We start from the raw sequence: 72,089 nt of genomic DNA, 5'->3' as shown, positions 1-72,089 counted from the left end.
TACACTATTTACATACTTGTGAGTGACTGCAGCGCGAACATTATAATAATAATTGCACCCATGCTATTTGTGTATCCGATTATTTGATAATATTTTGGATAAACGTGTTTTTCTGTAAAAATAAATGAAAGTTCGCATATTTCAAAAAAAAGTTCATGAACCAGCAAAGAAACATTGGTCTATTCAAAAAAGTTCACGAATTAGAAAAACATTCACATATTCACAAAGTTCATTAACATGAAAAAATTAACTAATTTGATAAACAATTTCAAGAATTCAAAAAATGACCATGAGTTTAAAAAAATCATTGATTTGAAAAAAGTTCAAAGAATTTTAGAAAAAGTTCATTGGTTCTGAAAGAAGTTCATTGAATATGAGAAAAGTTCATCGAATCTAAAAAAAGTTCAGTGAATTTGAGAAAACGTTCATTCAATTTGAAAAAAGTTCATCGACTTTGAAAAAATGTTCATAGACTGTGAAAAAAAGTTCATCGAGTCTGAAAAAGTTCATCGACTTTGAAAAAGTTCATCAATTCTCTGAAAAAGTTCATCAGTTCTAAACAAGTTCATCAAATCTGAAAAAAGTTAATCAAATTTGAAAAAAGTTCATCAAATTTAAAAAAAGTTTGTTATTACTATAAAAAAGGACATCCAATCTGAAATATTTCATCAAATTAGAAAAAAAGTACAAAGAATTTGGACAAAAGTTCATCGATTTTGAAGAAAAGTTCATCAAATTTGAAAAAAAATCATCAATCTTGAAGAAAAGTTCTACAGTTTTGAATAAAAAACATGAATTTCAAGAAAATGTTCACGCATTTAGCAAAAAAGAAAAAAAAATGAACAACACCGTTCCAATAAAGAAGGAAAAAAGAAAACAAAAAAACTGTTCCAAAAAACGAAAAAGAAAAAATAGAAAAACAAAACAAAACCATTCCAGCAAAAAAGGAAAAAAAAGAAAGATTATAAGAAGAAAAAACACATCAATTAGGGTGGCTAGTTGGTTGTGACAACGAACTCTGAGCAAGGATATCCCAACTATCCCCAGTTCGAGTCACCGCACAACTGCTGTCTTTTGCGCCTTTAAACAGAAAAAAAAACATGGGCCGGCCCAGCGCAGTGAAAGGTGTGTGCGCCCTGTTCCGTTAAGCCTATAACGGGAGCTACGGGTGCCGTTTAGGAAATGCCGGAAATGCATGTGTGCACTGCGTCAAAGAAAAGACTTGTGCATGAAAAGAAAACTTGTTTCTCATATACTATGAATATTTATTAAAACACGATTATTGTTTTTGTTACACAATGAACATTTTTGTCAACATGCCAAATATTTTTTTGAAAAATGCGATGAATAATCTAAAACTGAAAAGGCTACCTCTTCAAACTGCTGAATACCCTATTCCATCTATCTTTCCCTGAAAAAGCGTGTTGGTAACAGCTTGTATTTCGATAGGACTGAATGTAGTCAGGAGTTGTCTTAGGTTAGGAGACTGATCTTGATGTCCGCGTTGGTTTTCAACGAAAAACAAGAACATTCTTTCACGAAGTTCCATGACAAAATGCTAGTTGCCTTGTAACGCATACACTGGAGTGTTTGTCCCATTGACGACACTGTATAGATAGGAAAGAGATCAATGAAAGAAAAAGAAGATAGAAATGGATTGATAGAGTCAGATGATGTGAGTGCTCAGGTAAAGTGGCAGTGGTTGAAAGCAAGCGGAAACACAGTGTTGTCTGTGCGTTACGATAGTAGTGGTCACATGACTGATATTTTTCAAAACACTATGAATGTTTTTAATTTACGATGAACTAACAAACATAAAAATGGAAGAAAATTTAAACAAAGAAGAAAGAACAGAAAAACAAAGAATATTCTTAAATGTGTGCAAGTATTTCAAGTGTTCACATATTATTATGATACATGATGAATTTTTTGAAAATACATGATGAATAGTTTCTAAATGCTCTTATTTTTAAAATGCACAATAAACACTACATAGACGGCAATATTTTTAAAAATACGCATTGAAAATTTGAAGATAAATAATAAACTTTTTTGCCGCATAGCGAACATTTATAAAATACATAACCAACATTTTAGAAGAAAGTAGTCAAAAATTTAGAAATAAATGGTGAACATGTTTCTATTACACGATGAACATTTTTTCAACATGCTGAACTTTTGGAAAAATAAGTGATGAATATTTCAAAATCCCTGAAAAATCTTTAAAAACACACAACAAACTTTTTTAATATACAATGAATAAAAATAAATTCATTTTTAAAAGCAAAGAACAGAAAAATGAAATAAGGAAACAAAAGGAAAAAGTTCAAAATGTATTTTACATAGTCGAAAACTGGTCAAGTGTATTTGGAAAATGTTTGACGTGCATTTAGAAGTATTCAGTATCTATTAAAAAGAATGTCCAATGCGTACCTAAATAAAGAAACATAGAATAAAAGGCAAAAACGATAAGGAATGAAATAAAATAATTGATAGAAATAAGCGAGTGTCAAACTGGGAAAATGAAAAGGAAAATAAGCAAAACAGAGAAGATAAAGATGAAAATAAAACAAAATTAAATTTGAATAAGGAATATGATAACACAAAATAGAATAAATAAAGTCAGAAAATCAGAAAATGGAAAACAGAAAAAGAAAACTGAATGAAGAAAACCAAGAACCGTGAAATTCGGTGTTGTATATAACACCACACAGTGAGGGAGGAAACCCAGATGGAAATCGGTGTTATTGGGCCGACGGAACTCGTGCGTGTCTCTGGGTGAGTGCTATAAGCTCTATATGGTCTATCCCTCAATCATTGTGTGTTTATTTTAGCCACTTGTGGAAATCACTCTGAAAAGTGTATCTAATCCCCAAGTTGGCCTTTTGTAATTCATGCAACATCTCTCAAAGAATTAATGATACATCAAAGTAGATTTTAAGATAATCTTCTTTTAGGTACAACATTGGAAGTGACCCCTAAAATGCTTAAAGATAAGTGTTGGACAAGCCAAAGGATTCTACATTTTCATTTTAGTGATGCAAGATCAAAATTGAGTACATAGGCATGTCGATACTATCAAAAGTGAATGAGGACGTGACGATGAGCCTTTTGCTCCATGTTCCTAAAGATCAAACTCCAAAAAACTTCTCAAAATCCTTCAAGATTTCCACTATATCTACCTAATTCAAATTCCATTCCGTGTTGCCAAAGCAGTTTCACTCAGCGCAACTGAAACGACTAGATATAGCCATTGTTCCAAACCCTAGTTCAATCGGAGCATCCAACGTTTCTCTTGGAGCCACCGAAGCAACCTGGCAAACCTTCTCTTATCACATCAGAAATTCTAGGCAAATCTAGTCAAAACTTTCGAAGCATCAATAGAGAGTGTGCCGGTGCTAAGGTACTCACCTCAGAGCCACCAATTGATCTTCACTCAGACCTACCGATACATGTGAAAGTTGACACTTTTGTTCACTTCAAAGACACGAAGCAAAACCAGTCATAGCCTCTGAGTTGTGCATAAATGTCTGTAATAGTCAGATTTTTGATCCATCCTATATAAACCCTCACCTATCCCACCAGTTCAAATTGAAGCAAACTACACTCCCATCATTTGTTCTGAGAGAGAACTCCACCTCATTGCTGATTTCAATGGGCAATCCACTCCAACCATCTAATCAAACCTTTGAAATTCAATCCCCCATTGCTTTCTATTCCTACCTTTTCAAATCCATAGCCAAATCTTGAGAGATTTTGAGTGTTGAAGAGATTATCTTTTGAAGCACAGGAGCAAGGGATCCATTGTGAAGCAACATCTATCTTGTTACTTTTGGAGGGTGTGTGCCTCCTAGATCAGCTAGGTGTGCTTCGAAGTCTTCATGTTTGTGAAGAAGCAAAGAAGTTTGTATAGGCCCCAAGATCACCTACTTCATGAATATCTATGCTAGTGAGGCTAGCCCTTCATGGGTGTAATCCATGGTGGAATAGGTTGGGTTGCTCCTTCATGGGCCCTTTTGTAACGCCCCGAGACCGATGTGCCAGGTGTCCTCCAGTTATTTGCTGTTGTTGCCTTGTCATTGCTTGCGTGTCGTGCATTGCATATCATGTCATCATGTGCATTTCATTTGCATACATGTTTGTCTCATGCATCCGAGCATTTTCCCCGTTGTCCGTTTTGCATTCCGGCGCTCCTATCTCCTCCGATGGTCCTTTCTACCATTTTTTCGTGTGTGGGCGTTAAACATTTCCGGATTGGACCGAGACATGCCAAGCGGACTTGGTTTACTACCGGTAGATCGCCTGTCAAGTTTCGTACCATTTGGACTTCGTTTGATACTCCAACGGTTAACCGAGGGACCGAAAAGGCCTCGTGTGTGTTGCCGCCCAACACCCCTTCAATTTGACCCAAAACCCACCTAAACCTCCTCCATCATCTCGGTCGTTCGATCACGATCGCGTGGCCAAAAACCGCACCTCATTTGGACTCTCCTAGCTCCCTCTACCTCTATAAATAGATCCCTCCATTTCATTTTCGGGTCTTTCCCCTCCAAACCCTAGATCTCTCCTCTCTGCGCCGCCGGACGAAAATCGGCCGACCGGACATGTCCGCCCCGCTTTGCCCGGCCAACCACCGCCCGCCACATGTCACGCCGCCGTCCGCCGCTGCCGTGGCCCGCGGATGCCCGCGGCCGGCCCTCCTCCGCGCCGACCGGACCCAAGCCCCCGCGCCTCCAGCCCGCTCGACTCCGCGCCGCCCGCCGAGGCGCCCCGCCGCCGCCAGGTGCTCGCCGGCCACCGCGGCACCTGCCGGAGCTCCGCCCCGCGCCGCAGCCGGCCATCGCCGCCGCCCTCGCGCGCGCCTCCCGCGGCCGCCGCCCTGCTCGCCGGTCCTCGCCGGGCCCCGGATCCGGTGCCCCGGCCTCCTCTCCTTTCTCCGGCGAGATCGAGCTCTTCCAGCGAAGATCCAGGTGAACCTCGTTCGGCATGCCCGAAACCCTAGATCCGTTTCGGGAGGTGAAATTTCTAAAGTCCCCGAGATTTCCATGTTTCAAATGCCCATGTTCATCATATCGTAACTTTGCATCTGTAGATCCGTTTTGCGCATATAGCATATCAAAATGTTCGCCTCAAAGAGCACATCATTTCATCTAATTGCATCATTTTCATTTGAGCTCATCTTGATGCCCGAGATGCTGTTGGAAGAGTGCTATTTGAGTTAATTGTCAGATCTGCTGCACCAAATAGCTATTTGTCATTTTTGCCATGATTATTGTGTGCATGATATGCCCTGAGCTCTACATGAGTTTTGTTATATGCTTTGCCATCTTTACATAGGTGCTATCCATGTATTTTTGTGATGTGTGTGGTGACTAGCACAAGCTTGCAAAGTGGTGCATTCGTTAATGCCGATTTCAGGGACTTAGCAATTCCACTGAGTCCTTGATCTGTTTTTATCAATATGCCATATGTTCATGTTGTTTCCTAGTGATCCGTGCCTCTTTTGAGGATGATCAGTAAGGATGTTTTGTTAATCTTGTAGTGCTCTATCCATCCATGTCTTTGTTTGCAATTATGGAGCACCCTAGCTTGAGTCAATCGAGCTCTACTTTTGCTATTTCGTGAATCTGGGAAGATTGTCTACTTGTTAGCGATTTTGCCGATGATGTTGTAGTTGATCCGTGCATGCTATGTTGTAGTTCTTGCCATGTCTAGCTTGTATAATGTGTATTATTGATGGGTGCATGCTTAGTTTGTCATGACATGCTCTTTAGTGAGTGCATCGAGCTCGTAAACATGCCTACTTGATATCTGTTTTGCATGCTCCAGTTTTTCACTAAGCATGTGATCTGATTATGTTTTTGTCATGTTCACATGCTTGCAATTGTATTTTTTGATCCAAGTTCATGTAGCATATAGTTTTCATGCTCCAAAGTGTGCTACCTAATCTGAAATTCCAGGCTTGTGTTAATTTTACTGAGTCTGAAATCTGTTTACCGTTTGAGTTTTTGCCATGCTTGTTTGAACCTGTTAATGGATGAATTGGCCGTAGCTCAGTGTTCATCTTTTGTTAAGCATCATGAATGGATCCCTGCCATGTTTAAGTGCTGTAGCATGTTTGTCTTGTTGCATTTAGATGGCTACTTGCTGTTTATCGCAGACCGGTGCCATATTTGTTTTGCTTGCCATTTCCAAACCGTGTCTCCGATTCCGGTGTTCTTTATATCGATTTCAACCGAAATCACCTCACCTTTCCAGTGGAACACTTGGATTTCCAAGTTGAGGCCAGGTTCAATCATTCCTTGTCAAATCATGCATATGCATCGCATCCCGCATCCCGCATATCATACCATGTTCATGTGTTGCTTGTTTACTATGTTGTGTGCTTCTTTCCGGTGTTTGCTTCTTCGGGATGGTTCCCGTAACGTCGCGTTTGTGAGGACCCGTTCGTCTACGTCCGTTTGTCTTCTTCATGGACTCGTTCTTCTTCCTTGCGGGATCTCAGGCAAGATGACCATACCCTCGATATCACTTCTATCTTTGCTTGCTAGATGCTCGCTCTTTTGCTATGCCTATGTTGCGATACCTACCACTTGCTTATCATGCCTCCTATATTGTTGAACCAAGCCTCTAACCCACCTTGTCCTAGCAAACCATTGTTTGGCTATGTTACCGCTTTGCTCAGCCCCTCTAATAGCGTTGTTAGTTGCAGGTGAAGATTGAAGTTTGTTCCTTGTTGGAACATGGAGATGTTGTTCCTTGTTGGAACATGTTTACCTGTTGGGATATCACAATATCTCTTATTTAATTAATGCATCTATATACTTGGTAAAGGATGGAAGGCTCGGCCTTATGCCTGGTGTTTTGTTCCACTCTTGCCGCCCTAGTTTCCGTCATATCGGTGTTATGTTCCCGGATTTTGCGTTCCTTACGCGGTTGGGCTATAATGGGAACCCCTTGACAGTTCGCCTTGATTAAAACTCCTCCAGCAATCCCCAACATTGGTTTTACCATTCGCCACCTAGCCTTTTCTTTCCCTTGGGTTCTGCAGACTCAAGGGTCATCATTATTTTAACCTCCCCGGGCCAGTGCTCCTCTGAGTGTTGGTCCACCTGTCAGCTGCCGGTGGCCACCAGGGGCAACTCTGGGCTGGCCTACCCGTACCTAAGACATTCTGAGTGTGCCCTGAGAAAGAGATATGTGCAGCTCCTATCGGGATTTGTCAGCACATTCGGGCGGTGTTGCTGGTTTAGTTTTACCTTGTCGAAATGTCTTATAACCGGGATTCCGAGTCTGATCGGGTCTTCCCGCTAGAAGGAATATCCTTCGTTGACCATGAGAGCTTGTCATGGGCTAAGTTGGGACTCCCCTGCAGGGTTTTGAACTTTTGAAAGCCGTGCCCGCGGTTATGGGAAGATGGGAATTTGTTAATGTCCGGTTGTAGAAAACCTGAAGTTGACCTTAATTAAAATGCATCAACCGCGTGTGTAACCGTGATGGTCTCTTTCCGGCGGAGTCCGGGAAGTGAACACGGTGTTGGAGTTATGTTTGGCGTAGGTTGTTCTAGGATCACTTCTTGATCATAGTTTCTCGACCGTGCTTTGCCTTCTCTTCTCGCTCTCATTTGCGTATGTTAGCCACCATATATGCTAGTCGCTTGTTGCAGCTCCACCTCATACCTTTTACCCTTCCTATAAGCTTAAATAGTCTTGATCGCGAGCGTGTGAGATTGCTGAGTCCCCATGACTCACAGATACTTCCAAAACCAGCTTGCAGGTGCCGTTGAACCGTGCAGATGACGCAACCAAGTTCAAGGAGGAGCTCGATGAAGATCTTGTCCTTTGTGTTGTTTCGTTCTAGTTGATCAGTAGTGCAGCCCAGTTGGGGTCGATCGGGGACCTTGTCGCATTTGGGGTTCTTCCTTTATTTTGGTTCCGCAGTCAGACCTTGAGTGTATTTGGATGATGTAATGTTTTATTCATGTAATTGTGTGAAGTGGCGATTGTAAGCCAGCTATGTATCTCTTTTCCCTTATTGTATTACCTGGGTTGTTTGCGAAGATTACCTCACTTGCGACATTTCTTTCAATGCGGTTATGCCTCTAAGTCGTGCTTCGACACGTGGGAGATATAGCCGCATCGAGGGCGTTACAAGTTGGTAATCAGAGCCTTCCCCGGCCTTAGGAGCCCCATTGCTTGATCGAATTAGGGGACGAGTTGAGTCTAGAAAAATGTTTTGAGTCATTTAGGAATTATATATCGGAGAGTTTAGGAATTCTTTTTACTCCCCAGTCCCTTCATCGCTCTGCTAAGGCATCCTGACGTAGAGTTTTGACTCTTCTCTTCTTAAATTTCACTAAAAAAATTTAGGATCACGCGGGTATCTTGGAATCGTTCCGATTGATTTGTGACGAGAACATTGTTCTTGGTGCCTCCTGTCATTTAGGGGTTGTGGCAGTGTCCCGGGGAGTTGAGCTTCGAGGTGTTGTCGTCACAATTTTATCGTTGCAGTTCTGGAATACCTGAGTTTAGTTCGCCGACATCGAAAATCTCTTTTATGCAGTTGTTCGTGAGATAACATCGACGCCACCCAGTACTGGGGCGGGAGCTCGGGAGTATTGCCATAACTCGTATAACGGATGCTTTTCGAAGGTTGAGGTAGATGATTTCCGAAGGTTTCTTGGTTATGTGTTGAAGGATGGATACAGCTGGATGTAGGATTTGCTAGTTTTGGGTGACATATTATGCTTCCCCTGTATCCCCAACACCCGATTGCATAACTGGAAAGTTTCGGGAGTTTATCAGTGGGAATTCAAGTAGCTCTTAGGATATCTTTCCGACAGATGTATGATATGAAATTGGGGTTCGACGTCTAGTGGTCCGCCTATCCACGGTTGGTTTTACAGTGGTCTCGTTGTGTCTTAAAGAGTCCTTGGCTATGCCGACTCGGGGACGCTTCGTATGTCATGTGCACTGCCTTGTACATGATGGTGTTGTACGATCGAGCCCGTGTAGGCCCCACCACGAAAATTTCGGACGAAATCTCTATCATATGTTTGTTCCGGCTTATTTTGCAAGTCAATCCTTTGTTTTGTTTTGAGTTGTGGTATTCGAGTTGCTTCGAAGTCAAATGTTGATTCCATACATGTTCCTAAGCGGTGTTCTCATACTCTGTTGCGAATACCAATCCTTCATGATAGTCGAGATTGTCATGCCAATTTCTTTTCACCGGCGTGTTTCTCTTCAAGTGGATCCGATCATTTCAACAACCGCAAGATCAAGTATCAGTTCTTCTCAACGGTGTTTGCTTCATCTGTTCCAAGTTGTCTTTGTTTTCCCACCCTCCCACCCTTGTTTCTTCAAGGACTCAGATTTCCTAATCAGGTATCCTTTTATTCATGTGAAGTCTCTCCATTCTTTTCCATCAATATTCTTACCCGGTGGTTCTCAAGAAGATGTTCTACTAGTTCATCATTCTTCGTTCTTTTTCTTCTCCGGTGGATCCAATTCAAGCCTGGTTGATCATATCCTTTTTTTCCTCCTTTCAATACCTTCTCATGCCGGTGCAATTCTTAATCGTTCACCTCTCGCTATTCTATTGTCCCGGAGTGCTCAAGATACCTCAGAAGGCTTGTCTTGTCATTCAAGATCCGTTCAACCTATTTTGAGGTCTTATCTTATTCAAGCCATTTAATTCAACCGGTGCAATCTCCATTTTCAAGTAATCGTTCTATGGTGTTTCTTTTGAGTGGGCCCTAACCCACATGTCTTTTTCCAAGATCTTACCTGACTCTTCTAATTTTCCTGGAGCTATCCCCAAATTTCTTTTCGAAGATTGACGTAAGAATGATTTTTCTTCAGTCAGATGTGTTTCTCCAAGATCTTTCAAATTCTTTTCATAGTTGGCTCAACCTCTTCGCTTTTGATTCTTCCGGATTGTCTAAATAATTCTTGGTAGTGTTTCTCATCGCCATTCTATGCATTTGAAGACCGAAGAAGATTTTTCTCTCAATCTTGCTCCATTCTCTTGAAGATTCATGGTTTTAGTTTGTTGCCATCCTCTCATAATTGGTTTTGATTGTGAGAATTCTTTTCACCCATCTGAAGCAATTCAAGAGTCCTTGCAGTTTGATTCTCCGAAGGCCATCATCTCAGAATTTATTCATTCTCAGCTTCCAGTTATCATTCTCCAATATTACCGGTGCATCGCTCAAATATCCTCTAATCAGCTCGTAATCTTTTCGTTCTCATGGGTCTAAATTCTCTCAAGCATCTTCATTCATTTGCTAATTCTTCTCGGTGTTTTCTTTATCTTCTCATCATTCATTTTAATTCTTACGGTGGTTCTTCCAAGATTCTTCTTCCTTCATTTATCATATCAATTTATTCGGTGTTTCAATTCTTACGGTGGTTCGTTGAAGATCTTCCCAAGTTTGCGCTATATCTCGCTTAATCCTTTCTACGAGAATAAGTAGTATGCCAAATCCATTGCTTGTCATCAATTAAATTGGTGAAGGATAAGCATAATGTAATTCTTATTCTTGTTTCATCCAAGTGATTTAATTTCTTATTCCGGAGGTTCATCAAATTCTTGATTCAAGTTGTCCATATTTCTTTTCCGGAATCCCAAGTTTCCACTCTATCTCGTATAAAGCTTCATCTAATCATTACAAGGGTTCACCTTGTGTTTTCAACTTCTCTTTCTTTTCGTTATTCTTTTGTACCGGAGTTCTTCATGGAGGCTCGACATGGTGATTCAGCAAGGATTTAAATTCCTTCTCGAAGTGCTCATCAAGATTCTTTTTAGAGAAGCTCAAGCATTCTTCTTCTTGCTATCCGGAGTGCAATTTTTGCTACCATATTATCGGAGGTGGTATTATGTCATTTTTGATAATTTGAGTTCATGTTTCATGATTCACATATTATAAAGAATGAGGTATTTTAAAATCCATCAATCTCTTCATTGGAGTTATCTTGGGTTATATTTCACCTAAAACTTTCCCTAAGGATTGGTGCTAATTATGGTGCTTATAATTGACCCAAGTTCTTCATTATCCTCTCGGTGAAATAAGCTTCTCCTATCCTTGTTCTTATCAATCCATTTCTTTTCCCGTGAGTGGCAGGTTGTCACCTCATAATTTGAGATGTATTCCATAAGACCATATCTAGCTTATTCTTTTCATTGTTGGCTTTTCCAACAACTCCGTGCGAACCTTCTCCTTAAAATGCTTTTCAAGCTCATCGGAGGTAGAAGATGTTGTTTTCTTATCTGTTCTTATGTTCCGACGATCCAATTTCTATTCTTTCATTCCGGAGGCATTGTGATGTTGCTCTTTTCAGCCTTTCTTCTTATTTTTGTCAGGACCTTATTCTTTTCATGCCTATCCACTTAACCGGAGTGTTGTGTCACTTTTGCTCAAGGTCTTTCATTTTTCAAGTCATTCATCTCCTTCCAACCGAAATGCTACCCGAATCGGTTCTTTCTTATTCCTCTTTCTTTATGGAGTGCTTTCAACTTTGTTCATCTCTGTTGCTTTCTTTCTTGCATTTGTTCAACCTTTCAAGGTTCGTGGTTTCACTCGTTTGTCAATGAAGCAACTTAGTTTTACCTCTCCTCTTTTCTCTTCCGTTGTTTCCTCCGGTGCCATTCTAGATCTCGGGACGAGATCCTCTCGTAGTGGTGGAGTGTTGTAACGCCCCGAGACCGATGTGCCAGGTGTCCTCCAGTTATTCGCTGTTGTTGCCTTGTCATTGATTGCGTGTCATGCATTGCATATCATGTCATCATGTGCATTTCATTTGCATACATGTTCGTCTCATGCATCCGAGCATTTTCCCCGTTGTCCGTTTTGCATTCCGGCGCTCCTATCTCCTCCGGTGGTCCTTTCTACCTTTTTTCATGTGTGGGGGTTAAACATTTCCGGATTGGACCGAGACTTGCCAAGCGGCCTTGGTTTACTACCGGTAGACCGCCTGTCAAGTTTCGTACCATTTGGACTTCGTTTGATACTCCAACGGTTAACCGAGGGACCAAAAAGGCCTCGTGTGTGTTGCAGCCCAACACCCCTTCAATTTGACCCAAGACCCACCTAAACCTCCTCCATCATCTCGGTCGTTCGATCACGATCGCGTGGCCGAACACCGCACCTCATTTGGACTCTCCTAGCTCCCTCTACCTCTATAAATAGATCCCTCCATTTCATTTTCGGGTCCTTCCCCTCCAAACCCTAGATCTCTCCTCTCCGCGCCGCCGGATGAAAATCGGCCGGCCAGACATGTCCACCCCGCTTAGCCTGGCCAACCACCGCCCGCCACATGTCACGCCGCCGTCCGCCGCCGCCGTGGCCCGCGGAAGCCCGCGGCCGGCCCTCCTCCGCGCCGACCGGGCCCAAGCCCCCGCGCCTCCAGCCCGCTCGACTCTGCGCCGCCCGCCGAGGCGCCCCGCCGCCACCGCCGCCGCCAGGTGCTCGCCGGCCCCCCCGGCACCTGCCGGAGCTCCGCCCCGCGCCGCAGCCGGCAATCGCCGCGGCCCTCGCGCGCGCCTCCCGCGGCCCCCGCCCTGCTCGCCGGACCTCGCCGGGCCCCGGATCCGGTGCCCCGACCCGCTGCCCCGGCATCCTCTCCTTTCTCCGGCGAGATCGAGCTCTTCCGGCTAAGATCCAGGCGAACCTCGTTCGGCGTGCCCGAAACCCTAGATCCGTTTCGGGAGGTGAAATTTCTGAAGTCCCCGAGATTTCCATGTTTCAAATGCCCATGTTCATCATATCATAACTTTGCATCCGTAGATCCGTTTTGCGCATATAGCATATCAAAATGTTTGCCTCAGAGAGCACATCATTTCATCTCATTGCATCATTTTCATTTGAGCTCATCTTAATGCCCGAGATGCTGTTGGAAGAGTGCTATTTGAGTTAATTGTCAGATCTGCTACACCAAATAGCTATTTGTCATTTTTGCCATGATTATTTTGTGCATGATATGCCCCTGAGCTCTACATGAGTTTTGTTATATGCTTTGCCATCTTTACATAGGTGCTATCCATGTATTTTTGTGATGTGTGTGGTGACTAGCACAAGCTTGCAAAGTGGTGCATTCGTTAATACCGATTTCAGGGACTTAGCAATTCCACTAAGTCCTTGATCTATTTTTATCAATATGCCATATGTTCATGTTGTTTCCTAGTGATCCGTGCCTCTTTTGAGGATGATCAGTAAGGATGTTTTGTTAATCTTGTAGTACTCTATCCATCCATGTCTTTGTTTGCAATTATGGAGCACCCTAGCTTGAGTCAATCGAGCTCTACGTTTGCTATTTCATGAATCTTGGCAGATTGTCTACTTGTTAGCGATTTTGCCGATGATGTTGTAGTTGCTCCATGCATGCTATGTTGTAATTCTTGCCATGTCTAGCTTGTATAATGTGTATTATTGATGGGTGCATGCTTAGTTTGTCATGACATGCTTTGTAGTGAGTGCATGGAGCTCGTAAACATGCCTACTTGATATCTGTTTTGCATGCTCCAGTTTTTCACTAAGCCTGTGATCTGATTATGTTTTTGCCATGTTCACATGCTTGCAATTGTATTTTTTGATCCCTTTTGGCTCAAGGTAACTAAGGGACTTTTGTTAAGCTTGTTGAGTAGCTCCATGCCATGTCTTTCTTTGTCATGTTCAGGTCCTGTAGCATGTTGTTTTGTTGCTCCGAAGAGGGCTATATGATCTGAAATTCCAGACAAGTGTTAATTTCACTAAGTCTGAGATCTGTTTTACCATTTGCATTTTTGCCATGCTTGTTTGAACCTGTTAATGGATGAATTGGCCGTAGCTCAGTGTTCATCTTTTGTTAAGCATCATGAATGGATCCCTGCCATGTTTTTTGTTGCCATGTTTAAGTGATGTAGCATGTCTGTCTTGTTGCATTTAGATGGCTACTTGCTGTTTATCGCAGACCTGTGCCATATTTGTTTTGCTTGCCATTTCCAAACCGTGTCTCCGATTCCGATGTTCTTTATATCGATTTCAACCGAAATCACCTCACCTTTCCAGTGGCACACTTGGATTTCCAAGTTGAGGCCAGGTTCAATCATTCCTTGTCAAATCATGCATATGCATCGCATCCCGCATCCCGCATATCATACCATGTTCATGTGTTGGTTGTTTACTATGTTGTGTGCTTCTTTCCGGTGTTTGCTTCTTCGGGATGGTTCCGGTAACGTCGCGTTTGTGGGGACCCGTTCATCTAAGTCTGTTTTTATTCTTCATGGACTCGTTCTTCTTCCTTGCGGGATCTCAGGCAAGATGACCATACCCTCGATATCACTTCTATCTTTGCTTCCTAGATGCTCGCTCTTTTACTATGCCTATGCTGTGATACCTACCACTTGCTTATCATGCCTCCTATATTGTTGAACCAAGCCTCTAACCCACCTTGTCCTAGCAAACCGTTGTTTGGCTATGTTACCGCTTTGCTCAGCCCCTCTTATAGCGTTGTTAGTTGCAGGTGAAGATTGAAGTTTGTTCCTTGTTGGAACATGGAGATGTTGTTCCTTGTTGGAACATGTTTACCTGTTGGGATATCACAATATCTCTTATTTAATTAATGCATCTATATACTTGGTAAAGGGTGGAAGGCTCGGCCTTATGCCTGGTGTTTTGTTCCACTCTTGCCGCCCTAGTTTCCGTCATATCGGTGTTATGTTCCCGGATTTTGCGTTCCTTACGCGGTTGGGCTATAATGGGAACCCCTTGACAGTTCGCCTTGATTAAAACTCCTCCAGGAATTCCCAACATTGGTTTTACCATTCGCCACCTAGCCTTTTCTTTCCCTTGGGTTCTGCAGACTCAAGGGTCATCATTATTTTAACCCCCCCGGGCCAGTGCTCCTCTGAGTGTTGGTCCACCTGCCAGCTGCCGGTGGCCACCAGGGGCAACTCTGGGCTGGCCTACCCGTACCTAAGACAATCTGAGTGTGCCCTGTGAAAGAGATATGTGCAGCTCCTATCAGGATTTGTCGGCATATTCGGGCGGTGTTGCTGGTTTAGTTTTACCTTGTCGAAATGTCTTGTAACCGGGATTCTGAGTCTGATCGGGTCTTCCCTCTAGAAGGAATATCCTTCGTTGACCGTGAGAGCTTGTCATGGGCTAAGTTGGGACCGCCCTACAGGATTTTGAACTTTCGAAAGCCGTGCCCGCGGTTATGGGCAGATGGGAATTTGTTATTGTCCGGTTGTAGAAAACCTGAAGTTGACCTTAATTAAAATGCATCAACAGCGTGTGTAACCGTGATGGTCTCTTTCCGGCGGAGTCCGGGAAGTGAACACGGTGTTGGAGTTATGTTTGGCGTAGGTTGTTCTAGGATAACTTCTTGATCATAGTTTCTCGACCGTGCTTTGCCTTCTCTTCTCGCTCTCATTTGCGTATGTTAGCCACCATATATGCTAGTCGCTTGCTGCAGCTCCACCTCATACCTTTTACCCTTCCTATAAGCTTAAATAGTCTTGATCGCGAGCGTGTGAGATTGCTGAGTCCCCGTGACTCACAGATACTTCCAAAACCAGCTTGCAGGTGCCGTTGAACCGTGCAGATGACGCAACCAAGTTCAAGGAGGAGCTCGATGAAGATCTTGTCCTTTGTGTTGTTTCGTTCTAGTTGATCAGTAGTGGAGCCCAGTTGGGGTCGATCGGGGACCTTGTCGCATTTGGGGTTCTTCTTTTATCTTGGTTCCGTAGTCGGACCTTGAGTGTATTTGGATGATGTAATGTTTTATTCATGTAATTGTGTGAAGTGGCGATTGTAAGCCAACTATGTATCTCTTTTCCCTTATTGTATTACATGGGTTGTTTGCGAAGATTACCTCACTTGCGATATTGCTTTCAATGCGGTTATGCCTCTAAGTCGTGCTTCGACACGTGGGAGATATAGCCGCATCGAGGGCGTTACACCTTTGTGGGTGAGTGTACTTTCGTGGACCGTTCATTCATGGAATCTCACAACCGAGATGCTTGTGATCTTAGATCCTTCATGGATCGAAGCCTCCATCAACGTGGATGTAAGATAGTGCCAACTATCCGAACCATTGGAAAAATGTTCATTGAGCCTATTGCGTTTGCGATACTCACAACTCTAGTTCTTTACTTTGCACCTACATGTCTTTACTTTCAGCTGCAAATACAAAGTTGGGTTGGCCTCCATCGAAACAAGCAAGATTTTCAGTCTCACTAGCCTTGCTAGTTAGAATGATTAAATGTAAGTGTGTATGGAAGATTGATTGCAATGGAAAAGTAAAAGCAAGGAATTGTAAAAGAGCATTGATCGAGGTTGGAAGAGATAGGAGGAGGAATGGACCGGAAGCCATAGGTTCATTAGTGGTCTCTCTCCAAAAGATAGCATGGTGTGGCAAACAAGTTAAAATTGTGCATCCATTCAATTGCAGTTTGTTGTGACTATGATTATACATGGCATAACTACATATGAGCATCCCGTCCAAACATCTATAGACCATTATCCAACAACATCTATAGCTAATACTCCGCCCAAGATTGCTATCCAACATGTATCTTAAAATGTTAAGTAATAAAATAGAGTGTTGTATTAAGTACGATAGCATGAACTAGATGATATATTATCTTCACCCTGCGTTCTAAGAACAACTACACAATCATCTTTTTATCCCTAGTGGAAACAATACAATACAAGCCTTTTCCACTTTCTATCAGTGTGATAGATTACTTGCAAAATTGAAACCAGCTATTGTACACAACTCCATATTGGACATCATATATCAAACTTGGCCAAAGAAAGAAAAATAGATGAGAGAGCATGTATGAATAAGAATTATACAACAAATAAACCAAATTGATCTCAAAAGAATTCATGGATAGATCCGACTCATAAAGTGACAATGCATCACATTGCAACAAACACACCAAAATATTGCATCAGATGGACCATAATCATGTAGGGCAGCTCATGCGATCTCTGTATTAAGAAGCAAGGGAGAGAAAACCATCTAGCTACTGCTATGAACCCATAGTCCAAAGGAAAATACTCATGGGCAATCATGGTGACCTTCAAGTTGATGCCGATGGCACCATGATGATTTGTCCCTCCAGTAGAGTAACGGAAAATACCCCTAGATTGGATCTCCATGGAACAGAGAGGTGCAGCGGCGGAAACAGAAAAACTCCTTGATGGTTAGGGTTTCAAAGAAAATGATAAATATAGGCGTCAAGAGGCGGTGAAACAGAGTCGCTTGGGGCCCACATGGCCAGCCCTTGGTCGTCTGCTCTGGCCACATGGGGCCCACAGCACCCCCCCCTTCGGTGGGGCCCGGGCTCTCTGGAAGCTACCGACGCAAAAAATATGGATTTTTTAGGAATTTTGGAGCTCCGTAATTTTTTCCCTACAAGTCCAAAAACATGTAGAAAACAACAATTGGCACTCGGCACTAAGTCAATATGTTAGTCCAAAAAAATGATAAAAAATTGGTGCCAAAATGATAACATAGCGTGAAACAATAAAAAATTATAGATATGTTCAAGACGTATCATCGACCCTTCCCAAATAATATGTTGTATTTGACCAAATTTATCTGCTGTCCCGGGGACTCCCACTACTCCTGGATTGTGTCTCTGATTACCGGTAGCCCCTTCCTTAATCACTCATTCAACATGATCATATGCCTTCGTCATATCCAGTTTCAAAGCACAATGCAAAGTCCTCTTACTCCTGGAGCAAAACACTCATATGCTACTATGATATTGTCATTGATTAATCTCCCAAGTACAAACATTGATTGCTCATGCAAAAAAATCTCATGCAAAATTCTCGTTGAACAATTTGCATGCACTTTGGATATAATTTTAAATATCACGTGCACAAACTATTTGGTGAAAATTGTGTTAAGGAGTTTGTAAAATCATACAGAAGAAGGAATGTCTGCATTTATCGATCTTCTCAGTACTGACTGAAGGAAATATGCCCTAGAGGTAATAATAAAGTTGTTATTTATATTTCCTTATATGATGATAAATTTTTATTATTCATGCTAGAATTGTAATAACCGGGAACTTAGTACATGTGTGAATACATGGACAAACAGCGTGTCCCTAGTATGCCTCTACTTGACTAGCTTGTTAATCAAAGATGGTTAAGTTTCCTAGCCATGGACACATGTTTTCATTTGATGAACGGGGTCACATCATTAGAGAATGATATGATCAACAAGACCCATCCGTTAGCTTAGCACTATTATTGTTTAGTTTATTGCTATTGCTTTCTTCATGAATTATACATGTTCCTATGACTATGAGATTATGCAACTCCTGAATACCGGAGGAACACTTAGTGTGCTATCAAACGTCACAAAGTAACTGGGTGATTATAAATATGCTCTACAGGTGTCTCGGATGGTGTTTGTTGAGTTGGCAAAGATCGAGATTAGGATTTGTCACTCCGTGTATCGGAGAGGTATCTCTGGACCCTCTCGGTAATGCACATCACAATGAGCCTTGCAAGTAATGTGACTAATGAGTTAGTCACGGGATGATCCATTACGGAATGAGTAAAGAGACTTGCCGGTAACGAGATTGAACTAGGTATGATAATACCGACGATTGAATCTCGGGCAAGTAACATACCTATGACAAAGGACAAAGGGAACAACATATGTTGTTATGCGGTTTAACTGATAAAGATCTTCATAGAATATGTAGGAACCAATATGACCTTCCAGGTTCCGCTATTGGTTATTGACCGGAGATGTGTCTCAATCATGTCTACATAGTTCTCGAACCCGTAGGGTCCGCACGCTTAACGTTCGATGATGATATGTATTATGAGTTATGTGATTTGATGTACCGAAGGTTGTTCGGAGTCCCGGATGAGATCGCAGACATGACGAGGAGTCTCGAAATGGTCGATACATAAAGATTCATATATTCGAAGGTTACATTCGGACACCGAAATGATTCGGGTCATTTCGGATAAGTTTCGGAGTACCGGGGGTTACCGGAACCCCCTCCGGGAAGTTATTGGGCCCTATGGGCCTAGTGGTGGAATAGAGGAGGTAGGCCAAGAGGTGGCACGGCGCCCCCCCCCTAGCCCAAACCGAATTGAACTAGGGCTAGGGGGGCCGGCCCCCCTTTCCTTCTCTTCTTCCTCTCCTTCCTTCTTCTCCTAATAGGACTAGGAAAGGGGGAAACCTACTTCTACTAGGAGTAGGATTCCCCACCTTGGGCGCGCCCCTTGTGGCCGGCCGGCCTCCTCCTCCCCTCCTTTATATACGGGGAGGGGGCACCACATAGACACAGAAGTTGATCTTTAGTCGTGTGCGGTGCCCCCTCCACAGTTTTCCACCTTGGTCATATTGTTGTAGTGCTTAGGCGAAGCCCTGCGTCGGTAACTTCATCATCACTGTCAACACGCCGTCGTTCTAACGCAACTCACCCTCGTCCACAGCTGGATCAAGAGTACGAGGGACGTCACCGAGCTAAATGTGTGCAGATCGCGGAGGTGCCATGTGTTCGGTACTTGATCGGTTGGATCGCGAAGACGTTCGGCTACATCAACCGCGTTACTAAACGCTTCCGCTTTTGGTGTACGGGGGTACGTAGACACACTCTCTCCTCTCATTTCTATGCATCTCCTAGATAGATCTTGCATGATCGTAGGAATTTTTTTTGAAATACTGCGTTCCCCAATAGTGGCATCCGAGCCAGGTCTATGCGTAGATGTTATATGCACGAGTAGAACACAAAGAGTTGTGGGCGATAATAGTCATACTGCTTACTAGCATGTCATACTTTGATTCGACGGTATTGTTGGATGAAGCGGCCCAGACCGATGACATTACATGACCGCGTTCATGAGACTAGTTCTACCGACGTGCTTCGCACACAGGTGGCTAGTGGGTGTCTATTTCTCCAGCTTTAGTTGAATCAAGTGTGACTATGCCCGGTACTTGTTGAAGGTTAAACCATCACACTTGATGAAAATCGTTGTGGTTTTTGATGCATAGGTAAGAACGATTCTTGCTAAGCCCGTAGCAGCCACGTAAAACTTGCAACAACAAAGTAGAGGACGTCTAACTTGTTTTTGCAGGGCATGTTGTGATGTGATATGGTCAAGACATGATTATATAAATTGTTGTATGAGATGATCATGTTTTGTAACAAAGTTATCGGCAACTGGCAGGAGCCATATGGTTGTCGCTTTATTGTATGAAATGCAATCGCCATGTAATTGCTTTACTTTATCACTAAGCGGCAGTGATAGTCGTAGAAGCAATAGTTGGCAAGACGACAATGATGCTACGATGGAGATCAAGGTGTAAAGCCAGTGACGATGGTGATCATGATGGTGCTTTGAAGATGGAGATGAAAGGCACAAGATGACGATGGCCATATCATATCACTTATATTGATTGCATGTGATGTTTATCATTTATGCATCTTATTTTGCTTAGTATGGCGGTAGCATTATAAGATGATCTCTCACTAAATTTGAAGGTACAAGTGTTCTCCTTGAGTATGCACCGTTGTTATAGATCATCGTGCTGAGACACCACATGATGATCGGGTGTGATAAGCTCTACGTTCACATACAACGGGTGCAAGCCAGATTTGCAGACGCAAAATACTCAGATTAAACTTGACGAGCCTAGCATATACAGATATGGCCTCGGAACACTGAGACCGAAAGGTCGAGCGTGAATCATATAGTAGATATGATCAACATAGTGATGTTCACCATTGAAAACTACTCCATCTCACGTGATGATCGGACATGGTTTACTTGATATGGATCACGTGATCACTTAGATGATTAGAGGGATGTTTATCTAAGTGGGAGTTCTTAAGTAATATGATTAATTGAACTTTAATTTATCATGAACTTAGTACCTGATAGTATTTTGCGGGTCTATGTTGTTGTAGAAAAATGGCCCGTGCTACTGTTCCTTTGATTTTAATGTGTTCCTAGATAAAGCTAAGTTGAAAGATGATGGTAGAAACTACACGGACTGGGTCCGTAACTTGAGGATTATCCTCTGCACAGAACAATTATGTCCTGGAAGCACCACTAGGTGCTAGGCCTGCTGCAGATGCTACCGATGACGTTAAGAACGTCTGGCAGAGCACAACTGATGACTACTCGATAGTTCAGTGTGCCATGCTTTACGGCTTAGAACCGGGACTTCAATGATGTTTTGAACGTCATGGAGCATATGAGATGTTCCAGGAGTTGAAGTTAATATTTCAAGCAAATGCCCGGATTGAGAGATATGAAGTCTCCAATAAGTTCTACAGCTGCAAGATGGAGCAGAATAGTTCTTTCAGTGAACATATACTCAGAATGTATGGGTACCAAAACCACTTGACTCAACTGGGAGTTAATCTTCCTGATGATAGTGTCATTGACAGAGTTGTTCAATCACTGCCACCAAGCTACAAAAGCTTCGTGATGAACTATAATATGCAAGGGATGGATAAGACAATTCCCGAGCTCTTCGCAATGCTAAAAGCTGCGGAGGTAGAAATCAAGAAGGAGCATCAAGTGTTGTTGGTTAACAAGACCACTAGTTTCAAGAAAAGGGGAAAAAGGAAGAAGGGGAACTTCAAGAAGAACGGCACGCAAGTTGTTGCTCAAGTGAAGAAGCCTAAGTCTGGACCTAAGCCTAAGACTGAGTGCTTCTACTGCAAAGGGACTGGTCACTGGAAGCGGAACTGCCCCAAGTATTTGGCGGATAAGAAGGATGGCAAAGTGAAAGGTATATTTGATATACATGTTATTGATGTGTACCTTACTAGTGCTCACAGTAGCGCCTGGGTATTTGATACTGGTTATGTCGCTCATATTTGTAACTCGAAACAGGGGCTACGGATTAAGCGAAGATTGGCTAAGGACGAGGTGACGATGCGCGTGGGAAATGGTTCCAAAGTCGATGTGATCGCGGTCGGCACGCTACCTCTATATCTACCTTCGGGATTAGTTTTAGACCTGAATAATTGTTATTTGGTGCCAACGTTAAGCATGAACATTATATCTGGATCTTGTTTGATGCAAGACGATTATTCATTTAAATCAGAGAATAATGGTTGTTCTATTTATATGAATAATATCTTTTATGGTCATGCACCCTTGATGAGTGGTCTATTTTTATTGAATCTTGATAGTAGTGATACACATAATCATAGTATTGAAGCCAAAAGATATAAGTTTAATAATGATAGTGCAACTTATTTGTGGCATTGCCGTTTAGGTCATATTGGTGTAAAGTGCATGGAGAAACTCCATGCTAATGGGCTTTTGGAATCACTTGATTATGAATCACTTGATACTTGCGAACCATGCCTCATGGGCAAGATGACTAGAACTCCATTCTCCGGAATAATGGAGCGAACAACAGACTTAATGGAAATAATGCATACTGATGTATGTGGTCCGGTGAGTGTTGATGCTTGTGGCGGGTATCGTTATTTTCTGACCTTCACAGATGATTTGAGCAGATATGGCTATATCTACTTGATGAAACATAAGTCTGAAACATTTGAAAAGTTCAAAGAATTTCAGAGTGAAGTGGAAAATCATCGTAACAAGAAAATTAAGTTTCTACGATCTGATCGTGGAGGTGAATATTTGAGTTATGAGTTTGCTCTTCATTTGAAACAATGCGGAATAGTTTCGCAACTCATGCCACCTGGAACACCACAAAATAATGGTGTGTCCGAACGTCGTAACCGCACTTTAATAGATATGGTGTGATCTATGATGTCTCTTATTGATTTACCGCTATCGTTTTGGGGTTATGCTTTAGAGACAGCTGCATTCACGTTAAATAGGGCACCATCGAAATTCGTTGAGACGGCACCATATGAACTGTGGTTTGGCAAGAAACCCAAGTTGTCATTTCTTAAAGTTTGGGGCTGCGATGCTTATGTAAAAAAGCTTCAACCTGATAAGCTTGAACCCAAATCAGAGAAATGTGTCTTCATAGGATACCCAAAGGAAGCTGTTGGGTACACCTTCTATCACAGATCCGAAGGCAAGATATTTGTTGCTAAGAATGGATCCTTTCTAGAGAAGGAGTTTCTCTCGAAAGAAGTGAGTGGGAGAAAAGTAGAACTTGATGAGGTAATTGTACCTGCTCCCTTATTGGAAAGTAGTTCATCACAGAAACCAGTTCCAGTGATTCCTACACCAATTAGTGAGGAAGCTAATGATGATGATCAAGAAACTTCTGATCAAGTTACTACCGAATCTCGTAGGTAAACCAGAGTCAGATCCGCACCAGAGCAGTATGCTAATCCTGTTCTGGAGGTCATGTTACTTGACCATGACGAACCTACAAACTATGAGGAAGCGATGATGAGCCCAGATTCTGCAAAATGGCTTGAGGCCATTGAATCTGAGATGGGATCCATGCATGAGAACAAAGTGTGGACTTTGGTTGACTTGCCCGATGATCAGCAAGCCATAGAGAATAAATGGATCTTCAAGAACAAGACTGACGCTGACGGTAATGTTACTGTCTACAAAGCTCGACTTCTTGTGAAAGGTTTTCGACAAGTTCACGGAGTTGACTACGATGAGACCTTCTCACCCGTAGCGATGCTTAAGTCCGTCTGAACAATGTTAGCAATTGCCGCATTTTATGATTATGAAACCTGGCAAATGGATGTCAAAATTGCATTCCTTAATGGATATCTTAAAGTAGAGTTGTATATGATGCAACCGGAAGGTTTTGTCGATCCAAAAGGTACTAACAAAGTGTGCAAGCTCCAGCGATCCATTTTATGGACTGGTGCAAGCATCTCGGAGTTGGAACATACGCTTTGATAGTGTGATCAAAGCATATGGTTTTATACAGACTTTTGGAGAAGCATGTATTTACAAGAAAGTGAGTGGGAGCTCTGTAGCATTTCTGATATTATATGTGGATGACATATTGTTGATCAAAAATGATACAGAATTTCTGAATAGCATAAAAGGATACTTGAGTAAGAATTTTTCAATGAAAGATCTCGGTGAAGCTGCTTATATATTGGGCATCAAGATCTATAGAGATAGATCAAGACGCTTAATTGGACTTTCACAAAGCACGTACCTTGATAAAGTTTTGAAGAAGTTCAAAATGGATCAAGCAAAGAAAGGGTTCTTGCCTGTGTTACAAGGTGTGAAGTTGAGTCAGACTCAATGCCCGACCACTGCAGAAGACAGAGAGAAAATGAAAGTCATTCCCTATGCTTCAGCCATAGGTTCTATCATGCATGCAATGCTGTGTACCAGACCTGATGTGTGCCTTACTATTAGTTTAGCAGGGAGGTACCAAAGTAATCCAGGAGTGGATCACTCGACAATGGTCAAGAACATCCTGAAATACCTGAAAAGGACTAAGGATATGTTTCTCGTTTATGGAGGTGAAAAAGAGCTCGTCGTAAACGGCTACGTCGATGCAAGCTTTGACACTGATCTGGATGACTCTAAGTCACAAACCAGATACATATTTTTATTAAATGGTGGAGCTGTCAGTTGGTGCAGTTCTAAGAAGAGCGTCGTGGTGGGATCTACGTGTGAAGCGAAATACATAGATGCTTCGAAAGCAGCAAACGAAGGAGTCTGGATGAAGGAGTTCATATCCGATCTACGTGTAATACCTAGTGCATCGGGTCCAATGAAATTTTTTTGTGACAATACTGGTGCAATTGCCTTGGCAAAGAAATCCAGATTTCACAAGAGAACCAAGAACATCAAGAGACGCTTCAATTCCATCCGCGATCAAGTCAAGGGGGGAGACATAGATATTTGCAAGATACATACAGATCTGAATGTTGCAGACCCATTAACTAAGCCTCTCTCACGAGCAAAACATGATCAACACAAAGACTCCATGGGTGTTAGGATCATTACTATGTAATCTAGATTGTTGACTCTAGTGCAAGTGGGAGACTAAAGGAAATATGCCCTAGAGGCAATAATGAATTTGTTATTTATATTTCCTTATATAATTATAAATGTTTATTATTCATGCTAGAATTGTATTAACCGGAAACTTAGTACATGTGTGAATACATAGACAAACAGAGTGTCCCTAGTATGCCTCTACTTGACTAGCTCGTTAATCAAAGATGGTTAAGTTTCCTAGCCATGGACATGTGTTGTCATTTGGTGAACGGGATCACATCATTAGAGAATGATGTGATGGAAAAGACCCATCCGTTAGCTTAGCACTATGATCGTTTAGTTTATTGCTATTGCTTTCTTCATGACTTATACATGTTCCTTTGACTATGAGATTATGCAACTCCCGAATACCGGAGGAACACTTAGTGTGCTATCAAACGTCACAACATAACTGGGTGATTATAAAGATGCCCTACAGGTGTCTCCGATGGTGTTTGTTGAGTTCGCATGGATCGAGATTAGGATTTGTCACTCCGTGTATCGGAGAGGTATCTCTAGGCCCTCTCGGTAATGCACATGACAATGAGCCTTGCAAGCAATGTGACTAATGAGTTAGTCACAGGATGATGCATTACGGAACAAGTAAAGAGACTTGCCAGTAACGAGATTGAACTTAGTATGATGATACCGATGATCGAATCTCGGGCAAGTAACATACCGATGACAAAGGGAACAACGTATGTTGTTATGCAGTTTGACCAATAAAGATATTCATATAATATGTAGGAACCAATATGAGCATCCAAGTTCTGCTATTGGTTATTGACCGGAGATGTGTCTCGGTCGTGTCTACATAGTTCTCGAACTCGTAGGGTCCTCACGCGTAACGTTCGATGACGATATGTATTATGAGTTATGTGATTTGATGTACTAAAGGTTGTTCGGAGTCCCGGATGAGATCACAGACATGAAGAGGAGTCTCGAAATGGTCGAGACATAAAGATTCATATATTGGAAGGTTACATTCGGACACCGGAATGGTTCGGGTCGTTTCGGATAAGTTTCGGAGTACCGGGGGTTACCGGAACCCCCTCCGGGAAGTTATTGGGCCTTATGGGCCTAGTGGTGGAAGAGAGGAGGCATACCAAGAGGTGGCACGCCCCCCCCTATCCCAAACCGAATTGGACTAGGGCTAGGGGGCCAGCCCCCCTTTCCTTCTCTTCTTCCTTTCCTTCCCTTCTTCTCCTAATAGGACTAGGAAAGGGGGAAACCTACTCCTACTAGGAGTAGGATTCCCCCCCTTGGGCGCGCCCCTTGTGGCCGGCCGGCCTCCTCCTCCCATCCTTTATATATGGGGAGGGGGGCACCCCATAAACACACAAGTTGATCTTTAGCCGTGTGCGGTGCCCCCCTCCACAGTTTTCCACCTCGGTCATATTGTCGTAGTGCTTAGGTGAAGCCCTGCATCGGTAACTTCATCATCACTGTCAACACGCCGTCGTGCTGATGCAACTTACCCTCGGCCTCAGCTGGATCAAGAGTACGAGGGATGTCACCGAGCTGAACGTGTGCAGATCGCGGAGGTGCCGTGCGTTCGGTACTTGATCGGTTGGATCATGAAGACATTCGACTACATCAACCGCGTTATTAAATGCTTCTGCTTTCGGTCTACGAGGGTACGTCGACACACTCTCCCCTCTCGTTGCTATGCATCTCCTAGATAGATCTTGCGTGATCGTAGGAATTTTTTTGAAATACTGCATTCCCCAACACTGACTTGGTCAACAAGAAATAGCTCATGAAGACAATAAAAGTCGACCCCCCTTTGTGAAGAGCAAGGCACGCCATCACGAGAGTTATATGTTGCAACAGGAAATAATAGATTGGACATCGGAGGCCGATAGTTTATGTGATGAGAGAGGCCCTAAATAGGTCTAGGGAAAGGAGGCAATCGTAGTGCCAAGGTTAACATTTAAAGTAGAGGCAGTATTAGTGTCGATATTCGTCGGGATGAACATAGTCTTGTGAAAATTAATGGTAAGTTCCGTAATGTTGGCAAATTCATCAAGTAATCATTTCAACGTAGAGGTCGCGGTGTTTGTGGCCTTCATAAGAATTAATGTATCATATGCGTACTACTGAACACGGCAGGGTAGAGTCGAGTGAATAGGGTGGAAGAGTAGTTGTTGGTTGTAGGCTTCTAGGCTCAGTTTTTGAAGTACATCGATGACAATTATGAATAGGTAAGGTGACATGGATTACCTTTCCAAAGGCTTATTTTACATTGTATCCAGGGTCCAGGGATGCCATGAAGGAGGATAGCAGTTTTCCTAGACGTAAGAGTTACTCAACCAAAGGCACCACCAGGCCCGGTCTTAGGGGGGCGAATGGGGCTGCCGCCTCGGGCCCTAATACATCTCCAACGTATCTATAATTTTTTATTGTTCCATGCTATTATATTATCAATCTAGGGTATTTTATATGCATTTATATGCTATTTTATATCATTTTTGGGCCTAACCAATTAACCTAGTGCCCGGTGCCAGTTGCTGTTTTTTCCTTGTTTTTGGCTTTTCATAAAATCAGTACCAAATGAAGTCCGAATGTGATGAAACTTTACGATGATTTTTTCTGGACCAAAAGGGGCTCTAGAAGGTTCGGGAGGAGGCCAGAAGAGCTATGGGTGAGCCACAAGCTCATAGGGCACGTCCCAGGGGGTAGGCGCGCCCCGTGAGCTTATGGGCCCCCTATAGCACCATTTGACCTAATTCCACCTCTATAAATTCAGAAATATTTCCAAACCAACAGAGAGCCACCCGAAACACTTTTTCGGCCGCCACAAGCTTCTGTTCTTGTATGATCCCATCCAGAGGCCTTTTCTGGTACTCTGCCGGAAGGGAAATCGATCACGGAGGGCTTCTACATCACCCTTGTTGCCTTCCGATGATTCAGGAGTAGTTCACCATAGACCTACGGCTCCATAGCTAGTAGTTAGATGGCTTTGTCTCTCTCTTTGATCTTCAATACAATGTTCTCCTTGGTGTTCTTGGAGTTCTATCCGATGTAATCTTCTTTCACGGTGTGTTTGTTGGGATCCGATGAATTGAGGGTTTATTATTTGAATATTCATGAGAATTAACGGAGTATTTTCTGAACTTTATTATGCATGATTTTTATAGCTTTGTATTTCTCTCTGATCTATCTGTTTGGTCTGGCCAACTAGATCCATTTATCTTCAGGGGAGGAGGTGCTTTATGATGGGTTCAATCTTGCGGTGCTCTATATCCGAGTGACAAAAGGGGACAAGATACGTATTTGTATTGTTGTCATTAATGATAAAACGATGGAGTTTATCATATTGATTGGATTTAATTTGTATACAGCGTGTCATCTTACTTAAGGTGTTACTTCATTTTCCATGAACTTAATACCATAGATGCATGCTGGCTAGTGGCCGATGGGTGGAGTAATAGTAACAGATGCAGGCAGGAGTCGGTCTATTTGTCTTGGACGTGATGCCTATATACATGATCATTGCCTTGGATATCGTCATAATTATGCGTTTTTCTACCAATTGTCTAATTGTAATTTGTTCACCCACTGTATGCTATGTGTTCGAGAGAGAAACCTCTAGTGAAAACTATGACCCCCGGGTCTACTTTAATCATATTTATAAAAAACAAAATCCCTTTACTACAATTTTATTTCTTTTATTTTGTTTTGCAATTTATCCATCTACCTATACAAGGTTTGTTCCTTGCAAGTAACGAGTTCAAGGGGATTGACAACTCTCTTGCCTGTGTTGGGTGCAAATATTTGATTTTGTGTGTGTAGGTGATGTTCACGAGGCTTTGCTGGATTCTTCTGTTGGTTTAATAAACCTTAGTTCTTAGAGCATCTCCAATAGATGGTCCAAATTATGACGGTCCAAAACCGGAGATGAAAATTTTGGACCGTCAAAAAGTGTGTTTTGGAGCTCCGAAAAAAGGCCAACTCCAACAGATGGTCCAAATTCATGGTCCAAAACCTGCCAGCAGCCGCCCGGCTGTTGTTCAACCGTTGTCCAGCCACTATACAGCCGCAAATATTTGAAAATAACATAAAAAAAATTCATGTCCACAATATCAAATTATTACATAGTTCTTCAGATCCAGGAGATGCAATGCAACACAAATACAACATAGTTTTGCACAAATACAACATAGTCTTGAACAAACAAATAATGAATCTATGCGGATCTTTCGCCATGCCATTTCCAATGCTCTTCCATCAAATCTTTCTGGAGTTGGTCATGCACATCGCTGTCTCTAATCTCGATGTACACCTTCATGAAACGTCTGATGCGCTGTTCTTTTCGCATGGGGTTAACAGGAATGCCCATCAAGTGATAGAAGTTGTAATCTAAATGTTTTCCATGCTCGTTCTCAATGATCATGTTATGCATGATCACTCAAGCGGTCATGATGTACCAAAGGATCTTTTGATCCCAAAATCTAGATGGTCCTCGCACAATAGCAAATTGGGATTGCAAAATCCCAAATGCCCTCTCAACATCTTTTCTAGCCGCCGCTTGTGCATTATGAAAGACAAGTTCTTTCTTACCTTCAGGTTTTGCAATCGGCTTGATGAATGTACTCCACCTCAGGTAGATCCCATCTGCAAGATAGTACCCATAGTTGTAGGTGCGGCCATTTTCTTCGAAGGTCACCGGTGGTGCTTCTCCATTTGCTAAGTTGGCAAAGAGAGGTGACCGGTCGAGCACGTTGATGTCGTTGCAAGAACCGGGCATACCAAAATATGCATGCCAAATCCATGTTTCATAATCAGCAACTGCCTCAAGAATGATAGTGGCATCCTTCCCACGACCCTTGAATTGTCCATGCCATGCTTTTGGACAATTCTTCCATTTCCAATGCATGCAATCCACAGACCCGAGCATACCTGGAAACCCTCGAGCTTTGTTCATCTCCAAAAGCCTCTGAGTGTCCTGAGCATTGGGTGCTCTCAAATACTGTGGACCGAACACTTCTACCATAGTTATTGCAAATTGCTTGACATAGAAGATAGAAGTGATCTCTGCCATCGCCAAGTTGTCATCAATGTAGTCTGCCGGAACACCATATGCCATAATGCGCAAAGCGGCAGTGACCTTCTGTTCAATGCTATGGCCAAGCAACCCGGCACAGTTCCTTCTCTGCTCGAAGACTGGGTTATGCTGCTTCACTTCATTGCAAATGGGGAAGAACAAGTCTTTCGACATTCTGAAACAGCGTCGAAAGTAATTCTCCGGAAAAACAGGTGGTGATGCAAAGTAGTTGCGCACCAACCGTTTGTGCGCATCAATCCGTTCTCTCCGAATGAACGTACGACCATAAACGGAACCACCGTGCTTCGGTTTCTTCCTCTTGTGCATGGCCACTAGCATAGCAATCTCCTCTTCTTCATGCAAATCAAATTCCTCGTCCGACGATGAATCATCCACAAAAGAGGAGTCAACCGAGCTCATCTACAATGCACACAACCATCGTCAAACATACTATCCAAACCCAAGTTAAATCATCAAGTTTTGTCATTTTTTTATCTTGAGGAATTCCTTCAAACACCTTGTGCGCACGGTGGAAGAAGATGGCCGCCGGTTGGATTGGCTGCTGCTGACAGCTGCGGTCGGCTCCGGACGGCGGCGGTGATAAGAAATGAGGTTGGAGGCCGGCCAAGAGGAGCTCGGTGGGCGGCGAAGACTAATTCGGCAGCCGGGCGGAGGGCGGCGGGGAGGCGGTCGTGCGGCCGGCGCAACGGCCGTGGACAGGCTCACGGCCGACGGGAGGAGGTCGGCGGCAGCCTAAAAGACTCGGCGGAGGCCTACCGTGGCAGCAGGACCGCCGGAGGGGCCGAATCCAGCGCCGGCTACCACTCGATTCGGCGGCGGCAGGGAGGCGACGGGGGCGGAGGGTGGCGGCGGAGGAGGGCGGCGGGGGGGATGTGGGGTGGTGGCGGCACCGACGGCAAGGTTTTGGGCGGTTGCGGCGGCGGATTCCGGCCGGCTGTGTCGCGGGCGGGCGGACGGGCGCGGGCGGGAACGAAAATGAAGTGGCGGTTGGGCGTTCGCGGGCGGCGGCTAGTTTTGGACCAAATGCTTCTCGTGATGTATATTTGCATCGCGAGGTGTTGCATTTTACATCACCAGAAGCCGCGGTCCAATTTTTTTTGCATATGAACCGTCTGTTGGAGTAGCGTTTTTTGTTCCAGACGGTTCAAAAGTTAGTTATTTTTACATTTGGACCATCTATTGGAGATGCTTATCTCTACTGTACTGCATTTTCCCTTCACTTCGGAAAAAATCTCGACGCAGCTCACAAGTAACAGCCCCCGGAACCAATAGGGCCCCGTCGTGCCTCTGTACTAGGTCTGGCCCAAAGTGACGGTTGACTCCACGATCTCCGTCGAGGCCTAGCGCATGATCTCCGCCTGTGACCGCAAGGTTGATTCCACGATCTTCTGACTCCTGTGCGCATCGTGATCGTCGTCTCCTGAATTTCCATCGTGGTTGTTGCTGCACGGGTCAGGTATCACGTCGTCGCGCCCGAAATATGTGGGTACGAGCGTACGCTGACTCCACACATCCAAAGCACCCTCCGGCAGGCCGGAACAGTACACCATGTTGCCCCTGTCTACGGCAATCTTGTCACGTTGGTCAATTACCTCGGCGATAACAAATATCTATCCTGGCTAACACTGGGGTGATGATAGCTTGGAGCCCATGGCCTATTCCGGGTGAAAAGTGTCGGGTCGCCCTTCAGCGAGCTCGCTTTTAATCTCGAAGCTGGGTATGGGAACGGATACTACATCGGTCTGCCACATACAGGTATACCATGTAGAATTCTTTTTTTTCTTTTGAAGGACCAGCGAAGGCTGGTGTTCTTAATACAAGCAAAGTTTCGTAGACTTTTGCTTTCTCCCTCTTTGTCGAATAAATTATTTTGATGGATTCTTGCAATATGAAATTACTTCCAATTTTTAAGGGAAGTCCTTAACAAAATGTGAAAACATAGCCCAAAATGCTAGTATATGGTTAACTCTTAGGCAAAAATTGGTGGTTACTTTTGTTGGATTGATTAGGACTGCCGTAAAGTAAGAAAAAAAAGGCCAATGCCAATGTTGCAACGAATGGAGCGGTGGATCAAATGCAGGGTTGTCCCAAACAATTTGTATAGAAAATTCTCCAATTCCTACTGCATATTTTATCTACAGAAAGTTTATGTTGAGAAAAGCTTTAAAAAGTTGGAATTGTATTACTTTCATATTTATATTTAGAGGCCTTAGGTTCTTGTTTCGCCCCGGGTCACCGAAATATCAGGACCAACGCTGGGCACCACTTATCAGAAAAGCCCCTAACACGAAGAATGTTGAGCAGTGAAGGCCAACAAATGGAGTCAAATGATTTCCTGAAGTCAAGCTTGATGATCATGGTGGGTGATTTAATTCCATGGCAGCAGTTTAGGAGATCAATGGTGTAAAGGAAATTTTGGGAGACGCAACTAACGAAAATGAAGCCAACTTGATCAACAATAACTAGTAGCAGAACCGGTGATTAAAAAAAAATACTATATGCTCCTGATACAACTTTCTCAAGCATACTACCTTCCCGAGACAGGATCTCTTTGCATAGGAAATTGATTCCACTAATTATCAAGAACATTCTAAGAGCTACTCCCTTCGTTCTTAAATATAAGTCTTTCTAAAGATTCCACCAAGTGACTATATACGGAGTAAAATAAGTAAATCTACACTCTAAAATATGTCTACATACATCCGTATATTGCATTCCATTTGAAATGTCTAAAAAAAACTTATATTTAGAAACAGAGGGAGTACTTGAGAATGTCTTTGCATCTTCTCCCCCACCTATATCCTTTTTATTTAATTATAGTGGGGCTGCCACATGAGCACACACTCATGGATAAAAGTACGAGCTAGTGCCTAATTTTTAATAGTTTATCATGATTTTGATAAGAAATCTGAACTTTCGAATTGATCCACTCTGCATACTGGTTATGTACTCTGACAAAGTAGTCTGCGTCTATTCTTTCTTATTTGAAATCCTAAAATCCCTGCATCCAAATTTTGATCCTCAATTCATTTAACTTTTGGTCATCGATGAATCAAAACTATGTAGATCTAACATATATAAATGCATATTAAAAAAACAGTTTGTTGTTTTTATTCTAACATTTACTAGTGCCCGTAGTTATTTATCCAGCACCCATCCGAAATGTTTCCTACAAAGGAAGCATACAATGGTAAGTATATACGCACTGGTTTGTACTTGTATGATACGGTCATGCTAGTTGCTAGGTAGTACAGTGAACTAATGACATGTAACAAGTTGGTTTCTCCACAATACTTAGAAATTATTATTATTTTGTCACTGAAAAAAATAGCACGCTATAGCATGCTGATAATGGGCTCCGTAAATAAGTCTATGTACAATGGCTTGCTAATAGCACGCTATAGCGTGATATAGCACGCTAATAGCGTATTTTAAGGCCGACACTATTTTGTTGTAGCAGGCTACATTTTTCCTTGTTTTGAACAAACAATGACAAAGCAAGAGGCCTAGCAGTGCTTCCGGTGATGACAATTTCTACCAGTTAGAGAAGCCGCGTTGTAATCACCAGATGTTGCCCTTCTTCGATCTTACACATCAATGCATCAAAAGTTCAAAATACAAGGCTTTTGCATTCTCAAGCAAAAAAGTGATAAATAAGTTTCAATAATAATAAGTATAAACAGTTTACATAGGACCACTTATTCTTGCAACTTGCCAGACAATTAACCCAAACAAAGGAACCCACATTTAGGACAAAGAAAGGATTTGTCTAGTGCATATCTAGATGTGCCATAATTATTGCACATCTAGTGACACAATCAAGTATGAAAAGAAAAAGAAAAAGCAAAAAAAAATCATATGAATCTTCACATAAGATCAATGACATAAAACTTAAATGTGCGATATTTATGACACATCTAAATCTGCTTTAGCAAAATAGACAAAGAAGTGCCCAAATCTCAAACCATAACCGAAAGTAAACAAACGAGAAAACTGAAAAGAAACGGTCTGCGAAGTATATCACATTTAAGCCCTCAAAACACTTGCACGCTAGTGCATGACATAGACGTCATATTCGATGGTGGCGTCGCCAGTCTCGAAGTCGAGCCAGTGGGTCCGGGCCTGCGCATACCCATGGGCGAAGTGGAAGGCACCGGTGCCGCCAACAACGGGCATCTCGCCTAGCTCACGAGGTTCATGGTCTGTAGGAAACCTAGCTCCGCCTGGTCCGCCCCCATGTACAGGCCCTGGGCGCGGCCCACGGCCGCCGAGCCGGGCTCCGGGCCATCGGTCAGCGGGTCGTCCATCACGTTCACCATCCCCAAAAAAAGGTCCGCGACGACGGGTCCGGACCCGCACCGCCGACGGGGATGCGCCGCTTACAGTGTTGTGGAAGTAGAAGTAAAGGTGTGTTGGTTTTTTTAAGGGAAAATACCTTTTTATTACTCAAAGTCCACAAGATGTGGGATACAATTTTGATCATGTGGCTGGCCTAATCACACATGACGCCCTGGCAGTAAAGACAATACATGTTTAGCTAGCTTATGAGCTTCAACATTTGCCTCACGCCTTTCAAAAGTAAATTTACAAGTAGTGGGTGATCTTGATCTAATTTCTCTGATGATGACTCCATATATTCTCTGACTCCTTTTAGCAATGTCCTCTATCACCTGTTTGCAATCGGAGGCCATAATGTAATGTTGTTGGTTGAGATCTTCCGCTAATGCAACAGCCTCACGACATGCAATGGCTTCCAACGTCGCAGGATCACTAACCCCCGCTATCACTATGGCTGAGTGTGACACCCCGAGACCGATGTGTCAGGTGTCGTCCAGTTATTCGCTGTTGTTGCCTCGTCTTTTGCTTGCGTGTCATGCATTTTATCTTTGCATCATGTGCATTGCATCATGTCATAAATCTTTTGCATCTCAACTAAATAATTTGTGTGGATCTTCGATCCATTTAAGTCGAGGGAAGAGTGACTTCTCTTTATAACTTTATCCTCCTAATATTTAGGGAGTTATTATAAATATTTCATTAATTTGGAATCATCGTAACGCATGTGCAAAATAATTCCCATGTCTATTCCTCTTCGATTTTGACCTTCAAACCTTGCCAATATCTCTCATCTCTTTTCTCGAGGCTCCTCCTAAAACCTCAACATTTTTAGACACCTCTAATTCCTAGCCCTTGTTCAAACCATTTGAATTAAATTCAAATGATTTTGAATTAAATCCTTGCGATCATGCCTCTCCTATTTTTCTTGGAACCAGCGCATTTTTGCAAGTCCGGGAATATTATTTGCGTGCGCTAATTCTTTCACTATCCCTCTCTTTCTTTTGTCTCTCCAATTCTTTTCTGTTAAAGAAAATATGAGAGAGAGAGAGAAGAGAGATAGCACAGGCCGGCCCAACCTCCAGCGCAGGCCCATTTGCCCCTCCAAGGCCCAGCCATCCCACCTACACCTAACCCTAGCCCACACCCTCTGGACGATCCTCTCCCCCCCTTCGTTTCCTGCTTGCGCCGCCAGGAGAGGATTGCTCGCACCCGACTCCCTCTCCCTCTCCATTCGCTCGATCTCCCCACCTCTCGCTCCCGTGTCCGAACCACCTGCGCCTCCCTCTCTCTCGCTCACGCCGAGCCCCTCCACTCCTTCTTCCAGCAAGGCCCCGCACCACTCGTCCCAATTTTGGCCGGAGCTCGCCGGAGCCACAACACCGGCCGTCACCGGACCTCCTCCTCGGCTCCACCCTGCCGGCTCCCCCCGCCTCCGCCTCACCCTCGATACCCCACCGCCTATAGTGAACATCGCCGGTCTCTCCTTCTTCCTCCCGTGCGCCTCCCTCTCCTGCAAGGACGCCCCTCGCCTTGCCGCAGCCGAGCTGCGCTACGGCGCCGACCGGTGCTGGCCTCGACCTCCTCATCTGCTGTCAAGCTCCTGGAGCTGCTGCTGCTCCCTGCATCGCCGCGCCCTCAAGTGCATCGTCTCCCGCAGCCGGTCCAGGAGCTCCTCGCCGCCACCTCGTCACCCTGCTTGGTCCGGCCACCGCGTCGCCATGCTCCAGCACTGCTTCGAGCTCGTCTTCCTCGACTTCCCTGTTGCAAGCCTCCATGCGGCTTCATCGTTCTCCCGAGGTCCTTGTGCTACTTCTTTTCAACCATCAAGACCGGCAAGGTCAACTACAGGGATACCACGTACCACGACACACGGATGCCCGAACGAGTACCACGACAGACCGCCCAATACCCCTTCGAATCCTTCAAGACCGTCAAGTGAACGACTACCATCGCTCCAAGATCCAAACGGCTACGACGACATGAACATCTACGGAACGCTTACGACTACACGATGAACCGCCAAGGCCGGCCACAACCCTTGTACCACTACTATCGCCAAGTTCCACGATGACCCAAGTACCGCGAGAACGTTTGTACCTCTACCGTCGCCGTGGATCTGACAAGTACCCCTACAACAAGTGTACCTCTACTGTCGTCTTCGGAATCGCTAAGAACGTCAAGCACCCCTTCGAGATGACGAGACCGACAAGTTCAAATGACCCCAAGTACCTCTCCGAAAACGAGACGTATACCGCTACCGTCGCAAGAATCGAGACCGACAAGTCCGAAGAAGCAAGTACCACTCCGAACCATGTACGACGACCGTCGCCGAAGACCCGTGTAACGCAAACGTCAAGTTCAACTACCGTCGCGTGAACCGCTACTTCCCACGATGACCCCGTGAACAACTACTTCCCCTTCGACACGTGTACCCCTACCGCCGAACTCGATCCGTTCCGATAATGCACGCTTCGAAGGTATAACCCCGAGACGACCACCCGTGAACGAATGCATGTGTGATGTATGAGATGCTCGTGCTTGCTCCGTGCTCGAATTGTCGATGCATGTCGCCCCTCTTTTTGCCTTGCCACCGACATGTGGGAACTCGGTATCCGAGATCACCCCAGCATCCTTGCATGTCACGTTCCGCACACTTCCTGTAACACCCCGGATGTAACTTTCCCTATTTGTACTCCAACTCTTGCCGTTTCCGGCGTTAAGTTATATTTATTTCCTCGGGTTTGGGTTTTGTCTCCGTGTGTTGTTGTCGTTGTCATGCATCTCAAATCATCTCATCATGTGCATTGCATTTGCATACTTGTTCGTCTCATGCATTCAGGCATTTTCCCCGTTGTCCGTTTTGCATTCCGGCGCTCCGTTCTCCTCCGGTGGTCATTTCTAGATTTCTTTCGTGTGTGGGGATTAAACATTTCCGGATTGGACCGAGACTTGCCAAGCGGCCTTGGTTTACTACCGGTAGACCGCCTGTCAAGTTTCGTACCATTTGGACTTCGTTTGATATTCCAACGGTTAACCGAGGGACCGAAAAGGCCTCGTGTGTGTTGCAGCCCAACACCCTTCCAATTTGGCCCAAAACCCACCAAACTCTGCTCCATCATCTAGAGCATTCAATCATGATCGCGTGGCCGAAAACCGCACCTCATTTGGACTCTCCTAGCTCCCTCTATGCCTGTATATACACCCCCCATTCCAAATTCGCGGATCCTCTCCCCCTAACCCTAAAAATCCCAGATCCGCCGCTCCGGACGTGTCCGGGCGGAGTCGGACAACGTCCGCCGCCCCCGCCATCCAACCCGGTGCCGCCATGTGGCGCTGCGGGTCCCCAGTTCGCCGCCGGCCCGCAGGCCCGCAGCCGGCCCGCGCGGCCCGCGCGTCGCCCGCCGCCGCCGTTCGCCCGCTGCGCCGCCCGATCCACTCCGCCCCGCCGCCTCGAGCCGCCTCCACGCCGGCAGCCGCCGCCTCGCCGGCGACCCCGCCGCGCTCCCCGCGCCGCCTCCGCCCGCTGGAACGCCGCCGCCTCGCCACGCCTTCGCCCCGGCCACCGCACTCCTCCGCCGGGCCCTCGTCACCGGCGCACCTCACCCTGCCGCGCGCCGCCGCCCGGACTTCGCCGGAGTCGCCGCTCGCCGGAGGCCTCGCCTCGCCGGAGCTCCGATCCGGATCGGGACCAGATCCACCGGTCCCCGATCCAAACGACCTCGCCTCGCCCGGATCTTCTCGTCCCGGGTCCTCTCCGTCCCGGTTTGACTTTTTCGGAGAGGTTGTTTTTCGTCTAAATCCCAGAATTCCTGATCCAAGTTGCCATGTTCGCGGCTCCGTAACTTTGCATCCGTAGCTCCGATTCATGCATATAGCATATCAAAATGTTCATCTCAGAGAGTACATCATTTCATTCCATTGCATTATTTTCATTTGAGCTCGTCTTGGTGCCCGAAATGCTGTTAGAACAGGGTTACTTGAGTTAATTGTCAGATCTGTTACTCCGTTTAGCACTTTTGTCATTTTTGCCATGATTAATGTGTGCATGATATGCCCGTGAGTTCTTCATATGTTTTGTTAAGGGTTTTGTCTTCTTTCCAGAGGTGCAACCCATGTATTTTTAGGATGTGTGTGGTGACTTGTGCAAGCTAGCAAAGTGGTGCACTTGCTAATTCTGTTTTCAGGGACTTTGTATTTCACTAAGTCCTGGGATTGTTTATCTCATGATGCCATATGTTCATGTTGTTTCCTAGTGATCCGTGCCTCTTTTGAGGATGATCAGTAAGGGAGTTTTGTTAATATTGTAGTGCTCTATCCATTCATGTCTTTGTTTGCAATTATGGAGCAATCTAGCTTGAGTCAATCGAGCTCTACTTTTGCTTCGTTGCGAATCTGGGCAGATCGTCAACTTGTTTGCGATTTTGCCGATGTTATTGTAGTTGATCCGTGCATGCTATGCCATTGTTCTTGCCATGTCTAGTTTTCATTTTGTGCCTTCTTAAGGGTTGTATGCTTGTCTTGCCATGACTTGCACCGTGGTGAGTGCATCGAGCTCGTAAACATGCCTTCGTGAGTTATGTTTCAGCATGTCCCAGTTTTTCACTAAGTCTGAAACTGATTATGTTTTTGCTATGTTCGTGTGCTTGTTAGTATATTTTGTGATCCCTTTTGGCTCAAGGTAACTAAGGTACTTTTGTTAAGCTTGTTGATTAGCTCCATGCCATGTCTTTCTTTGTCATGTTCAGGTCCTGTAGCATGTTGTTTTGTTGCTCCGAAGAGGGCTATATGATCTGAAATTCCAGACAAGTGTTAATTTCACTAAGTCTGAGATCTGTTTTACCATTTGCGTTTTTTCCATGCTTGTTTGAACCTGTTAGTGGATGATTTGGCCGTAGCTCAGTGCTAGACTTTTGTTAAGAATCTTGAATGCTTCCCTGCCATGTATTTTGTTGTCATGTTTGGGTGCTGTAGCATGTTCATTTCATTGCATTTAGATGCCTATTTGCTATAAATCGCAGACCGGTGTCATTTTTGAATCGCTTGCCATTTCCAAACCGTAACTCCGATTTCGGCGTTCTTTATATCGTTTTCAAACGATTTCATCTCATCTTTCCAGTGGCACACTTGGTTTTCTAAGTTGAGGCCAGGTTCATGCATTTCCTGTCATATCTTGCATTTTGCATCTCGCATTGCATCCCGCATAGCATATCATCTTTGCATCGTGTTGTTTGAGTTTGCACGTGGTTGATTGTATCCTTGTTGCTTGTTTGTCTTGTTTGGGTAGAGCCGGGAGACGAGTTCGCTAACGAGGAGCCTGTTGAGTTTGCTTTCGAGGATCCAGTCAACTCTGACAACTGTGCAGGCAAGATGATCATACCCTCGAAATCACTACTATCTTTGCTATGCTAGTTTTCTCGCTCTTTTGCTATGCCATTGCTACGATGCCTACCACTTGCTTGCAAGCCTCCCAAATTGCCATGTCAAACCTCTAACCCACCATTGTCCTAGCAAACCGTTGATTGGCTATGTTACCGCTTTGCTCAGCCCCTCTTATAGCATTGCTAGTTGTAGGTGAAGATCGGAGGCCGTTCCTTCTTGGAACATCTTTTATTTACTTGTTGGGATATCATTATATTGCCATGTTATCTTAATGCATCTATATACTTGGTAAAGGGTGGAAGGCTCGGCCTCTCGCCTAGTGTTTTGTTCCACTCTTGCCGCCCTAGTTTCCGTCATATCGGTGTTATGTTCCCGGATTTTGCGTTCCTTACGCGGTTGGGTTATAATGGGAACCCCTTGATATTTCGCCTTAATTAAAGCTTTTCCAGCAATGCCCAACATTGGTCTTACCATTTGCCACCTAGCCTTTTCTTTCCCTTGGGTTCTGCAGACTCAAGGGTCATCTTATTTTACCCCCCCCCCCCCGGGCCAGTGCTCCTCTGAGTGTTGGTCCCACCGAGCGATGTCCGGGGCTACCAGGGGCAACTCTGGGCTGGCCTACCCGACGTCTGGCTCATCTGAGTGTGCCCTGAGAAAGAGATATGTGCAGCTCCTATCGGGATTTGTCGGCACATTCGGGCGGTGTTGCTGGTCTTGTTTTAACCTGTCGGAGTGTCTTGAATTACCGAGAAACCGAGTCTGATCGGAACGTCTTGGGAGGAGGTCTATTCCTTCGTTGACCGTGAGAGCTTGTCATGGGCTAAGTTGGGACTCCCCTGCAGGGATTGAACTTTCGAAATCCGTGCCCGCGGTTATGGGCAGATGGGAATTTGTTAATGTCCGGTTGTAGATAACTTGAACCTTAATTTAATTAAAATGAATCAACTGAGTGTGTTACCGTGATGGCCTCTTCTCGGCGGAGTCCGGGAAGTGGACACGGTGTTGGAATAATGTTTGCGCAGGTTGCTCACTAGTTTCTCGCTCGTGCTTTGCCTCCTCTTCTCGCTCTCTTTTGCAAATAAGTTAGCCACCATACTTGCTAGTCGCTTTTTGCAGCTCCACTCATATTTTACCTTGCCTTACCTATAAGCTCAAATAGTCTTGATCGCGAGGGTGCGAGATTGCTGAGTCCCTGTGGCTCACAGATTACTATTACACCAGATGCAGGGCCCGATGATTCCACTCCAGGAGACGCGTACGAGCTCAAGTGGGAGTTCGACAAAGACTCTCAACGTTACTATGTTTCCTTTCCCGATGATCAGTAGTGGTGCCCAGTAGGGGGTGATTGGGACCGTGTCGCATGTTGGGTTCTCTTTTATTTTGGCGCCGTAGTCGGGCCATGAGTGTTTGGATGATGTAATGTTATTAATGTACTTGATTGACGTGGCGAGTGTAAGCCAACTATGCTATCTCCCTTTTATTATTTATATTACATGGGATGTTGTGAAGATTGCCTAACTTGCGACATATGCCTTCAATGCGATTATGCCTCTAAGTCGTGCCTCGACACGTGGGAGATATAGTCGCATCGAGGGTGTTACAAGTTGGTATCAGAGCCTTCCCCGACCTTAGGAGCCCCATTGCTTGATCGTTTTTAGTGGCCGAGTTGTGTCTAGAAAAATGTTTTGAGTCTTTTAGGAATTATATATCGGAGAGTTTAGGAATTCTTTTTTACTTCCCAGTCTCCTCATCGCTCTGGTAAGGCATCCTGACGTAGAGTTTTGACTCTTCTCTTCTCAAATTTCACTAAAAAAAATTTAGGATCACGCGGGTATCTTGGAATCATTCCGATAGTTTTATGATGAGAACATTGTCTTGGTGCCTCCTATCAGGGGTTTAGTGGAAGTGTCCCGGGGAGTTGAGCTCTGAGGTGTTGTCATCATAATTTTATCGTTGCAATTCTCGAATACCTGAGTTTAGTACGCCGACATCGAAAATATCTTTTATGCAGTTCGTTGGTGAGATAACCTGGACGCCACCCAGTACTGGTGCGGGAGTTCGGGAGTATCGCCATAACTTGTATAACGGATGCTTTTCGAAGGTTCAGGTAGATGGCTTCCGAAGGTTTCTTGGTTATGTGTTGAAGGATGGATACAGCTGGATGTAGGATTTGTTAGTTTGGGTGAGATATTATGCTTCCCCTGTATCCCCAACACCTGATTGCATAACCGGAAAGGTTCGAGAGTTTCATAGGTGGGAATTCTAGTAGCTCTAGTTTTTCTTCCACGGATATTGGTTTGAGATTGGGATTTCTTACCGATTATTCGTTCTTGATCCGTACCTTGTTGATTTATTTCTCTACCTTAATTCTAAGTGGCTTCTCAATTTATGGATATGTGACCATTTCAAGGGGAATGCATTCGTTCATTTTGTTCGGATGTGAAGACTATATGTTGCAATTTTCATTCCGTTGGATTCAGCTTCAATATTTGGCTGTCAATGTGCTAATGGTGGTCAACCTCTTCAGGATGGCTCCTCCAACGCGCACGACTTTGAATCCTGATCCGCCACCACCTCCACCTCCTCCAGAGGCATGGCAAGCTGTGATGGCCGCAACCAATGCAAATACACAGTTGATCATGCAAATTCTCCAAGAGCGCAATCAAGGCAGTCAAGGGAATCAAGGCAGCAATCAGAGTCACTTTGCTACACTCAACCAGTTCCTTGCTAACGGGCTAAAGACTTTCAGCAATTGTGTTGAGGCAACTGATGCTGACGATTGGCTTGTGGATCTGTGTAAGCATTTCGAGTGCAGTAACGTCAGGCCTGAGGACTTTGTCAAGTTCGCTTCCTTCCAACTCAAAGATCAAGCTGCAGAATGGTTCCATCAGTACAAGGATTCCAGAGGTGGACGTGTTATCGCTTGGGATGATTTCCGTCGAGATTTTCGAGCCCATCATATTCCCCAGAGCATGGTTGAAAGCAAGCGTGGGGAATTCCGCAATCTGAAGCAAGGCTCTTTGTCTGTCTATGACTACAACAAGTTGTTCCAGAAGCTCGCCCGCTTTGCTAAGCAGGACGTCCCTGATGAGAAGAGCATGATATATTAGTTCATGGGTGGTCTCAGGGAAGATATTCAGCTCGCTCTTGTCCTCTTTGAGCCCTTGAGATACGATGAGTTCTACAACATGGCACTAAAGCAAGAGGCTGCTCAGTTGAGGTGTGATGCTTCCAAGAAGCGAGTCAGAGATGTTACTCCTTCTTCCTCTACTCAAGTGGCCAAGCAGCAGAATTTTTGGCTTCCTCCTCATCCGTTCCGTCAGCCGTATCAGCACAAGAGTAAAGGTGGCAGTGGTTCTTCCCACCCACCCAACCCTGGCTTTCAGACCAAGACTTCGTCTCAAGCTCCAAGATCGAGTGCTCCGTATCACCATCCGCTTTCAAAGGTCACGTGCAACAAGTGCCAACAGAAGGGTCACTATGCCAACAAGTGTTTCAACCAGAGGCGTCTTCCTCCTCCTCCTCCTGTGAGATAGGCAAGTACAGCTGTGGTCAAGCATAACCCCAAGTCCACCAAGGTCAACTTGCTGAACGCAGCTCAGGCAGAGGACTCGTCAGATGTGATCATGGGTAACCTTCCTGTTAATGATATTCCAGCTAAAGTTCTTTTTGACACGGGTGCATCGCATTGTTTCATCTCGAGGCCATTTGTTTCTAAGCATGAGTTGCCTTTGCAAGATTTGCCTAGACAGTTATCTGTTGTTTCTCCGGGTAAATTCATGAATGCAAGTGCTATTGCCCCAGATGTTTCTATCACATTGGGCGATTACAAGTTTCTCTCTTCTCCGGTGGTTCTTGGTAACTCGGATATTGATCTTATTCTCGGAATGGATTGGCTTTCTAAGCACAAGGCACATCTTGATTGTGCTGCCAGGCAGATTCAATTGACTCATTCGTCTGAGGATGTAATTGTCTTTGCCGCTCGTGATGATACCATTCGTCTGTTTTCTCTCAATGAAAAGGGTGAATTGGATGCTATTTCACAAATTCCAGTCGTTTGCGAATATCAAGACGTCTTTCCAGAAGAGCTCCCAAGAATGCCTCCGCACCGTCCAGTTGAATTCGTTATTGATCTTGAGCCTGGTACAGAACCTGTGTGCAAACGTCCTTACAAGCTCGGACCTGAAGATTTGAAGGAGCTGAAGAAGCAACTCGATATGCAAGAGAAAATGGGTCTCATCCGCCTAGTTCTTCTCCGTGGGGTTGTGGTGTTCTTTTTGTGAAGAAGAAGGATGGAACGGACCGACTTTGTGTTGATTACCGTCCAGTGAACAAGAAGACCATCAAGAACAAATACCCACTTCCCAACATCAATGAGCTGTTCGAACAACTCAAAGGTGCCCAACTATTCTCCAAGCTTGATCTCCGTATGGGCTATCACCAGATTCGCATTCGTGAAGAAGATATTCCCAAGACAGCATTCAGAACAAGCTTTGGTTCATATGAATACACTGTCATGTCTTTTGGCCTCGCCAATGCTCCTCCGACGTTCTCTCGCATGATGAACTTCATCTTCAATGCCTACACCAATGACTTCGTTTTGGTCTATCTCGACGACATTCTGGTTTTCTCCAAGAACAAGGAAGATCATGCCAAGCATTTGCGTTTGGTTCTTGATAAGCTCAGAGAACATCAGTTCTACGCCAAGTTCTCCAAGTATGAATTTTGGCTCGATGAGGTTCTTTATATTGGTCATATCATCTCTGCCAAGGGCATTGCCGTGAATCCTGAGAAGGTGTCTGCAATTGTGAATTGGGAACCTCCTCAGAACGTGAAGCAACTCCGCAGTTTTCTCGGTCTCGCAAGCTATTGCCGAAGATTCGTTGAAAACTTTTCTAAGATCGCGAAGCCTCTCTCAAATCTTATTCAAAAGCACGTCAAGTACGTTTGGTCTCCGGAGTGTGACATTGCTTTCAACACTTTGAAAGAGAAATTGATCACTGCTCCAGTTTTGACTCTGCCTGATGAATCCAAGCCGTACAAGGTCTTTTGTGATGCCTCTCTCCAAGGTCTTGGCGCAGTATTGATGCAAGAGAAGAAAATTGTTGCTTATACATCTCGCCAGTTGAAGCCTAATGAGAAGAACTACCCCACTCATGATCTCGAGTTGGCGGCAGTTGTGCATGCTCTTTTGACTTGGAGACATCTTCTATTGGGAAGAAAAGTGGACATTTTCACTGATCACAAGAGTCTCAAGTACATCTTCACTCAGCCTAATCTCAACCTCAGGCAAACTCGTTGGGTCGAAATGATTCAAGAGTATAATCCGAGTATCGAGTATACTCCAGGCAAGGCCAATGTGATTGCTGACGCTTTGAGCAGGAAAGCGTACTGCAACAGTCTGATTCTGAAGCCTTATCAACCCGAGCTTTGTGAAGCTTTCCGCAAACTTAATCTGCAAGTTGTTCCTCAAGGTTTCCTCGCCAACCTTCAAGTCTCTCCTACCTTGGAAGACCAGATTCGCCAAGCCCAGCTACTTGATGCTATGGTGAAAAAGGTGAAGATTGGGATTGCCAAGAGTCAGTCCAAGTACAAGTGCTACCGCCTTGATGACAAGGACACTCTCTTCTTCGAGGATCGTATTGTTGTACCCAGAGGTGACCTCCGTAAAGTGATCATGAACAAGGCTCACAATTCTCTCCTCTCCATCCACCCTGGGAGCACGAAGATGTATCAGGACCTTAAGCAAGCTTATTGGTGGACTCGAATGAAGCGCGAGATCGCTCAATTCGTGAATGAATGTGATGTCTGCAGAAGAGTGAAGGCAGAACACCAAAGGCCAACTGGTCTCCTCCAACCTCTTGCCATTCCAGAATGGAAGTTTGACCACATTGAAATGGACTTCGTGACTGGGTTTCCAAAGTCCAAGCGTGGCAATGATGCTATATTCGTTGTCATCGACAAACTCACCAAAGTGGCTCACTTTCTGCCTATCAAAGAGTCGATCACTGCAGCTCAATTGGCGGAACTCTATACCTCTCGTATTGTCTCTCTGCACGGTATTCCTCAAGTGATCTCTTCAGACCGTGGCAGCATCTTTACCTCGAAGTTTTGGGATTCTTTTCAGAAGGCCATGGGCACGAACATCCGCTTCAGCACAGCTTTCCATCCTCAAACAAGCGGTCAAGTCGAGCGTGTCAACCAGATTCTTGAAGATATGCTCAAGGCTTGTGTGATCTCCTTCGGCATGAAGTGGGAGGATTATCTTCCTTATGCTGAATTCTCCTACAACAACGGTTTTCAAGCAAGTTCAGGCAAGGCCCCATTTGAAATTCTGTATGGCAGGAAGTGCCGTACCCCTCTCAACTGGTCTGAAACCGGTGAACGTCAGCTTTTGGGTAATGACTTAATCACAGAAGCAGAAGAAATGTGCAAAGTCATTCGTGATAACCTCAAAGCAGCCCAATCCCGTCAGAAGAGCTACTATGATAGTAAGCACCGTGATTTGGTTTTTGAGATCGGAGATCATGTTTACCTCCGTGTCTCTCCTATGAAAGGTACTCGTCGCTTCGGTATCAAAGGGAAGCTTGCCCCTAGATACGTGGGACCTTTCAAGATTTTCAGCAAGAGAGGCGACCTCGCCTATCAACTCGAGCTTCCTTCAAACTTTGCAAATGTTCATGACGTGTTCCATGTCTCTCAGCTTCGAAAGTGCTTCAAGACTCCTGAACCCACCGTCAACTTCGAGGACATTGAGCTCCAACAAGATCTCTCTTATCGTGAGCACCAAGTTGCTATTCTTGAAGAGACTGAACGCAAGACTCGCAACAAGTCAATCAAATTTCTCAAAGTCAAGTGGTCACACCATTCCGACCGTGAAGCTACCTGAGAACGCGAGGATCACCTCCGTTCTGAGTACCCGGCGTTCTTTCAGTCCTAGATCTCGGGACGAGATCCTTTCGTAGTGGTGGAGTGTTGTAACACCCCGGATGTAACTTTCCCTATTTGTACTCCAACTCTTGCCATTTCCGGCGTTAAGTTATATTTATTTCCTCGGGTTTGGGTTTTGTCTCCATGTGTTGTTTTCGTTGTCATGCATATCATATCATGTCATCATGTGCATTGCATTTGCATACGTGTTCGTCTCATGCATTCAGGCATTTTCCCCGTTGTCCGTTTTGCATTCCGGCGCTCCGTTCTCCTCCGGTGGTCATTTCTAGCTTTCTTTCATGTGTGGGGATTAAACATTTCCGGATTGGACCGAGACTTGCCAAGCGGCCTTGGTTTACTACCGGTAGACCGCCTGTCAAGTTTCGTACCATTTGGACTTCGTTTGATATTCCAACGGTTAACGAGGGACCGAAAAGGCCTCGTGTGTGTTGCAGCCCAACACACTTCCAATTTGGCCCAAAACCCACCAAACTCTGCTCCATCATCTAGAGCGTTCAATCACGATCGCGTGGCCGAAAACCGCACCTCATTTGGACTCTCCTAGCTCCCTCTATGCCTATATATATACCCCCCGTTCCAAATTCGCGGATCCTCTCCCCCCTAACCCTAAAAATCCCAGATCCGCCGCTCCGGACGTGTCCGGGCGGAGCCGGACAACGTCGGCCGCCCCCGCCATCCAACCCAGTGCCACCACGTGGCGCTGCGGGTCCCCAGTTCGCCGCCGACCCGCAGGCCCGCAGCTGGCCCGCGCGGCCCGCGCGTCGCCCGCCGCCACCCGATCCACTCCACCCCGCCGCCTCGAGCCGCCTCCACGCCATCGGCCGCCGCCTCACCGGCGACCCCGCCGCGCTCCCCGCGCCGCCTCCTGCCACCGGCCGCCTCCGCCCACCGGAACGCCGCCGCCTCGCCGCGCCTTCGCCCCGGCCGCCGCACTCCTCCGCCGGGCCCTCGTCGCCGGCGCACCTCACCTTGCCGCGCGCCGCCGCCCGGACTTCGCCGGAGTCGCCGCTCGCCGGAGGCCTCGCCTCGCCGGAGCTCCGATCCGGATCAGGACCAGATCCACCGGTCCCCGATCCAAATGACCTCGCCTCGCCCGGATCTTCTCGTCCCGGGTCCTCTCCGTCCCGGTTTGACTTTTCCGGAGAGGTTGTTTTTCGTCTAAGTCCTAGAATTCCTGATCCAAGTTGCCATGTTCGCGGCTCCGTAACTTTGCATCCGTAGCTCCGATTCATGCATATAGCATATCAAAATGTTCGCCTCAGAGAGTACATCATTTCATTCCATTGCATCATTTTCATTTGAGCTTGTCTTGGTGCCTGAAATGCTGTTAGAAGAGGGTTACTTGAGTTAATTGTCAGATCTGTTACTCCGTTTAGCACTTTTGTCATTTTTGCCATGATTAATGTGTGCATGATATGCCCGTGAGTTCTTCATATGTTTTGTTAAGGGTTTTGTCATCTTTCCAGAGGTGCAACCCATGTATTTTTAGGATGTGTGCGGTGACTTGTGCAAGCTAGCAAAGTGGTGCACTTGCTAATTCTGTTTTCAGGGACTTAGTATTTCACTAAGTCCTGGGATTGTTTATCTCATGATGCCATATGTTCATGTTGTTTCCTAGTGATCCGTGCCTCTTTTGAGGATGATCAGTAAGGGAGTTTTGTTAATATTGTAGTGCTCTATCCATCCATGTCTTTGTTTGCAATTATGGAGCACCCTAGATTGAGTCAATCGAGCTCTACTTTTGCTTCGTTGCGAATCTGGGCAGATCGTCAACTTGTTTGCGATTTTGCCGATGTTATTGTAGTTGATCCGTGCATGATATGCCATTGTTCTTGCCATGTCTAGCTTGCATTTTGTGCCTTATTAAGGGTTGTATGCTTGTCTTGCCATGACTTGCACCGTGGTGAGTGCATCGAGCTCGTAAACATGCCTTCGTGAGTTATGTTTCAGCATGTCCCAGTTTTTCACTAAGTCTGAAACTGATTATGTTTTTGCTATGTTCGTGTGCTTGTTAGTATATTTTGTGATCCCTTTTGGCTCAAGGTAACTAAGGGACTTTTGTTAAGCTTGTTGAGTAGCTCCATGCCATGTCTTTCTTTGTCATGTTCAGGTCCTGTAGCATGTTGTTTTGTTGCTTCAAAGAGGGCTATATGATCTGAAATTCCAGACAAGTGTTAATTTCACTAAGTCTGAGATCTGTTTTACCATTTGCGTTTTTTCCATGCTTGTTTGAACCTGTTAGTGGATGATTTGGCCGTAGCTCAGTGCTAGACTTCTGTTAAGCATCTTGAATGCTTCCCTGCCATGTATTTTGTTGTCATGTTTGGGTGTTGTAGCATGTTCATTTTGTTGCATTTAGATGCCTACTTGCTATAAATCGCAGACCGGTGTCATTTTTGAATCGCTTGCCATTTCCAAACCGTAACTCCGATTTCGGCGTTCTTTATATCGTTTTTACACGATTTCATCTCATCTTTCTAGTGGCACACTTGGCTTTCTAAGTTGAGGCCAGGTTCATGCATTTCCTGTCATATCTTGCATTTTGCATCTCGCATTGCATCCCGCATAGCATATCATCTTTGCATCGTGTTGTTTGAGTTTGCACGTGGTTGATTGTATCCTTGTTGCTTGTTTGTCTTGTTTGGGTAGAGCCGAGAGACGAGTTCGCTAACGAGGAGCCCGTTGAGTTTGCTTTCGAGGATCCAGTCAACTCTGACAACTGTGCAGGCAAGATGATCATACCCTCGAAATCACTACTATCTTTGCTATGCTAGTTTGCTCGCTCTTTTGCTATGCCATTGCTACGATGCCTACCACTTGCTTGCAAGCCTCCCAAATTGCCATGTCAAACCTCTAACCCACCATTGTCCTAGCAAACCGTTGATTGGCTATGTTACCGCTTTGCTCAGCCCCTCTTATAGCATTGCTAGTTGTAGGTGAAGATCGGAGGCCGTTCCTTGTTGGAACATCTTTTATTTAGTTGTTGGGATATCATTATATTGCCATGTTATCTTAATGCATCTATATACTTGGTAAAGGGTGGAAGGCTCGGCCTCTCGCCTAGTGTTTTGTTCCACTCTTGCCGCCCTAGTTTCCGTCATATCGGTGTTATGTTCCCGGATTTTGCGTTCCTTACGCGGTTGGGTTATAATGGGAACCCCTTGATATTTCCCCTTGATTAAGGCTTTTCCAGCAATGCCCAACATTGGTCTTACCATTTGCCACCTAGCCTTTTCTTTCCCTTGGGTTCTGCAGACCCAAGGGTCATCTTATTTTACCCCCCCCCCGGGCCAGTGCTCCTCTGAGTGTTGGTCCCACCGAGTGATGTCCGGGGATACCAGGGGCAACTTTGGGCTGGCCTACCCGACGTCTGGCTCATCTGAGTGTGCCCTGAGAAAGAGATATGTGCAGCTCCTATCGGGATTTGTCGGCACATTCGGGCGGTGTTGCTGGTCTTGTTTTAACCTGTCGGAGTGTCTTGAATTACCGAGAAACCGAGTCTGATCGGAACGTCTTGGGAGGAGGTCTATTCCTTCGTTGACCGTGAGAGCTTGTCATGGGCTAAGTTGGGACTCCCCTGCAGGGATTGAACTTTCGAAATCCGTGCCCGCGGTTATGGGCAGATGGGAATTTGTTAATGTCCGGTTGTAGATAACTTGAACCTTAATTTAATTAAAATGAATCAACTGAGTGTGTTACCGTGATGGCCTCTTCTCGGCGGAGTCCGGGAAGTGGACACGGTGTTGGAATAATATTTGCGTAGGTTGCTCACTAGTTTCTCTCTCGTGCTTTGCCTCCTCTTCTCGCTCTCTTTTGCAAATAAGTTAGCCACCATACTTGCTAGTCGCTTGCTGCAGCTCCACTCATATTTTACCTTGCCTTACCTATAAGCTCAAATAGTCTTGATCGTGAGGGTGCGAGATTGCTGAGTCCCTGTGGCTCACAGATTACTATTACACCAGATGCAGGGCCCGATGATTCCACTCCAGGAGACGCGTACGAGCTCAAGTGGGAGTTCGACGAAGACTCTCAATGTTACTATGTTTCCTTTCCCGATGATCAGTAGTGGTGCCCAGTTGGGGGTGATTGGGACCGTGTCGCATGTTGGGTTCTCTTTTATTTTGGCGCCGTAGTCGGGCCATGAGTGTTTGGATGATGTAATGTTATTAATGTACTTGATTGATGTGGCGAGTGTAAGCCAACTATGTTATCTCCCTTTTATTATTTATATTACATGGGATGTTGTGAAGATTGCCTAACTTGCGACATATGCCTTCAATGCGGTTATGCCTCTAAGTCGTGCCTCGACACATGGGAGATATAGTCGCATCGAGGGTATTACGCTTCCCCTTTGCATCGGTATCTCAATCGAGTTACCGGAACCGGAACGCTGCCATGGCACCGTTTTCCTTATCGTTGTCGTGGCACCCCTTTTTCGTTTCCACCATGATGACAAATGCTTCATAATGCTCTTGTCAACATTTTCTTAAAATTGCATGAAACTTGAACATGTCATCCGCATCATGTTAACAACATTAAGATGGTCTAAATTGTTGTTTGCATTAATTTACTAATGCATATGGGGATTTACCGGATTTGTTGTTTGCTATATCCGGCCCCATTTAAATTCTTTAGATAGATAATCCCTTTATGTTTCACCTCTTTCCATGATAATCAACATTTAATATTGTTGAGTACATAAACGGGAGAGAACTAAATAAGTCATGTGGTGTTTCGTCAATATGCAACTCGTTGCATATTGAGCTCTACTTAATTTGTACGATTGCTTGTGCATTTTGCCATGCCATGCTTCATTAAACCGGACATGCATCATACTTGGTTGTGCATCATGTCATGTTTATGTGGTGGTTGTTTGCTTCTTTCAGCTGTTGCTTCTTCGGGTTGGTTCCGATTACGTCGTGTGTGTGAGGATTCGTTCGACTATGTCCGTTTGTCTTCTTCATGGACTCGTTCTTCTTCCTTGCGGGATTTCAAGCAAGATGACCATACCCTCGAAATCACTTCTATCTTTGCTTGCTAGTTGCTCGCTCTTTTGCTATGCCTATGCTGCGATACCTACCACTTGCTTATCATGCCTCCTATATTGTTGAACCAAGCCTCTAACCCACCTTGTCCTAGCAAACCGTTGTTTGGCTATGTTACCGCTTTGCTCAGCCCCTCTTATAGCGTTGTTAGTTGCAGGTGAAGATGAAGTTTGTACCTTGTTGGGACATGGTTATGTTGTTCCTTGTTGGAACATGTTTACTTGTTGGGATATCACAATATATCTTATTTAATTAATGCATCTATATACTTGGTAAAGGGTGGAAGGCTCGGCCTTATGCCTGGTGTTTTGTTCCACTCTTGCCGCCCTAGTTTCCGTCATATCGGTGTTATGTTCCCGGATTTTGTGTTCCTTACGCGGTTGGGCTATAATGGGAACCCCTTGACAGTTCGCCTTGAATAAAACTCTTCCAGCAATGCCCAACATTGGTTTTACCATTCGCCACCTAGCCATTTCTTTTCCCTTGGGAGTCGCGCTCCTAAGGTCATCTTATTTAAACCCCCCTAGGCCAGTGCTCCTCTGAATGTTGGTCCGACTGAGCTGCCTGCGGGGCCACCTCGAGGAAACTTGAGGTTTGGTTTTACTCGTAGCTAGTCTCATCTGAGTGTGCCCTGAGAACGAGATATGTGCAGCTCCTATCGGGATTTGTCGACACATTCGGGCGGTGTTGCTGGATTTGTTTTAACTTGTCGAAGTTTTCTTGTAGAACCGGGATACCGAGCCTGATCGGAATGTCTCGGGAGAAGGTATATCCTTCGTTGACCGTGAGAGCTTGTCATGGGCTAAGTTGGGACACCCCTGCAGGGATTGAACTTTCGAAAGCCGTGCCCGCGGTTATGGGCAGATGGGAATTTGTTAACGTCCGGTTGTAGAAAACCTGAAGTTGACCTTAATTAAAATGCATCAACCGCGTGTGTAACCGTGATGGTCTCTTTCCGGCGGAGTCCGGGAAGTGAACACGGTGTTGGAGTAATGCTTGGCGTAGGTTGTTCTAGGATCACTTCTTGATCATAGTTTCTCGATCGTGCTTTTCCTTCTTTTCTCGCTCTCTTTTGCGAATAGGTTAGCCACCATATATGCTAGTCGCTTGCTGTAGCTCCACATCATACCTTTACCTTACCCATAAGCTTAAATAGTCTTGATCGCGAGGGTGCGAGATTGCTGAGTCCCCGTGGCTCACAGATTACTTCAAAAACCAGCTTGCAGGTGCCGATGAGTCCGTCCAGATGACGCAACCAAGCTCAAGGAGGAGCTCGATGAAGATCTTGTCCTTTGTGTTGTTCCATTCTAGTTGATCAGTAGTGGAGCCCAGTTGGGGTCGATCGGGGACCTTGTCGCATTTGGGGTTCTTCTTTTATTTTGGTTCCGTAGTCAGACCTTGATTGTTTTTGGATGTTGTAATGCTTTATTCATGTAATTGTGTGAAGTGGCGATTGTAAGCCAACTATGTATCTTTTCCCTTATTGTATTACATGGGTTGTTTGTGAAGATTACCTCACTTGCGACATTGCTTTCAATGCGGTTATGCCTCTAAGTCGTGCTTCGACACGTGGGAGATATAGCCGCATCGAGGGCGTTACAAGTTGGTATTAGAGCCTTCCCCGACCTTAGGAGCCCCCCTGCTTGATCGAATTAGCTGACGAGTTGAGTCTAGAAAAATGTTTTGAGTCATTTAGGATTATATATATCGGAGAGTTTAGGAATTCTTTTTACTCCCCAGTCCCTTCGTCGCTCTGGTGAGGCATCCTGACGTAGAGTTTTGACTCTTCTCTTCTCAAATTTCACTTAAAATTTTTTTAGGATCACGCGGGTATCTTGGAATCGTTCCGATGGCTTTGTGACGAGAACATTGTTCTTGGTGCCTCCTGTCATTTAGGGGTTGTGGCAGTGTCCCGGGGAGTTGAGCTCCGAGGTGTTGTCGTCACAATTTTATCATTGCAGTTCTGGAATACCTGAGTTTAGTTTCGCCGACATCGAAAATCTCTTTTATGCAGTTGTTGGTGAGATAACCTCGACGCCACCCAGTACTGGGGCGGGAGTTCGGGAGTATTGCCATAACTCGTATAACGGATGCTTTTCGAAGGTTGAAGTAGATGATTTCCGAAGGTTTCTTGGTTATGTGTTGAAGGATGGATACAGCTGGATGTAGGATTTGTTAGTTTTGGGTGAAATATTATGCTTCCCCTGTATCCCCAACACCTAATTGCATAACCGGAAAATTTTGGGAGTTTATAAGTGGGAATTCAAGTAGCTCTTAGGATATCTTTCCGACAGATGTATGATATGAAATTGGGGTTCGATGCCTAGTGGTCCGCCTATTCACGGTTGGTTTTACAGTGGTCTCGTTGTGTCTTAAAGAGTCCTTGGCTATGTCGACTCGGGGACGCTTCGTATGTCATGTGCACTGCCTTGTACATGATGGTGTTGTACGATCGAGCCCGTGTAGGCCCCACCACGAAAACTTCGGACGAAATCTCTATCATATGTTTGTTCTGGCTTATTCTGCAAGCCAATCCTTCGTTTTGCTTTTGAGTTGTGGTATTCGAGTTGCTTCAATGCCAAGTGTTTATTCCATACCTTTCTTAAACGGTGTTCTCATACTCCGATGTGAATACAAATCCTTCATGATAATCGAGATTGTCATGTCAATCCTTTTCATCGGTGTGCTTCTCTTCAAGTGGATCCGATCATTTCAACATCCGCAAGATCAATTCTAAGTTTCTCAACGGTGTTCGTTTCATCCATTCCAAATTGTCTTTGTTTTTCCCACCCTCCCTCCCTTTGTTTTTCTTCAAGGACTAAGATTTCTTAATCAAGTATCCATCTTATTGATGTGAAGTCTCTCCATTCTTTTCCTTCAATGTTCTTATCCGGTGATTCTCATGAAGATACTAACGGGCATCAAGTTCGTCACCCTTCGTTCTTTTCCCTTCTCCGGTAGATTTAATCCAAGTTTGCGGTGTTGACCATATCCTTTTCCTCGTTTCAAATATCTTCTCATGCCGGTGCACTTCTTTTGTCATTCCATTTCTCACTATTCATTGGTTCCGGAGTGCTAAAGATATCTCAAGGCTCGTCTTGTCATTCAAGATCCACTCAACTTATTTCGATGTTGTTATCTCATTCAAGCCGTTTAATTCAACCGGTGCTATCTCCTTTTCAAGAAATCATTCAACGGTGTTTCTTTTGAGTGGGCCCTAACCCACAGGTCTTTTTCCAGGATCTTACCTGACTCTTCTAATTCTCCCGGAGAGATCCGTAAAATTCTTCTCGAAGTTTGAGGTAAGAATGAATTGTCATCAGTCAAATGCCTTTCTCCAAGATCTTATAATTCTTTCATCATTGGATCAACCTTCCATTTTTCATCCCGGAGTATCTCAACAATTTGGTGGTGTTTCTCATCGTCATTCTCAGATTTTGAAGTCCGAAGAAGAGTTTCTTTTAAATCTTGCCCCATTCTCTGCCATCCTCCCATAATTGTTTCGGTTGTGAGAATTTCTTTTCACCCATCCGGACTAATTCAGAGTATTTTCAGTTTGATTCTCCGAAGGCCATCATTTCGGGATTATTCATTCTAGCTTTCAGCTCCCGTTCTTCAATCTTACCGGTGCATCATCCAAGTATATTCTCTAATCAGCTCGTGATCTTTTGTTCTCGTGGATCTAATTTCCCTCAAGTATTTTCATTCGTTCTCTAATCCTTTCCGGTGATTTATCCCTTTATTTCGTTCTTTGTCAATGCTTACGGTGGTTCGTTCCAGATTTTTCTTTCTTATCATATCAATTCATTCGTTGTTTCAATCCTATCGGTGGTCCATTAAGTTTATGTTATATCTCTCTTAATCTTTTCTACGAGAATAAGTAATATGTCAAATCCGTTGATTATCATCAATTTAAATTGGTGAAGGATAAGCATGACGTAATTCTTATTCTTGTTTCTTCATAGTGATTAATTCCTTATTCCGGAGGTCCATCAAATTCCTGAATTCAATTGTTTCATCTTCTCTTTTTCCTGGAGTTCCAAGTTCTCTCAATTATTTCACCATGGAGATTCATCTAAATCGGTACAAGGATTCACCTTGTGTTTTCAACTTCTCTTTCCTTTCGTTTGATCATTCTTTTGCTTAACGGAGTTCTTCATGAAGGTTCTGCATGATGGTTCATCAAGGATTTAATTCCTTCTCGAAGTGTTCATCAAGATTCTTTTCAGAGGAGCTCAAGTTTTTCTTCATCTTGCTATCCGAAGTGCAATTCTTTCTTCTGTATCATCGGAGGTGGTATTATGTCATTCTTGATAATTTGAGTTCATGTTTCATGATTCACACATTGTTAAGAATGAGGTATTTTAAATCCATCAATCTCTTCATTGGAATTATCTTGGGTTATATTTCACCTAGAACTTTCCCTAAGGATTGTTGCTAATTATGGTGCTTATAAATGATCCAATTTCTTCATCTATCCTCCCGGTGTAATAGCTTTCTCGTCTCCTGGTTCATACCAATCCAATTCTTTTCCCGTGAGTGGCAGGTTGTCACCTCATAATTTGAGATGTATTCCATAAGACCATATCAAGCGTATTCTTTTCGTTGCTGGTGTTCCAACAACTCCGTTCGACCCTTCTCCTAAAGATGCCTTTTCAAGCTCTTTTGTGGTAGAAGTTGACATTTTCTTCTCCACTCTCCTATTTCAATTATCTATCTTCTATTCTTTCGTTCCGGAGGCATTGCGATGTTGTTCTTTTCACCCATCATCTCGTTTTGTCAAAGATCATGTTCTTTTTATGCCTATCCATTTAACCGGAGTGCTGTGCCCTTTTTGCTCATGTTCTTTTCGCCTTATCAAGTCTTTCATCTCTTTTCAACCGAAGTGCTACCTGAATCGGCTCTTTCTTCTCCTCTTTCTTAACAGTGTGTCTTCAACTTCGTTCATCTCCGTTTATTCTATTCTCGGAAATGGCTTAACCTTTCAAGGTTCTTTGGTCTCACTCGTTTGTCAAAGAAGCAACTTAGTTTACCTCTTCTCTTCCTCTTCTTTTTCCCTCCGGTGCCATCCTAGATCTCGGGACGAGATCCTCTCGTAGTGGTGGAGTGTTGTGACACCCCGAGACCGATGTGCCAGGTGTCGTCTAGTTATTCACTGTTGTTGCCTCGTCTTTTGCTTGCGTGTCATGCATTTTATCTTTGCATCATGTGCATTGCATCATGTCATAAATCTTTTGCATCTCAACTAAAGAATTTGTGTGGATCTTCGATCCATTTAAATCGAGGGAAGAGTGACTTCTCTTTATAACTTTATCCTCCTAATATTTAGGGAGTTATTATAAATATTCCATTAATTTGGAATCATCGTAACACACGTGCAAAATAATTCCCATGTCTATTCCTCTTCGATTTTGACCTTCAAACCTTGCCAATATCTCTCATCTCTTTTCTCGAGGCTCCTCCTAAAACCTCAACATTTTTGGACACCTCTAATTCCTAGCCCTTGTTCAAACCATTTGAATTAAATTCAAATGATTTTGCATTAAATCCTTGCGATCATGCCTCTCCTATTTTTCTTGGAACCAGCGCATTTTTGCGAGTCTGGGAATATTATTTGCATGCGCTAATTCTTTCCCTATCCCTCTCTTTATTTTCGTCTCTCCAATTCTTTTCTGTTAAAGGAAATATGAGAGAGAGAGAAGAGAGATAGCACAGGCCGGCCCAACCTCCAGCGCAGGCCCATTTGCCCCTCCAAGGCCCAGCCATCCCACCTACACCTAACCCTAGCCCACACCCTCTGGACGATCCTCTCTCCCCCTTCGTTTCCTGCTTGCGCCGCCAGGAGAGGATCGCTCGTACCCGACTCCCTCTTCCTCTCCATTCGCTCGATCTCCCCACCTCTCGCTCCCGTGTCTGAACCACCTGCGCCTCCCTCTCTCTCGCTCACGCCGAGCCCCTCCACTCCTTCTTCCAGCAAGGCCCCGCACCACTCGTCCCAATTTTGGCCGGAGCTCGCCGGAGCCACAACACCGGCCATCACCGGACCTCCTCCTCGGCTCCACCCTGCAGGCTCCCGGCGCCTCCGCCTCACCCTCGATACCCCACCACCTACAGTGAACATCGCCGGACTCTCCTTCTTCCTCCCATGCGCCTCCCTCTCCTGCAAGTACGCCCCTCGCCTTGCCGCAACCGAGCTGCGCCATGGCGCCGACCGGTGCTGGCCTCGACCTCCTCACCTGCTATCAAGCTCCTAGAGCTGCTGCTGCTCCCTGCATCGCCGCGACCTCAAGTGCATCGTCTCCTGCAGCCGGTCCAGGAGCTCCTCGCCGCCACCTCGTCACCCTGCTTGGTCCGGCCACCGCGTCGCCATGCTCCAGCACTGCTTCGAGCTCGTCTTCCTCGACTTCCCTGTCGCAAGCCTCCATGCGGCTGCGTCGTTCTCCCGAGGTCCTTGTGCTACTTCTTTTCAACCATGAAGACCGGCAAGGTCAACTACAGGGATACCACGTACCACGACACACGGATGCGAACGAGTACCACGACAGACCGCCCAGTACCCCTTCGAATCCTTCAAGACCGTCAAGTGAACGACTACCATCGCTCCAAGATCCGAACGGCTACGACGACATGAACATCTACGGAACGCTTACGACTACACGATGAACCGCCAAGGCCGGCCACAACCCTTGTACCACTACTATTGCCAAGTTCCACGATGACCCAAGTACCGCGAGAATGTTTGTACCTCTACCGTCGCCGTGGATCCGACAAGTACCCCTACAACAAGTGTACCTCTACCGTCATCGTCGGAATCGCTAAGAACGTCAAGCACCCCCTTCGAGATGACGAGACCGACAAGTTAAAATGACCCCAAGTACCTCTCCGAAAACGAGACGTATACCGCTACCGTCACAAGAATCGAGACCGACAAGTCCGAAGAAGCAAGTACCACTCCGAACCATGTACGACGACCGTCGCCGAAGACCCGTGTAACGCAAACGTCAAGTTCAACTACCGTCACGTGAACCGCTACTTCCCACGACGACCCCGTGAACAACTACTTCCCCTTCGACATGTGTACCCCTACCGCCGAAATCGATCCGTTCCGATAATGCATGATTCGAAGGTATAACCCTGAGACGACCGCCCGTGAACGAATGCATGTGTGATGTATGAGATGCTCGTGCTTGCTCGGTGCTCGAATTGTCGATGCACGTCGCCCCTCTTTTTGCCTTGCCACCGACATGTGGGAACTCGGTATCCGAGATCACCCCACCATCCTTGCATGTCACGTTCCGCACACTTCCCCTTTGCATCGGTATCTCAATCGAGTTACTGGAACCGGAACGCTGCCATGGCACCGTTTTCCTTATCGTTGCCGTGGCACCCCTTTTTCGTTTCCGCCACGATGACAAATGCTTCATAATGCTCTTGTCAACATTTTCTTAAAATTGCGTAAAACTTGAACATGTCATCCGCATCATGTTAACAACATTAAGATGGTCTAAATTGTTGTTTGCATTAATTTACTAATGCATATGGGGATTTACCGGATTTGTTGTTTGCTATATCCGGCCCCATTTAAATTGTTTAGATAGATAATCCCTTTATGTTTCACCTCTTTCCATGATAATCAACATTTAATATTGTTGAGTACATAAACGGGAGAGAACTAAATAAGTCATGTGGTGTTTCGTCAATATGCAACTCGTTGCATATTGAGCTCCACTTAATTTGTACGATTGCTTGTGCATTTTGCCATGCCATGCTTCATTAAACCGGACATGCATCATACTTGGTTGTGCATCATGTCATGTTTATGTGGTGGTTGTTTGCTTCTTTCCGGTGTTGCTTCTTCGGGTTGGTTCCGATTACCTCATGTGTGTGAGGATTCGTTCGACTATGTCCGTTTGTCTTCTTCATGGACTCGTTCTTCTTCCTTGCGGGATTTCAAGCAAGATGACCATACCCTCGAAATCACTTCTATCTTTGCTTGCTAGTTGCTCGCTCTTTTGCTATGCCTATGCTGCGATACCTACCACTTGCTTATCATGCCTCCTATATTGTTGAACCAAGCCTCTAACCCACCTTGTCCTAGCAAACCGTTGTTTGGCTATGTTACCGCTTTGCTCAGCCCCTCTTATAGCGTTGTTAGTTGCAGGTGAAGATGAAGTTTGTACCTTGTTGGGACATGGTTATGTTGTTCCTTGTTGGAACATGTTTACTTGTTGGGATATCACAATATATCTTATTTAATTAATGCATCTATATACTTGGTAAAGGGTGGAAGGCTCGGCCTTATGCCTGGTGTTTTGTTCCACTCTTGCCGCCCTAGTTTCCATCATATCGGTGTTATGTTCCCGGATTTTGCGTTCCTTACGCGGTTGGGCTATAATGGGAACCCCTTGACGGTTCGCCTTGAATAAAACTCTTCCAGCAATGCCCTACACTGGTTTTACCATTCGCCACCTAGCCTTTTCTTTTCCCTTGGGAGTCGCGCTCCTAAGGGTCATCTTATTTAAACCCCCCTGGGCTAGTGCTCCTTTGAGTGTTGGTCCGACTGAGCTGCCTGCGGGGCCACCTCGGGGCAACTTGAGGTTTGGTTTTACTCGTAGCTAGTCTCATCTGAGTGTGCCCTGAGAACGAGATATGTGCAGCTCCTATCGGGATTTGTCGGCACATTCGGGCGGTGTTGCTGGATTTGTTTTAACTTGTGGAAGTTGTCTTGTAGAACCGGGATACCGAGCCTGATCGGAATGTCTCGGGAGAAGGTATATCCTTTGTTGACCGTGAGAGCTTGTCTTGGGCTAAGTTGGGACACCCCTGCAGGGATTGAACTTTCGAAAGCCGTGCCCGCGGTTATGGGCAGATGGGAATTTGTTAACGTCCGGTTGTTGAAAACCTGAAGTTAACCTTAATTAAAATGCATCAACCGCGTGTGTAACCGTGATGGTCTCTTTCCAGCGGAGTCCGGGAAGTGAACACGGTGTTGGAGTAATGCTTGGCGTAGGTTGTTCTAGGATCACTTCTTGATCATAGTTTCTCGATCGTGCTTTGCCTTCTCTTCTCGCTCTCTTTTGCGAATAGGTTAGCCACCATATATGCTAGTCGCTTGCTGCAGCTCCACATCATACCTTTACCTTACCCATAAGCTTAAATAGTCTTGATCGCGAGGGTGCGAGATTGCTGAGTCCCCGTGGCTCATAGATTACTTCAAAAACCAGCTTGCAGGTGCTGATGAGTCCGTGCAGATGACGCAACCAAGCTCAAGGAGGAGCTCGATGAAGATCTTGTCCTTTGTGTTGTTCCGTTCTAGTTGATCAGTAGTGGATCCCAGTTGGGGTCGATCGGGGACCTTGTCGCATTTGGGGTTCTTCTTTTATTTTGGTTCCGTAGTCGGACCTTGATTGTTTTTGGATGTTGTAATGCTTTATTCATGTAATTGTGTGAAGTGGCGATTGTAAGCCAACTATGTATCTTTTCCCTTATTGTATTACATGGGTTGTTTGCGAAGATTACCTCACTTGCGACATTGCTTTCAATGCGGTTATGCCTCTAAGTCGTGCTTCGACACGTGGGAGATATAGCCGCATCGAGGGCGTTACACTGAGCTGCCTGAAAAAGTTCCTTGGCTATCTCTGCAAATCACTACTGCTGAACCTCCTCTGTGAGGATGTACCCCAGCGTCTATATGTATCTTTGCAAAGTTTGCCGGTGGTGCCTTTGGTCTGGAAACCAACGGTGCCCCACTCACTGCCGCCCGGTGTTGATTCATAGGCTTCATGACTGCCTCAAGATCTTGCATGTAGCGTGTTATGAAGTCCTTTATCGCATGTGGGGTCTAAAATATTGCTTCATGTATGGGCTTTCTTCGAGACGTCCAAACAACCCACAACATTACCGCCATGAGAGTGAACTACTCATGCAAGAGCGAGCCCATTAGGTTAAAGAGCCAACTCTTAGCTCGGTTCTCGTTTGTAGCCACCAAGGTACTGCCCAAATCTTCATCAACAATCGTCCAGGTGCATCTGGACACGGTGCACTCGAGTAGGGAGTGTCGCCAGGAGTCATGCGCTCCACAAAACCCGCAGGAGCTGGTCGTCGACATCTTTTGATCAGCTCGCACGTCTTCCGTTGGCAAAGACTGCTTTGATAACCTCCACAAGAACATATGCACCTTGGATGGTACCTCTATTTTCCACAGAGTCTTCCATGAGCTCGAGTCTGCCTGTGCTGTCGAGGAGCCCGAAGAACCTTCCAACCATGCTTCTCTCCGTTGCCTGGTCGCCACTAGCATGTTGTAGGCCGATCGCACAGTGAAATGCCCGGTTCTTTCGTGTACCCAGCTCCAATAGTCCTCCATGGGAGTTGTGCACAGAGGCATGCTAAGAATTACCTTCGCATCAAATGCCAGGAAGGTGGCGTCGATCTTTTGCTTGTTCCATGTAGCACTAGTGTGATCAATCAATTCCGCTACTAGTATCAGCGGTGCATTTGCAATACAGCCATATGGTCTCATCATTTCCGGACAAGGGAGCCAGTTGTCCCTCCATATATCGGTGCTCTCCCCATTGCCAATGTGCTTGATTAGTCCCAGTTTCAATGTGTCATGTCCTTCCACTAGGGCTCACCATATCTGGCTTGGGTGACTCCCGAGGGAGGCATCCAGGATAGTGGTATTAGGGAAGTAGATGCTCTTCATAATTCGCGCACTGAGGGAGTGAGGATCCTGCAGCATGCGCCATACCTGTCTAGCTAGCATAGCTAGATTGAAAAGCTCGAAGTCTTTGAAGCCCAAACCTCCCATACTCTTAGGCTGAGTCATTGCCTTCCATGAGACCCAATGTGGTTTACGTTGACCATTCTTACTCCCCCCACCAAAACTTCCGGATCAACATGTTCAGGTGCTCACATAGTCCTCTAGCACTAGTAGAAAATAGGGCTTTGGTTCGGTCAGAAAAGAGCATTAATCCAGGTTGCATTACGAACCGGGACTAATATGAGCATTAGTCCCGGTTCGAGCGGCTAGGGCACCGTACAGGCATTAGTCCCGGTTCAAATGGGACCTTTAGTCCCGGTTGGTGCCACGAACCGGAACTAAAGGGTGCGATGCCCATTAGTATCGGTTTGTGGCACGAACCGGTACTAAAGGTTAGACCTTTAGTCCCGGTTCGAGCCACCAACCGGGACAAATGGGGTTGAGGCATTAGTACCGGTTCATGGCACCAACCGGTACTAAAGGTAGACCTTTAGTACCGGTTGGAGCCATGAACCAGTACTAATGGTGCAATTTTAAAATTCTACCCCCCCCCCCGTGTATCGCCTTTTCAGTTTTGTAAAAAGAAAAAGAAAATGATAAAAACTTCAAAAGTTAAAATCCTTCGAGATGTAGTTATGTTACTACATCTACTAGTTAGGAAAATTTAAAAACTTAAATTTGGACATGTTTTGCAAAAAGTGTAGGGAAAATGTAAAACGACTATAACTTTTGCATACGATGTCAGAAAAAACGTATAATATATCAAAATGTTCAGCACGAAAATCCGCATCCGATTTTGACAGCCTACGGCCTGTTTGCAAATTGTTAGAATCCTCAAATTCTAAAAGGAAAAAAGTTATGCTCAAATTTCAGTTTTTTTGAATTTTCGTTAAATCTGGTCAAACTACTTATTCAAGAAGTATTAGTGTTACTAAATAATTATTCGAGACTATTAGTCTTACTAAATAATTATTTCAGTTTTTTTGAATTTTGGTCAAATCTTGTCAAACTGTGGTCAAACAATGGTCAAACTACTTATTCAAGAAATATTATTGTTACTAAATAATAATATTTTTTTAGAACCCGGTTGGTGTTACCAACCGGGACTAAAGGTGGACCTCCACGCAGCGGCCACGTGGAGGGCCTTTAGTCCCGGTTAACTGGGACTAAAGGGGGGGGGCCTTTAGTAACGACCCTTTAGTCCCGGTTCCAAAACCAGGACTAAAGGCCCTTATGAACCGGGACAAATGGCCCTTTTTCTACTAGTGTAGGAAATTTGAAGCAAGGCATGGAGAAGACTGGGATAGCCTGTGCCACTGCTTTGACCAGCGCCTCCTTGCCCGTAGATGACATTGTCCTTTCAACCCATCCTTGGATCATGTTCCGTAACCTGTCCTTTAAATACTTGAACGATCCATTGTTTGAGGCCCCAACATCTGTGGGCATGCCCAGATATTTCTCATTTAATGTTTCATTAGGAACATTCACAATACTTTTTTATGTCATTGCGAACAGCCTCAGGGACACCTTTGCTGAAGAATATAGATGATTTGTCGAAATTTATCCGCTGACCTGTGCATTGCAATATATATCCAACACGTGGTTCACCTCGATAGCACCCACACTGTTTTCCTTGAAGAACAGCAGTCTGTCATCAGCGAATAGGAGGTGGTTAACCGGTGGAGCCGAAGGTGCCACTAGGATCCTGGCACACATTGGATGATGCCTCTAGGTCAGACCGGCGATGCCCGTGGGCCAAGATCCCGTGACCGGGCTCGTGCTGCGGCTGGGCCTCGCTCATCGCTGACAGCACCGTGAAGAGCACCGTGAAGAGCACAAGAAGCATCACTGCTCCCTTGGCCATTTCTAGAGCTAAGTAATGTGTGCTACTCCATAGATGCTTACGTGAGTGTATGTGAGTTTGTGCTATCTTTCAAGTGTAGCTCACCAGCTATTTATAGTGGGATGGAGGGAGTGTAAGAGGAAAATAAGTGACACGTGGTGGGTTCTAGTTGGCGATTCAGAAGGCAGGAGTGGACAGTGGTAGGGCAAGGTGGACAATAAAACTTTGCTTGGCCAATGGTGACAGGCACCTGACTCGGGGAGCACAATGAGAGGATCAACGGTTATGATGTTGCCTTTAGATTTTAGATTGTGGTTTTGGAGGAATTTTGTGAGTGGAGGATCACCAGATTTCTGTTATCGGTGGCAAAACTATGAAAAAATAGAGGCGGAAATCAATAACATATGGGCTGATGGGCATAGAATTGTACACCTTCACTAATGGAACTCTTTTTTTTCCTGAGAGAACGAGCGAGGGAATGATAATGGAACTTCCACTAAGTAGATCGGTGATCATGATGTGGCCAAAATAAGAATCAGGGCGCACTCCTAGGTCGGCATTTCTACCATTGTACTTGGAGTTCGCGATAGTTCATGTTGGAATTGCTGACATTTTTTGCCATGAGATGTAACGGATGGTCCGCGAGCTTCGTTTTTAATCGAATTGCACGGTTGGTCACCGGTTGACGGTACTGAAATCCGTTAGTAGCTTCAGCAGGGTGAAGAACACTACCAGATGTTTCAGAGGGGATCACACATGGGGATTTTACCCATGTTCTAGAGGAGCAGCCACAGTTGTATCCACACCCGAAAAATAGAGGTCACCAAATCATGGGAGATCACACTCAACCTTCTTCCTCGGCTTCGACTGGATGCCTGGAAGCCGTTGTGGTCATGGAGCTCGTGGCCACCATCCTCCTCACGAGGAGAAAGATATGTCATGCACCTTGACTACCGACGTCCCTTTCCTCTCAAGAATCTAAGATGCAGGAGCCTCTATTTCCGCCGCCTTGAGCTCGGCGTCAAGGACGTCGCAACTGTGGCCACCACCTTGCTGCCCGAGCTATAGCAACAATGCGTGCCTGCTCCCTCGTATTACCTCTCTCGTTGTCTATTCTTGCACTCGTCGTTCCAACCCTACTCGACCCCAGTTGGAAGAGAGGGGCATGAGAGAGAGAGGGGACATGAGAGAGAGGGAGTGAGGGAGGGGACACACACACACAGAAAGAGAGAGAGAGAGAGGGAGGGGGAGGAGGAGGAGGAATAGAGTAGGGAGGAGCATCCCCAACCCTTAAGAGAAATATGACATGACTCCTCCGCCGGGAACAACGCAACATCCTTCCACCTAAGACCTCGACCACCTTTGCAGTTGTGCCCCGTGCCTATGTGCAATGCTATTCCCGCAATTCGCCTTCGTTGTTGGACTGCGATGGGAATCGAGAGAGAATTTTGGACCCATATTGTGTGACATGGCGCTAATATGGCGAGATCAATTCTCAATACCAGGTCCACATCAACGCCAAACCACCGTTTGGACGAGTCATGTTCGGTTTGAAAGTATGAGGAACAAAATGTGGATGAGCAAAATAGTTTTCTCTTTAATTTTACTTTTGACTAAATTATTTTTTGTATTTTCATTTATAACATTATAATTTTACTAGTACAAGTACATATTCACTTCAGCATCCATGAGAACATTTTCATCAGAGAAGCTCTAGTTATCCTATGCCTTAAGCTAGTCATAGTGGGAAGTAACTTAGACTAAATTATTTTTTGTTACTACCTTCATAGTGCAAAATAACATATAAGTAGTAACATAGATGATAGCATTTATTACATTATAGACTCATTTTGCTTTGGGTTGCGTTATGTTACAGTAACATATTATGTTACTCCAAACACCTTTCTCCTCATTAACTCTATGCCACATAAGCAAACTTGTCTTGAAATGCGCTATGTTACTTGCTAAGTTACTCTCACTATGACCAGCCTTATACTACCTAAGAGAGTGATCTCTGATAATTTATTTATCTCAACATGCAAGCATGGCACATCACCGTATAATTATGGATGGGATAAGACTCACCTTAACATGCAACCATGCATGGAAAAAAGACCCACCACCACATGCAACCATGCAAGGGAAAATATTTTTAATTCTATCTATATTCAATAAATTTTTTTACAACTATACATAATCAAATATTATAAGTCATATGTATTTCTATTTTTCTTCACGTGTTATTAATCTAAGTATTTATATTTCATACAATCAAATCTTACTGAAATATATTGCAATCGATTCACGCAGCAACACACGGGGTATCATCTAGTTTATAATGTAACTATCACTTGGCAACTTAAAATTATAGGTACCAACGAGGCGTTTTGGTGCTTGGGCACCCGCATCAATAGTAAATTCAAATAAAATAGAAAATGTATTAAAAAAATCTGAAGGTTGTATACATCAAAGAAGAGGGACTCTCCTAGGTGCTTGCAAATCGCGCTGAGGTGGCATCACAGGATCTCGGTATAAAAATAATAAAATTGGAGCTGCAAACTGTCCAATGCTGCAACAAATTCGAGCTTGACTTTATTTTATTTTTGTATCAAGCTCCTCGAATGTCATCTCAACGAAATAAAGTTGCAAGAACCTAGAAGAGTCTCTCAAAATGAGATTTTACTATTTATTATTTTGGTATTCTATTTGAATTTACTGTTTAATTCATCCAAGGAGCATCTGAGCTCGGGATCAAAATGAGATTTTCAGGCAGCGACAGTATGCACTAATTTGTCGGAAATATGTCTTGGTTCCTGGGTGTATATTCACCCTATATGGAGAATAACAATAATAATTACAAAAAGGTCAAAAAGTTCTGATTTTTTGGGAATAAACCTGACTTTCTTTTGCACTAGTATATAATTTTTCACGAATAAAAACATAGAGTTGAATTTAGGGAAAAAATGAAAAAATATTGCTATATACAAATCACCATTCACACTATTTTGACCAAAAAAATGTTTTTTTGCTGTGAAGTCAACAGGTTTTTTTTCGTGAATTTTTTTACGAGTACAATGGAAGGTCAAGTTTATTTCAAAAATATTTTCAGATTTTTTGAGTTTTTATTTAATTACTATTTTTTTCATATAGAGTGTATATACACCCATAGACCAATCGTTTGCGTCGTAATTTGGCCTAATACATTATTGTCATGCTAGTTGCTAGGTAGTAGTGAACTAGTGACTTGGGCGTCTCCAATGTTGCAAAGACATGGGGTTTAAGCCAAAAAAATAGCATTAAAACCTATCCTCAAGGATTGTAAGGAAGGGTCTTAGCAAAAAAGAAGAAAAAAATTCTGAAGACCGGGTCATAGTGCTAAGATCAAGTCATAAGGAATAAAAATCATTTCTCTTCTCTGACATGATTCGAGGGGTTAAAACCACAAGAAAAAATGAATGACATTTGAGCTCCACACTAAGACCCATGTGAGTATTAAACATTGGAGGAATGCTAGTATGTTATAGCACACTGAGTGAAAAATAGCACTGACTGAAACACAGCTTAAAACCGACTTTAAAATCTACATCGGTGATGGCAAGAAGTCAATCTCTTCAGAATACTTAAGAAATTATAGTTTCTGAACTATTCCCTTGGTTCTAAATTACTAAATCAGCGACACTTAATTTAAAACGGAGGGAGCAGCAAGGATAAAGTCATAAAGCAATCAAATTCAGAAGCGCAAGAAGGGAACACAAATTTAAATGCGATAAATAAATTTCCATTGATTTAAGAAAAAGCACACCACATTTCACCTAGGTTCACTTATTTCTTGCCACTTGCTAGACGATCAACCCAAGCAAAGGCACACCAATATTGAGGAAAAGGAGAAGTCCAAATCTCAAAGCACGGCCAACCTGAAGCAATAAAAAATGAAATGAAAACACTCTGTGAAGCATTACAATCAGTTAGCCCTTAAATATTTGCATGCTAATGCATGACGTAGACGTCGTACTCGACGTTGGCGTCGCCGGTCTTGGTGTTCATCGAGTAGGTCCGGGCCTGCGCGTACCCGCGGGCGAAGCGGAAGGCGCCGGTGCCCCCGACGATGGGCATCTCCCGGACTTCGGCGAGCGGGAAGTTGCGGCCGAGCACGGTGAGCGAGCTGCCGTTGTAGGCGCCGGAGGTGAGCACGAGGTTCATGACCTGCAGGAAGCCCATTGCTGTCTGGTCCGCCCCTATGTAGACGCCCTGGGCCCGTCCCACGGCCGCTGACCCGAGCTCCGGCCTCTCCGTCAGTGGGTCATCCATCACGTGCACCGCCCCGAAGAAGGTCTGCAACGACGGCTTCGCCGGGCCTGCCACCCGCACCGACGTGGGGGGAGTGCCTCTCGAGCTGTCGTGGAAGTAGAAGTGGAGGTGTGTCGGTGCAACTGGGTCGGCCCCCGGGCGACGCCCATGGGCTAGGGCCCTGTTACCGGGCCTATGGGCCTCACTCACCGCGGACAGCACCGTGATGAAGAGAACAAGAAGCATCACCGCTCCCTTGGTCATCTCTTTCGCTAAGTAATATGTGTGCTACTCCGTAGATGCTACTACGTGTGTCTGTGACTTGTGCTCTTTCATGTGTAGGTCACCAGCTATTTATAGTGGATGGAAGGAGCGTAAGAGGAACACAAGCGACACGTGGCGTGCAGCAATTGGGATTCAGAAGGCTGCTCCATAAACTGGAGTGGTAGTAGGGTAAAATGGACACCAGTGCTAATGGTGATATGCAGCTGGGGAGCACAATGCACAGGAGCAATGGTCATGATGTTACTTGTGGATTGTGGCTTTGGTGGATCACCAGATTTCAGCTGTCGGTGGCGGCCAGTCAACTACGGAGAAATATTAATCTCTGGGGTGGAAATCAAATCGTTAAAGCCTCACAGCCTCTCTCGCCTGTGGAGGATGAATACTTGGCAACTGACAAGATCAAGCATAGGATGGTATTCGTCCATAGTGACGGGTAGGGTTAAGAGCATCTACAACTGGGCATCCCAAACCCGTCTTAAACGGCTGGGCAGGCCGCCCGGGTCACTAACCGGTCATGAAATTTTGACCATGTTGACCGTCTCAAATGGGTCTCAAACGTCCGAACTGACCAGCACCCCTTATATCCAGCCCAAATATAAGACGGCTATGGGGGCGCCCGACCGCACCCGCCACGTCAGACTGACGTCGGGCTCCCACGCGGAATCGCTCGGAAAGCCTGTAGTCTGAAGCTCGTCTCCTCCCATTGGACCATGTCGTTGCGTGGCGCCGCCCCGGCGGGCCGCATAGTGCCTAGCCTGGCTATTTAAGCCGACCGTCTGCACCGAAACCCTACCCCTCCACATCTTCCTTCCCCCGTCCGCCGCCGCCGCCACTTTCCACTCCCCATCCACCACCACTAGTAGCCATGCCCTCACGCCGCCGGATAAGGGGCCACCCATTTCTAACGACGGAGCGCTGGCTGCAGCTCCTTGAGCAGATCCGGGCAAGGATCGCCGCAGGGCTACCTCTGTATGCAGTGGATCCGGAGGAGGAGGTTGAGGAGGAGGATATGGGGAATGCCGAGGACGCGGATCTGCAGACGGAGCAGCAGGCCATCCTCGATTCCCTTCTATCAGAGTAGGATGCGGAGGCGAGACGCCATCGCCGGCAGAAGATGGAGGCGCATCACGCCCTGGAGGAGGAGGAGATGTTCGTCTACATGAATGAGGTCGGGCAGGAGGAGGAGGAGAAGCCAGAGCCCTCCTATGCGCCCGTCCATCCGTCGCCCGGCACCGACGTCGTGGACATCTTCAACGGCAAAATTAGCTATGGTAGTACGTAGTATGTAGTACTTAGAATTTTTTTTTAATGCTTTGTATGGATTTAGGGGTTCAAATATGAGAGACTCAGATTCAAAATAGCTAATTTGAGATGGGCCCGGCCACTGTTCGCGGATGCGCCCGGTCGCCTCTACGGGCCTTTGAGTGCGGGCGTTTGAGGGACCGGATTTGTCAATTCCAGCTGTAGATGCTCTAAGTACACCCGTCGATTAGATCGATGATAATTGAGATTCCACTGATTATATCGATTTCTATGACAAAGTGATAATCATGGCGTGCTATATTAAGTAAGCGTTTTACCATCGGACCTGGAGCGTTATCACTTTTTTTGGGGAACGAGCGTTATGACGTATGAGTAGTGTGCATGCTGGATTTGCTGACATTTTAGGCCCTCCGAACATATGGTCCACTAGTTATCATACCGCGAACCGCGTGGCCCGGCGCCCCGGAGAAAATCCATGGATGTTCGGTCGGATCTAGGCCTGCTCTGAGATGTAAACAAACGGTAGGTGAGTTATCGAACCCCAACTGTATGAAATGAAAATTGTGTCTTTGTATGGATTTAGGGGTGCAGAATGTTGGCCGTGCAGCCTTTGTGTGTAGTGGGCCGATCCTGTGGTGCTTGGCTTCCACGCGGGGCAACGAGAGCTGAGAAAACTGAAAAAGCACTCGTGCATGCGTGCCATCGGCAGCAGTGCGAGTCGCCCTTTATGGATCATGGATGAACGCAGGGCGGCAGGGCTTGACATGTTCGTGCTTGCACACATGTGCTAGCTAGTGTCCCCAATACAATTCGCAGCAAAAAGAAGGTAAAGCTGAAACATTCATAGCAGTTGCACTAGTACTTTTACTATTCCCGGGTCTTCCTAAACCCCTGTTGCATGAAATACTTCTTAAATACCGGTCACTTAAATTTGGAAAACAATCAGAAGAGTTGCATTTGTACTCGCGAAAAAAACCTCCTACCTTTTAAAAGAAATGTAGAGCCACATTATCTCTATATTTTTTAACACGATACAGACACAGCCGCTCATACATACGCACATACACTCATCCTTATGAACGCACACGCACACACACTGTACCCAGGGGCGGACCCAGGACAAAAATGTCTCGGTGTCCATGTGTATATCACATACTTTGGGTCTTTTGATGCTCAACCAATGTTATATGTAAATGTAACATATACTAAAAAATAATCTTTTTTGCAAAAAGGCAAAGGGCATGACACTAAAATTGAAATACTCCATGTAATGAAGTGTTATACTTTTTTTTCCGGGTAGTGAAGTGTTATACTTGGAATACTACTCCCTCCGTCCTATAATATAAAAACGTATTTGATATTACACTAGTGTAAAAAACGCTTTTATAATATGGGACGGAGAGAGTAGTTGATTAGGAAAGGTGGACATCAAATTATAGAAAAATCCAAACTATGAAAACAAATATCTTGATCACATAGAGCTAAATTATTTATATAAAAAATAAACTAATCAAGTATATTTATTGAGTTATGGAGGAAGCAAGAATTAGGAAGGAAAAAACAAAATTACAGAGGCACGCACAATAGAGAGGTTGATGCATGAATCGTTGTACTATCTCTTTTCTTTTAATTAGCTAGTGATCTATACTACTCCAGTACAGTATTGTAGGGGCGTGGTGGCTGGATCAGTATTCGAAAATAAAAAATTGACCGATAGCTTGGTACCTGGCTGCATTCATGCCTCGCCCGCACGCGTCACTGTGTCGCTGGGCGCTGGCCGAGGGGCCACCAGATGGGCCGCGCTTGAGTAGCTTTAGCCGGTGTCCATCTGTTTTTTCTTACCGGTGTCACAGCTATATATGCGCTGTATATATAGGTAATTACAGAATTTACCGGTGCCCTGACTGTACCTCTATAAGCACTTCCGAGAAACT

The 72,089-nt window shown here is 44.9% G+C and overlaps 1 protein-coding gene and 2 pseudogenes across 1 annotated transcript; all 3 read right to left on the bottom strand.

Moving 5' to 3' along the window:
- Positions 1-29,126: 29,126 nt before the first annotated feature.
- On the bottom strand, positions 29,127-30,026 carry LOC147974886 (uncharacterized). The gene is made up of 2 exons (XM_087520188.1): positions 29,501-30,026; positions 29,127-29,299 (listed from the first exon to the last, which is right to left on the bottom strand). The coding sequence occupies exons 1-2, from the start codon at positions 30,024-30,026 to the stop codon at positions 29,127-29,129; spliced, it is 699 nt and encodes a 232-aa protein (XP_087376314.1).
- A 4,029-nt stretch (positions 30,027-34,055) lies between these two features.
- LOC125553583 (dirigent protein 22-like) lies at positions 34,056-64,341 on the bottom strand (annotated as a pseudogene).
- Positions 64,342-68,082: 3,741 nt separating this feature from the next.
- Positions 68,083-68,921, bottom strand: LOC125553582 (dirigent protein 22 pseudogene; annotated as a pseudogene).
- Between the last annotated feature and the right edge of the window lie 3,168 nt (positions 68,922-72,089).

Source organism: Triticum urartu, chromosome 4A, assembly GCF_056163025.1.
Source record: "Triticum urartu cultivar PI428250 chromosome 4A, HENAU_Tu73, whole genome shotgun sequence".
Taxonomy (NCBI): domain Eukaryota; kingdom Viridiplantae; phylum Streptophyta; class Magnoliopsida; order Poales; family Poaceae; genus Triticum; species Triticum urartu.
Note: the sequence above shows the minus strand (reverse complement) of the source record. Positions and strands in the feature narration are given on the sequence as shown.

Bases quoted from the DNA above. Each gene is read 5' to 3' on its own strand.
- LOC147974886 (XM_087520188.1), bottom strand. From the start codon at position 30,026: ATGGCATATGGTGTTCCGGCAGACTACATTGATGACAACTTGGCGATG. The intron at 29,300-29,500 runs GTAAGAAAGAAC...GAAAACATTTAG, and splicing joins GCCGATTGCAAAACCTGAAG to ATTACAACTTCTATCACTTG.